Below are 53,998 nucleotides of genomic sequence, written 5' to 3' on the forward strand. Positions count from 1 at the left end.
GCTGAATAGATAACATTTGTGATTGGATGTACACTGTACTACTTGGTCCTTCGATATAACCTGTGGCCCCTTAATGGCTCCTGTTTTAGGAAAATCATAGAACCACCACTGGGATCGGTGACTCTGTGGTTCTGTGTGTCGCGACAACCTTTGAGACTCTCCATAGCGTCGTGGTACCATGTGATTTGAATCAATAGATCTTGGTACACAGAGCAATTGGTGAAACACTGTGTTGGTTCAGAGGGTTACAGCATGTTGGGTAAGGGAGAGGATTGAGAGGATTCTGGATGTGATGAGTTGAATGTAAAGGACACAGAGAGAGATGGTAGGGCCCAACCCAGAGGTGATAAATCAATGGAGAGCTCAGTATCAAAGTATTAGAACTACATGGTAATCACAGGTTTTAAGGGTAATTATCTAGACTCCATAAAATGAACAATTAGCTTTTAATGTTGTCAATAACATGCACACCGCTCGTCCACAGAAGTCCAGGGGGCTACCAGCGCTGGGGATTCTTATTAGAAGAATTCAGGGTAAACACAGTTGCACTCCTCAAAAGAGGAGCTCAGCTTACCCAAACCTTGGACTCCGCAGTGGATAGGTGGATGTTGTTTTGGTGTTTGGACCTGACGAGGTCTAGGTGCCAAGATAACAACACAAATAAAATATTTCCTAAGGAATTACGATAATAACGGACATTTATTAAAAGTGGTCGTACAATCTAGAAATAATAACCAAATACTTAAAAATTAGACTAAATGAGTACGTTAAAATATTATTCAAATTTATGAATTCATGTTATCCACAATGACAAATGTCATTTAAAAATTAAATAAGTAAAATACAATAAAAAAGGGTGTGTGTTTGAGCCTGCTCTCGTGTGTGTGTTAGGGCCACAGAGGCAGGGGAGAATGCTCTCCTACTTAGTGTGATGGAATACACGAAGGGGTACCAAAAGCTTACTTCAGACAAAAAATGCAAACAATAGGTAGAAAATAATAAGATTAGATCGCCCAATTTAAATAGTGAGTATAGGACAATCGGGTGGAATAATAAAGGGAATTATGATTATGAGTAACGGTTAACGCAGAAGTGAATCGCCTAATATTGAAAATGCAAGTTTTAATACTGTGATTTTTTGTTTTATTTTCACATCTCCTTAGTTAAGGACAATAGGTGGATTAACGCTACATCTGCTGGGAAGGGATCCTACATGCTAGGTCTCAATTTACAATCAGAAGTGGTGGGTTTACCTTTCAAATGCCACGACTGCTGCTGCAACACTTTTATAGGATATTAGCATTGGATAATATGATACTTTTAACTCTGATAAATTACCTTTAGATTCACCCCATCATATATCCCCCGCACACACAGGGTCAAATTTTAGTTGTTGTAGTAGCTGCTCTGGTGTGTCCATTACAGCCTTGGCTGCATGGGCAATTGTGATTGAAGACTCTGTCTCCATCCCTCTACTTTGCGGTCAAAACCACCTTATGGGTGGGGATTGATTGTATCCCAGGCACGGCATCCTGCACTGAGCCAGTATGGAAGGCTGGTTAGCCAACGACGGGTAAGATCCCACCTTGAAGACCGGGACAACCTAAAACAGGCACAGTCACGATTACTTGGCAGTCACTGTGAGCACTGGCTCACTTGATGATGAAGTGACAAACTGCAACCATCATAGGAAGAGCCGGAGGGTCAAAGGTGGAGGGGGAACAGGAGTCGGATATGGCAGCCCCAGCAGCAGAGGTGGTGGTATTGGGACAGGGCATGTTGCGTTTTATTTGACAGTTGAGGCATGAAGGCCTGCTGACCCATGACATCTTTTCGGTTTAGTGCATGACTTGGTAACGGCGTGGTTTCAGGGCGGCTGATGGTAAAACCCACCAATATCAACCTTTGGTTTTGGATATACTGGCTTCGGTTTCCCTTCCCAATAGATTGGTTTTATTTTACGGGTGGTTAAGGTTAGGAGTTCCAACGTTGGTTCCACCAACGGCATTGTTAGGTTTGCTTATCATTTAAGTGCGCATGGTTTTGACCATTGCGCAAGGGGGGAGGTGTTGAGGAGAATTAGAAAACAAGGTTTTTTCTGCACCATAATTGCAAACAATAATTGATAAAGCAACTAAATGAGTATTAAATTATGTGCAAATAACAATGTAAGAAAAACAATCACTGCTACATTGGGACACATTCCCACACCTGAAGGACCATTTTGACATTTGGTCATGAACTATGTTGACATGTTGTGCATGTTAATTATCCTTGACAGGTTCAGCAGATGGGTAGAAGCAGTCCCATCAAAAGACCAAAGTGCGGCTACAATAATCAAGTTTCTGACTAGAGAAGTCATGCCAAGGTTTGAAATTCAATCAGAGATAAGCTCAGACAATGGGCCAGCGTATATTCAGCAAACACTGTTCCAAGCACTAAATAGAACTGGTTAGATGCAATTACTATCTTTATAACACACACACACACACACACACACACACACACACACACACACACACACACACACACACACACACACACACACACACACACACACACACACACACACACACACACACACACACAACTATACACATGCACACATCTACACACACACACACTCACACACATCTATATACACACATACACATCTATACACACATCCACACACACACACACAGACACACACATCTATACACACATAAAACATTAAATAAGGAATGCAAATGAGGCATTATCAATTATAATACAAACATATTTAAAACATACAATTTTCGGGTCCAATGTTTCCAGAAGCAAGGTGAGTACCTTGTATCTCTCTGAGAGATATCAATTAGACATCAATTAATATCTATAGCAATACTGAGTTATCACTTACGAGCTAATAGAATGACACAGCTAACTTTGCACGTAATACTTACGGTTAGATTCATGCTTTCACTTACATTTCAAGGGCCCCATAAGGGACTTCCATTAGAACAATTAAAAATATAATCAAAGGAAATATGTTTTTGAACAACTAACTGCTGTACATGAGTTTGTATTTCTACATTAGAAACGCAAAGTTCCAGAGCCAGATGCGGACACACCCGGAGCCTACAAACTACGTCCGCCAAGCAAGGAGTAACAGTCACATGATGCAATAGTGGCAGGGGTTTGAATGAATTCTGTTTTTGTGTTCAACCATTCACAAAAATATTGATTGTATAATTTAAATAAAATCAGCAACGTTTTGTCAAATTCACCATGGATACAGCAGAAGGACTATCAGAGTAATTAGATGCCACCTCCCGAATGATCTATCAAATTAAGCTAGTCTTGGTTATGCATTGGCAGAACCAAGAGGGGTGTGTGGGATGATAGGGGCGACTTGTCGTGCTTTTATTTTTTTTTAACAACAGAGTTCCGGCACTGGAAGGATTATAGTGCCTCAGATTAGAGTTAGCAGAGAACTCTGGAATTAATAACCCCTTCTCAGGACGGATGGAGAGCCTGTGAGCAGTGAGTGCTCAAGGAGCACCAGGTGTCATCCAAGAGTACATGGAGATCCAGTTCAACCTGTGAACACAAATGAGGATCCAAAGGAGGCCCGACCCGATCCTACTGGACGGTTGGGGACATATGCCCTTGCCAAGGAGGGACGAACATTGGACTGTGATATCTCAAACACCAGGTGGAGGCTCACGAAATGTGCTAGTAACCTCTTCATGTGAGCCGGCCTCGTGATCTACAAGGCTTGATTTCAGCCAACAGGAGCAACATCTATGACCTTGTCCAAAACCCCCCACCTGTATCCTGCGCACCAATACATGAAGATCACCTGAGCCATTCAGTTCCGTGCAAACCTACAGGCAAATTCAAGATTTCAAATGCTGAAATGTCCATGTTTGGGTACATTATCATGACGCATATTTTTGAAATTATTAACTTTTAGTTTATTATTATGTCACATATTTTGGAGAATGAGGATTTTCAATGCATGCTGAAAACATATTGTTATGATTTTTTATGAGGGTATTTTAGGCACACATTTGATTTGGTTGTATTCTAAATGTGGAAACATTGTGGTTATGTTTAGAAAGGTTTTTTGATCTTTTTATGAATACTTTGGGGGAGTCAAAAGTATTGGACATAATACACCACATTTGGCAATCTTTTTTTCATCAACAGGTTGCGATCCCTGGATGCAGGTTGAGACTCCTGCTTTAGATTAGTGGTGTTTTTTCTAGGTAGCCAGATGTGGTGCTATTCTGATCCAATTGCCAGCACATGATCTCATAGACTAATTAATAGATAAAGGGGACATGGGGAAATTTAAGTAATAGAGATGTTATTATTGTTTTCTTTTATTGAGGCTTGGGCGAGCCTCAAAGGGGGGATATGTGGTAGAAATTAACCTTACATTCTATGTTAAACTATGATTATTATTAGGCCTACATATCATATATATACTTTAATGGTGGAGAAGAGCTGATCACCTCTAACCTAGATGTTGTGTGCCGTGTGACACCAGTGAGTGGGTCCAGGATATTCTCACCTGATGGGCCATGTGATACATCAGTCAGAGAGTCCAGTCTACTCCCATATTGATGTACTCTCTGAAGACAATGCTTACATTCACACATGTGCATCATCTCCGTTTGTATAAGGATAATATATGTTCTAAGGTCACATTGGTAGCCAGAAGACATAAGAGTATGCTGACATCCACACAGTATGACACTGATGAGAAATTCTATATTTGATGAAAGTCCAACTTTGTGTTGTGTAAAAATCAGGGATATAAGGAGCTGTCCGGGATTCATTCAGTAGTGTGTATTCGAGGATACCACTCGGCTTTGTTGTCTCTCGTTTGCGGGTGGCAATAAACTCTCCATCTATACTTGACCTGGACTCCCCGACTCCTCTTGCTTATAGCTAGTTGAAGTGAATTAGATAAGTTGTTATTAGAAATGCTACAACAGAGGGAGAGAGGTGGCGCGCATTACAACGAGTGGCCAGAAGAATAATCACAAAGAAAGAAGAGGCTCAACCTTTGCCTCTGAAGCTTGAGCCACCGCCGTACAAACCAAATAAGATGTATCCAATGTTAACTGGCAACGTAGAAATTAAGGGCAAGTCACACTAGATGAAGGAGATAATAAGTGTAACACACAGGGGAATAGGGGCGCACCCATACACATGGACTGTTATGAGGGGATTAGGAAAGCAAGAGAAGAGTGTAGCAATGCTGACACTAGTTATAGTAAGAGTGAGGATGAGGACGAAGATGAGACAAGTGGTGATGAGCACAGTAATAAAGATGTGAAAGATGGTAATGAGCGAATTTGCGAAGGGCCTTCTCCTAGAAAGAAAAGGAGAGGAAAAAACACAAAGACGAGGACGAAGTCTCAGAAAAGGCAAACAAAAAAGAGTACTAAACTCAAGGGGGAGGGGTATAGTGAGAGCCCAGCGACAGAGGAGCCTGGCTGCAGTATATCAGTACTAAGCCCCACACCACTCGAGTTAAATGAGAAACTAAGGAAATCGCAAAGGGGAAAAAAGGCACCCGACACCCTAAACGCGGCTAAATGGATTCGAACATTTGAGGAACTCACAGTGGGAAACCTAATGGCAGTGGGGGACCTGAAAGCTCTGTTGGCAAGAGTATTGGGGTTATCTAAAATGGAGTCTGTACTGAGGAATGGAGGGTTGGATATAGTGGACGGAATCCATGATGGGACTACACTTAATTACTACAGAGTGGCGATGTGGAACACACTCAGAAGGGAGTTCCCGACCCATATCGATCATAAAAACATGAGAGGCCTCCCCATCAATGACACAGAGAATCCTGCATCCTACCTCCAGGCCCAAGTGGACAGATGGTGCTTGGAGACTAATGAGGATCCTGAGATCCATCCTGTGTTTTCGGTCATATTCAGAAACTCTGTGATAGAGATTCTACCTAGCCCAATCAAAGTTAAGCTGGATGATGTGGTTGGACTGGTTACAAATAAATCTCACAGAGACTTTTGCGATCATGTGGTTCATGCAGTGGACAAATATCGGCAGAATGAACACAAAATACAGGAACAAAGCAAAGAGGTGCAAAGGAAGCTATCTCAGCTTCAGTTGGAAGAACTCACAAGAAGAGAGAAAGAGAAGAAGAAACAGGCAGTTGTTTCAGAACCTGTTGATACAATATTGCAAGCCGTCCAGCAGGGCGCACCACAAACCCAACCTCCTCAACAGGCATTCTTCCCCCCAGTACAACAGCCTCAGAGCCAATGGTCACCCACTCCACCTGCCATAAATATACACACACATAACAATGGGAACCCAATGAGTGGGAACAAGCAGAATCAAAACAAGGGGCCCCAGGGACAGCATAAGAATTATCAGCAACAGGGGTCCCAAGGGCAGTATAAAAATAATCAACAGCAAGGATTCCAAGGACAACGCAGAGGTCCTTTAATATGTTATGGGTGCAACCAGGAAGGACATATGAAGAGAAATTGTTTGACTAACCCTCTTCCATCCCAGCAAGGACAGGGTAACGGTTATCAGGGGAGGCAAGATCAAGGGAACTACAACCAGGGACAGCAGGGTCCCTTTGATGGTCAGGGATACTAGGGGTGCCCAGAGAATCCACAGGGGAGGGTCAGCTTGTAGCAATCACAAAACAAGCTGATGAGGAACCAATACTGCAGGTTCTGATAAAGTATAGAGGCACGCCAATGATGGCCCACACTGGAGCCACTTACACTTGCGTAGGTCCAAATTATGCCTCTCACCTCCCCCTGGCAGGAACATTCACCAAAACTTTGGGATTCTCGGAGCACACGCAGTTAATACCTATGACAGCTCCAAGGATGACAGTCTGTGAATTCTTATTTTAAGTTGTATATGTGAGCGAATGAGTGAGTGAGTGAGCGAATGAGTGAGTGAGTGAGTGAGCGAGCGAGTGAGTGAGTGAGCGAGTGAGTGAGTGAGAAAGAGTTAGCATTGAGTTGAGTTAGAGGGGACAGATGAAGTGATTTGTGAAGAGTGAGACAGAGAAGAGGAAGAGTGTGTAGATTGGCAACGAGAAGTGGCGATGAGATTGGAGAAGGCTTTCCGGTTAGAATTTTCTTTGGGAGAATGATATCTTTCCTTTTAAGATTAATAATCTAGTTTTGGAGTGTGTCCAAAAACGAATAAACCAGAAAGGAAAGGAAAAGGATTACTGAAAGTGAAAATGGTTATGGAGATTTGTGAAAGCGAAGGAAGTAGATAAAGAGAGGTAAAGAGAGTTAGAGAGAAGGAACGTAAGTAAGGAAAACCCGCAGGTGGGGGCTGGACAGAGAGACAACAGAGAGAAAGAGATTGAATTTGCATTGTGCTGAATAGATTATTTGTGTGCTTGGATGTACTCTGTAATTGGTCCCTGAATGTAACCTATGTCCACTGTTTTAGAAAAAACGTAGAACCACCACTGGGATTGGTGATTCTGTGGCTCTTGGAGACTCTCCAACGCGTCGGAACACCATATGGTATATATCATTACATCTTGGTACACAGAGCACTGGTGAGACAACGCGTTGGATCAGAGAGAGAAGGTGTTTGGAGAAGGGAGAGGAATGTATAGAAAGCAAAAAGGGCGGATGAGGACCGACCCGGAGGTAATAAATCAGCGGAGAGGTGGCTGGGGTCGTTTAAGCTCAGGAGGTAGAGCAGTTGTCTAGTAACCGAAGGGTTGCTGGTTCGATCCCCATCTCTCCTAGCTGAGTGTTGATGTGTCCCTGAGCTAAATGGTGATTACAGGATTTAGGAATAATTATTTAGACTCAAACATGTTTGAGTCTTTGAAAAATTGTCTGCACACCACACTCCACAGGAGTCAATGGGTTCAATGGCGCCAGGGTAAAGTGACTAGGGTTGGGCATCGTTTGGATTTTAACGATTCTGATTCCGATTCCGATTCTCAATATCGATTCCTGTTCTAAACGATTCTCGATTCCGATTCTTTGAGGTGCAGGAGAAAAAAAAGACAAGAATTTTTTCATTTGAAAAAGCCTTTACACAGGCCATTATATTTATTCACATTGCCGAGGGTCCCTAACTGTAACTATAACTGAATTCTGCTGAAGTGACACAAGTTGGCAGCAGTCTAAAAAGCAAAGAGCTACAGCCCAGGTGGATGTATATGTAACAAAATAAAACAAACTCAAACCCTGGCGCAGTTGTGACAAATCATTAACAACAGTTCTTGTTTAGGAAGATTATCATGTCTGCCTTCTCAGGCAGTAAGCGCGACCGTTCCGCACAGATTGTGTTTCCTGCAGTAGAAAACACCCGTTCACTAGGTGTTGAGGAGGCCTGGACACATAAATATGAGAAGGCCAGACATGACAGTAAAGGATAAGTTTGTGTCTGGGTCCAGAACCAGGCTGCAGGGTCAGACGATGTGATGATTGGTGGCGTTTCCAGGTACGTCTGGATCTCCCTTTCAGCACGACTTTCCATGGACATCAACCCCTCTTGTGAGGTCCTCTTCATGCATCCTCCTCAGCAAAAAGCTCCTCCAGTGGAGACTTTTTCGATTGTTTGGAAGGAGGAGGCTGCTAAACAAACACAGGACAGAACAGTTAAAAAAAACATTAAAAACATATTTCATGACTGAGAAGAACATACCAAATATAATTTCAGTAATCTACTTACATTCTCCTCTTCCTCCTCGCTCTCAGTCTTCACACCTTCCTGGTTTCCCTCGCCCTGCATCACACCAACCTCTTCTGAATGGTCATGATTGACTGCCACCGACTACAGAGAACATAATATGGAGAGGGACAGGTAGACAGAAAAGATGGATAGAAAGATGGATAGAATATAAGAATAAAATTAAACAGCAGTGAACTGTCTCAGCCACCAGTACAGAGAGTTGTCACAGTCTATAATAGAATATGTGCTAATAAAGGCATGCACTTAACTGATTAACAGTAGATATGTTGTGGTAAGGTGATTAAAACATTATAAACAGTACAGTGTTAATGATTACTGCATGGATGTAAAATGCAAATTAAATATAAAATGTTAAGGAGTGAGGGAGACAGTATATATATTTGTGTATGAATGACATTTCACCTCTTCAGAGTTTGCCAGCAACTTCCCCTTGATCCGTTCCCAGACTGCGGTGTTGTTGTCCATCTTATTCTTGAAGCGGGGATCTAAGGCAGTGGCTTCTTCCAAGAAGAACCTGATGTCCTCATTCTTTAAAACAATAAAAACAAAACTACTATTGCATCAAGCCACAGGAACAGAAGTATTTAATGCATTTTAATCTTCATTCGTTTGATATCCTCAGTCATTACCTTGTACCGGGTAGACATGTTTCCCCAGACCCTTTTCTTCAAGTCAGCTACAAATGCTGTGTCTCCATTTACAGCAGCGAAGTGTTTCTCCAGCTTTTGGATGATCGGCAGGATCTGTCCGGCTGTTGGGCTTTTTTCAGTGGAAACACAGAGCGTGCAGGTGTACAGAACCTGCATCAGCCTGATGAAGTCTTCTGCCTTGGTGAAATCACCATCTGTCAGCCGATAAAGCCTGTGTACAGTTCAAAATATAGATTTTTTTTTGTCTCTTTAAACAAAAGCAGTGCTATTTGACAAGTGAGTTTAAATGAATTCCCCTGCATAATACAGCAAACCAGTGTGCTAACTTCTTCCTTAGTACCTTATGCACGTTCTTACGCCTAATTTCATTCTTATATCCTATATAACATCTTCCTATCTCTACCTGTCCCTCTCCATATTCTTTCTCAGGCGTTGGTCCAAGCTGGCTGCTTGTATTGCAGGGTATTGTTCAAGGAATCTCTCCATCATTAGGTAGAGAGAATTCCACCTTGTTCTCACATCGAGAATCAGTGAATGTTGAGGGAGGTCTGACATGAACAAGAAAATCACAAATACATAGAGAATTGACATCAATATGACATGCAACTTTGATATTGTGTAATCAGACAGATTTATGTAATGTTGCATTGTTTTACCAATGTTAATACCAGCTAAATGTACATTGTGTGCAGTGCACTACTAAAAGTACTTTAATTTGATCCTTGTGGTATCCAATTAAACTCAAGACATTGATTCTTACTTAGGACATCCTGCTCTTCCCGTAGAACCACCTTCGCCATGGACGACCTCTTCATCCAGACGATGATGGCACGAATCTTTGCAGTCCACTGAGCCACTGAGCTGCTGGAGTACAGACTTTGTGCTGCTAGGTTTAGTGAATGAGCGAAGCAGCCGAGCTTCACAAACTGCAGCCGTTTGATGGCTACGTCCATATTGGCCGCATTATCCACAGTAACGGCTACTACTTTATCAAACACGCCAAATTCTTTCAGGATGTCGCCGATTTCCTCTGCCACGACAATTCCTGTCTGGGCTCTGTACACAGCTTTTGTTGCGAGAACTTTCTGCCTCATGTTGCTTTCCACTAAATAGTGCACTGTGACAGTTAGGTAGTGGTCTTGGGTTAGGCTAGTCCAGCCATCACAAGTGAGAGCTATGTGACTGACCTCACTCAGCTCTGAGATCAGATTAGATTTTTCTATCTGGTACCATGCCGGGATCAATCTATTAGTTAAACACTCCCTTGTAGGGGGGGTGTACTTCGGGTTTATTGAATGGATCATATCCCTGCAAACACAAAAACAAACATAAGATATCTTAAAAGCATTTAACTTTTAAACAGAGCATAAAAGCAATTTGCAATGAATACACACAAACACTTCAGCACATGTCCATATGTTGTGATGTTTTTAAATCAAACGAGCACTGTGCCAAAGACAAATCTGTCAATAAAGTTAAACCTCAACTGTTACTGTAACTTAGGTCAGGGGTAGATAAAGTAGCTACAAGCTAAGTTAGTTTAACGTTATTCTTATTTATTTACCTAAATGTGGGCGACTCGACGTCGCTAAAGGGATGCAGCCTTTTTACCACATACGCCGTTACTTTTCTGTGGCACTCAGCAATTTGCTCCGCTGACAGCTTTCCCCTTGCTGCCATGCTGAAAGGAGTTTGTTGTATCTTTGCGGGCTGGGGTCTCGGGCCGGTTAACGTAGCAGCAGCAGCCGCAGCAGCAGCAGCAGGCTCAGACTGGCTAACGTTAACGTTAGCATCACTCTGCGAGCGTTCAACAACTATTAACAGATTTGACACAGTTTTAGCAACTGGTAGCCTATAACTTAAGCTAGTCTGTTAAGAATAAGACAATCATAATTTTTATGTACCAACCTGATTCCGTTTCCAATGAGGAGTTACTAGCTGATGGTTGACTGTCCAAAGTGGAGGAAGCGACGGGAGCACGAGACCGACGCAACGCGTCAAACACACTACACTGGTTAATTGTTATACCATGCAGCAGGCGAAGGTGTTTTATCATGTTTGTTGTGCACCCTCCTTTGGCAGTAATAAGTTTATTGCAGGTGTTGCACTGTGCGAAGCCGTCCTTTTTTAAATTAAAATGAAGCCAGACTTTTGAGCGGCGTTTGCGGTCCATGTTCGAACTTCAGACAACTGATGTTTAGCGGAGCACGCGGCGGAGTAATACAAACCCCGCCCCGGAATCATGCGCGCGCATTTAGGAACCGATAAAAAGAATCGAAATTCAAACATCGTCTTAACAGTTCCAGAACCGGAAGTTAGGAACCGGTTCCTTTTGGAACCGGTTCTCGGTGCCCAACCCTAAAAGTGACTCATCAAACGAGGAGCGGACCCAACCCATGGACTCTGCGTGGATAGGTGGATGTCATTTTGGTGCTTGGACCTAAAGAGGTGTAGGTGGCAAGATAACAACACAAATAAAATATTTCCTTCAAGATTATGATAAGTAATAGACAATTTATTAAAAGTGATCTTATAATTTAGAAAAAAACAATCGGCAATACTTAAAATTTAGACCAAATAAGTATGATAAAATGTTATCCAAATTTCTAAATTTAGGTTAACCACAATGACAAATGTCATTTAAAATAAATAAGTAAAATAAAATAAGAAAGGGTGTGTGTGAGCCTGTTCTTGTGTGTGTGTCAGGGCTGCCGAGGTAGGGGAGAATCCTCTCCTACTCCGAGTGATGGAGTACACAAGGGGATACACAAGCATACTTCAGATAAAACAATATGGTTAATTACTAAATAGAAACAATGTATCAATTCAGTGTTGAATAAACTAGTTAAGATCAACATAGAGGATTTGGGTTTGGTATAGTAGTGAATCAAAATATGGAAAACACTAAATGCAAGCAATAGGTAGAATAAAAGGTTTAATTAGGTCGTCCAATTTAAATAGATAGTGAAGGGCAATCGGGTAGGATTATGAAGAGAATTGTGATTTTGAGTAACGGTTAAGACAGAAGTGAGTCGCCCAATATTGAAAATGCAAGTTTTAATATTGTGATTTTTGTTTTCTTTCACATCTCCCTAGTTAAGGACAATAGGTGGATTGATGCTACATCTGCTGGGAAGGAGACATACATGGTATGTTGTCAAATTGGATTCAGAAGTAGTGGGTTTACCTTCAAATGCCACTAATACTGCTGCAACACTTTAATAATTTTATCTCTGATAAATTATCTTTTGTTTTATAGTCGCCCTGATGTGTACTCATTACGCACACATATGGCTGCATAAGGCAGATGCGGATGAAGACTCTGTCTCCATCCCTCCACTTTGCGATCTATACCACCACATAAGTGGGGATTGATCGTATCCCAGGTACGGCATCCTGCAATAAGCCAGTATGGAAGGCTGGTTAGCCAACGACGGGTAAGATCCCACCTTGAAGCCCGGGACAACCTAAATCAGGCACAGTCACGATTACTTGGCAGAGTCACTGTGAGCACTGGCTCACTTGATCATGGAGTGACGGACTGCAACCATCATAGGTAAAGTTGGCTGATGAAAGGTGGAGGGGGAACAGGAGTCAGATATGTCAGCTATGGCAGCAGACGTGGTCTTGGAACGGGGCATGTCGCGTTTTATTTTATTTAATTTTACCTTTGTGGTATAGGAGCCCACTAACGCATGTACGTTTTTTCAGTTTAGTGCATGACTTTGGAACAGCGTGGTTTCAGGCGGCTGATGGTAAACCCACCCATATTGGGCTTTGGATTTGGACATACTGGTTTCGATTTCCCTTCCCAAAAGATTGGTTTCAGTTTACTGATGCTTAAGGTTAGACTTTCGACGTTGGGTGCACCAACGGCGTTATTAGATTTGTTTATCATTTAATGCACATGGTTTTGACCATTGCGCAAGGGGGGAGGTATTAGGAAAAAAATTGAAAACAAGGTTTTTCTTCACCATACTTGCAAACAATGATTGACATCCAGCTAAATGAGTGTGAAATATTTGAAGAAACAGTGTTCAACAGATGGGTAGAAGCAGTCCCATCAGAAGACCAAAGTGCGGCTACGGTAATCAAGGTTCTGACTAGAGAAGTCATGGCAAGGTTTGGAATTCCGTCACAAATTAGCTCAGGCGACAGAGCAGCGTTTAGTCAGAAAACACTCAAACAAGTGATTTAACATCTGCATGTCAAACAAAGATTAGGCTGTGTCTACATTCCTCAAACCACAAGGTATGGTGGAGAGAGGAATCGGACGCTTAAGACAAAGATTAACAAAATTAAATTAGAGTACTAAATTAAAGGACTAATGCACTACGGCTGACACTAATGAGTTATCGCATGAAAACTAACAGAACGACGCATCTAACCCCGCATGAAATGCTTACGGGTCGACCCATGCCTTCACCTGTCATTAGAGGGCCTCACAAAGGACCTCCATTGGAACAATTGGAAACTGAATTAAGACACTATATGGGACAACTAACTGGCATACACAGGCTTATTTTTCAACAAGAGAAAGGCAGAGTTCCAGAGTTGGAGAAGGAGCCACCAAGGGGGGTGGAGCCGGGTGACCACGTGTACTTCAGAGTCTTCAGGAGAAAGTGGAACGAACACAGGAGAGAAGGACTATACAAAGTCACCAGCGCAACACCAACAGCCATCCAGGTGGAAGGAAGTGCCACGTGGTATCATCTCAACCACTGCACAAAAGCTGCTCAACCCAAAGCCAGAGACGACCGTGAGGAGGAGGAGCCAGACGCAGACACACGTGGGGCTGACCAGCTGCCCCAGGACCAGATCCAGTCGAGCCAAGAGATACAGCAGCATGATGATGCTGAAAACGGGGAGCCTGTTTCTGATCTTTTACGGGTTGTGCCAGATTTCGCTGGCACAAGCACAGACCCCGAGGAAGGATGAAACCACGGGGACAACACAAACCTGGAAGGGCCAGGAATTAGGGGGTGGTACTGAAAGAAGCCAGAGAGAAACACAGGACAACCCGGCCCCAGCTCACTCAGGAACATTCAACAAGAAAGGGAAAATAGTCCTATATGCTCAGATACCACCGCAGAACCGAGTTAATGAATTTGTGCTTACTGTTATGTCGGATAACCAACCGTTATGTGCATTAACCCTCCGCCAGAATTATGAACATGCACATAGGAAAGATCGGTGTAAATTACATATCCAATTTGATTCAATGAAATGGTGTCTAATAGTAACGTCAGGAAGAACATGGGACTACAACGGAAATTATCAATTGAACGTGAGAGAATTCATATTTTTTAAAGCAGTGTCAGACAGAACATTTAATTTTACATTAGAAGCAGAAGATCCTTGTGTAATCAAAAATCAACCGGGTAAGGTAGTTGAGATTGATCAAAGCAATCCACTAAAATCTTCAGATAATGATAAAATAAATATAACCACTGCCACCGATAAAGTAGATCAACCTCCGGTTAGAGATGATGGGATAAATTCGTTGGTAACCACTAAGAGTTTAAATTCAACTCTAGATGCAAGCAAGACTAATGAAACTTCTATTAGAGAGGATACAACAATATTAGCAATCACTAATGTAACTTCTATTGGAGAGGCAACCACTAACGTAACTCCAATTAGAGAAATAACAACAGTCATGGGTGATCTAATAATAAAACTAACAACGAATGGTACAGCAGCGACTGCTCAGGGTGAAATAATACAGACAACAGTACTATCAAAAGAAGAGATGGCCCTCATGGTGACTGGCATAGAGGAGTCGGGGGAGTGGGGGAGGATGCTATACGGGGAGATAGATTGGAGTGACACTAGAAAGGAGACCGGAATGTGAGAATCGGACATCAGAAGGAGGTCCTATTCTCTTAACTGGTGACCTCACCATGGGAACCACGACCATTTCAGACAGTGTGAACAAATGGACATTTGGACTAATGGGTTCCAGGGCATGGTGGCTGCGAACAGAAGCAACTACGGTGCCCTAAACCCGCCACGTTATATAGTATACCAGTACATGACGATAAATCAGAGCTATCCAAATCCATGTAAGCTTCTTGACAATTTTAGTTTTTAATTTCTATTATTTACTTATTTTTTGAAATATCATTTTCTGAGTTTCATATTTTTATGTAATATATTCTGAAATGCAAATGTTCAATGCATGCTGAAAATACTGTGCTATGTGTGAATTCTAGTTAGACATGTTAGACATTTGATAGATCTTTTTTGCCTTAAACCAGGTTGAGATTCCTGAACATGTTTAAAGGTTTTTTAACGATGATCAAATGTAGTGCAAAATATGACCTAAACGACTGTTATGTTTTTGTTGTGATCTCAATAGTCACAAAAGGGGGGATGTGTGGTAGAAATTAGTGAGTATATTCTATGGTAAACCATGATTATTAATAGGTTTAATATTTTTAATGGTGGAAAGCACATGATGCTTGCAGAGTCTGGGTTCAGAGCAGATGTTGGTAAACAGAAATGTCCTGGGAACTGCGGGGTCAAGTCATGTTGACCTCAGCCTGTCAGCCCTGGGTGATCTTGGCTAACGAGGTCAATCCATGCTGACCTCAGACCAGGGCGCGGTTGATAACATGCTGAGACGAAGATTGACTGGGCGGAAACCCCATTGGAACAAAGGGAACCTCCATTGTAACAAAGAAATTCTTGTATGTGGGTATGTGCATGAAGAGGAGCTGGAGTCTATGTTCGAGAGTGACTCTGCAGACCCACTCAGGCTGTTGTCGTTGTTGTTCTTCTTCACGATAAAGTCTTTTTCAATTCTTGCTCCGGACCCCTCGATTTCTTTTACACTCTCTCTTAAATTAGTCTAAGTGTTTTAAATCTCGATTAATCTACAACAGGGTCATCTGACCAAAAGTGAATAGTATCAACTTCTGGAAACTTATTACGAATATCTGTCAGGACTGGTTCCATGTGAGTCCAAATGGCAGACGCATCTTGTCGCTTGGATTCTGATACTGTGCAAAAGCCCTGTTCTTTTGTATAGTACATGCCAGTGTGCAGGTTGAGCTGTGGGAGGTTCTGACCAAAGTGGCATGACTGTACCTCAGAACTATACTTACATTTCCATGCCTCAGAAAAGTCTACATGCACAATTACTGTGCTATCATTGCCCTTCTCAATCATGCTCCTGTACTCTCTGGCCTGGTTCTGAACAGAGCACACGTGTGTTGTTGTTTCTGTCTTCATATCGCTGGACAAGCTCTCAGAGGGTGCCACTGTGCATCACAAGTCTTGTGTTGAAGTGGAGCCCATCTGCTGTTTGATCCTTAACTCGTTCCCATTGCTGCCATTCAACATTGGTCTGGTCTTAATGTGGTGTGGGAAGTGTATGTTTGTGGAGACACCGGGTGCAGGAGCGCAGAAGACATGCCCCCTTGTCTGTGAACAGCAGACAAGTTCAAAACTACCCTCCAGTTTGCTGGACTTGAGGACACCATTTTCTCTTGACTTTAAGCATCAGCTTAGCATTTTCATGGTACTGACATTGGCAGGTCTTACGATCCGACGGTCTTGATGCTGTGACATAGAATGGACGTAAGGCACAGAAAGATGAATAACTGAGCTTCACTCTTGGTTCTGTAGTGGATTAACTGATATATATAACACTTAGACTAATTCAAGAGAGAGAGAGAGTAAAATGAAAACGAGGGGTCCGGAGCAAGAATTGACAAGACACTTTATCGTGCAGAAAAGCAACAACGACAACAGCCTGAGTGGGTCTATAGAGTCACTGGTTGAACATCAATTCCAGCTTCTCTTTATACACACAAACTGAGCGGCTTCTCCTTGAGGTGTCTGCCTCCATTCAGTCATAAATTCATCTTAACCTGAGTGGTCAGCAAATGGTCAGCAAATGGTCAACAAAGATAGCCCAAGACACTAGGCTAAGGTCAGCATGCCTTAACCCCGTACCTTCCTGCTCCTTTTAGGGGCCCCACCATCTGTTCTGAACCCAGACTCCCAGGCATCATGTGTTTTTCCACTATTAGATATATAGACCTCATAATAATCATGGTTTACCATAGAATATACTCCTTAATTTCTACCACAGTTCCTTCTTGGTGAACTCCTTGTGAAGGTTCAATACTGTATCAGTCAGAATCATTCTCTGATGCTTTATTTTCTTGCGTGTGATGTGTCAAAATGGCAGCAAAGGCAGACAGAGAGTCATGGATGTGTTTCGAGTATTTATCTTCAACTCCAGGATCAAGACATGTTATTATCACAAAGTTACACCATTTTCCCCTCTTCCCTAAACACAATGTCCATCGCGACCACGGAGCGTCGGAGAGCGTCCAAACGATAGGGCATCACGAGGGAGGAGGTGAAGAGAGTCCAAACGATAGAAAAACCAAGGCGTCCACGAGAGCGTAGGGAGAGAAGAGACGTCCGAACGATAGGGCATCACGAGGGAGGAAGTGAAGAACGTTGGCGATCCAAAAATACGACGTCCACGAAAGCGCAGGGAGTGAAGTGACGTCCAAACGAAAGCGCATCCACGGGCGCGGATAGAGTCAAGCCCCCCCTTTCCGTAATTCTCTGCGCTATATATCGCGTGTAATCAGGAATGGGCCAATCACCAATCACTAACGCTAACCACGCATGCTGATCTGATGATTGACAAAAACAAATTAGATGTCCTTATGACCACAAATAAAATACAGAATCATGTCAAAACAAAACAAAACAATGTAGAAACAAAGTATAAATTTAGGTTCATCACACTTGCCTGACAGAGTCAAGTTCTTGTTCTTGTGGGCTGACTTGTTTTGTTTAAATTCATGAATGAGTGCGTTGTGGAACAGCAGAGTTTTCTTGACTGAGGGGTTTTTGAGTTGGCTTCCCCGCAGTAGCTGCTCTGTTATTTTTCTTGGTGATTCTTGTGTTTTTCTATTGGTAGCTTTTTCTCGTGCCCTTCGCTTTTTTAGTTTGTCCCTATCCTTTGTTACCTTTTCAAGTTTATTTCTTAAAGCTTTCATCTCTCTGGAGTATCTTGCTCTTGTTTTACTTCTCTCCCTTTCTCCTGCCTACTCCGAGCGGGCTCGTGTTAGGCCTGATCCACTGGACTGTCTGGGGGAGTTTCTGGGTGATCTGAGCCCTTTCTCTTACGTTCTCTTGATACTTGTTGTTTATGTTTCCAAGCCTTTCTCTGACTTTTCTTGTCCCTTTCATTCAAGTCATTGATATTTTTTATCTTCCCTTCCTTCACCCTCTTCTTCCATCTTTGCCTTTTCTGTACTGAGGTATACCTTCTTTAACTCTGCCTCACTGTGTATTTTCTCTCTCCGCTTCTTTTGATATTCCCTGTTTTTTCTCCTTCTCTCATCCACTGATAGCTGATGCTTACCCATAACTTCCTAAAATACATAAAGTCAAAGTTGAGTGTAGTGACTATGAAATTAGGGGGAATTAGAGTGAATGTTAGATTTAGTGCCATTTTCATATGGCTTTAGTCATTGGAGATGCATAGCCTACAAGGGACATTGTATGATGTGCTACCTACATGTACCTACAAGGTACATGTAGGTAGTAGGTGCACTACCGTATGTGCATCCCAAATGACGTAAGCCAAATGAACATGGCATAAGTAAGGGATAACGGACGACACACCATTAGACTATCCAAAGTTAACGCACGTTTGAGGTTGTAATGCCGCCACGACATGCAGAGGAGTGTATTAACTGCGTTAATTAAGGATAGTCTAATGGCGTGAAGTCTATTATACCGCATATTCTAGATATATATATAGGGGGAATTACATAAATAAAAATATAACAGTGGTTAATGAAACATTACAGGTCATATTGGTATTTATTGTGATCAACAATTATATTCTAGCCTCCGTTGAGGACCATTTGGAGGTTTTTGTCACCACCGTCAGACTGTACGTCCCCACCGTCAGGCAGAAAACCTGACGGTGGTGACGTCTGACGGTGGTGACGAAAACCTACTTTTTCACATGATATGCAAGAGTTCTTCAGATTAGCCATCTTGTTTCCCCTCTGTTGCTAGCTACTTCAGACCTCTTCTTTAAAAGTATACATTTATGTCATAATCTAATCTGATATTTTTTATACAAAATAGACGGTGTTGACATGTTATGGTTGCGACAGTAGCAGTGTTCAGAAATATGAACAAGTTTAAGAGAAAATAGCAAATTTAAAGGAGCTTGAGTGATCTTGAAGCATGCAGTAGAGCTGAAGGTTTAAAAAGGGGGTCCTCAGGAATGACCTTGACCTTGTAGTTGCCTGATTATAATTGCTTTTGATAAATATCTGACGGTGGTGACGAATATGTGGGACACATTTTGAGCAACCACAAATAATAGTAAATATTGTTAAAAACTCACTGTTGGTAGTTGTTAATACATATTACAATGTACTCTTTCATGTGGTTAAGATATTATTAAATTCAATTATTACTTTTAGTTTTTTTAATCAAGTTGAATATGATTATCCTATCCGAGGACAACTGATTTTGTAGGAAATGGGCCAGCATATGATCATTAAATTGATACAAATTAAAATAAATCTATAAAATAACCTTACATTTGTGCAAAGGACCTCCTGATTATAACCTTGATTCTTTTTATTCATGAAAATGTTAATTTCCAACAGCATCTGTCCCATATTTCTGACTGCATTTGAAGACCCCTGACCCACTACCCCCATTTTTGATCACCAGCCGCCACTGCCCCTGACATAATGCATATATAGTACAAGCAGGGATTTCACAAATTTGTTAAATCATAGCCTATATAAGGGATAGATAACAGCTGCAATCCCTTCCATTAATACATCATAACATTGTCCGGGTGTTTTGATAGTATCAAACATCGTCTGTAACTATATTGGGCCGGCTAGGGCCTATACATTTTTTTTTATGAATCCCTTTGCTCCTCTTGGGTGCATAGCCCGGGATTTGGGCTAGGGCCTATATAGCGATGTTATAATAATAACAGGCGTACATAACCAGCACACGCATGGACTACTCGCATATCCACACACACAAATACCACTTATAAAGACACTGTAAAACATGTCTTCAACTAAACAAGCTTTCGGTAAAAAAAAAAAAAAAAACAGCTCCTCCTTGACCCGCCTCTCTCCTTCTCATTTGCATTAAAGCTACAGACACTGAAACGGCGCATTTGGGGGAAGCTCAATATGCGACTGGCTCATAGTGGCTGTAATTCTGCATCACGGCTGAATTTTTTCAAGTACTGTGTTAGGGGCCCACTAATATCTATATTAAAGCATCCATAAAGTAGCGTGCCATGGGACCTTTAAAGAATGGTTCAAGGTTTAGGAATGGTTTGAGCAAATATCAGCAGTTGTTTAGATGGAAGTCAGCGAGGAATCTAGCTTGAGCATAATTGCATTGCATAACATAAATTAATCAATATCATAAATGAATCTGCATTATACATACAATTTCATATGACATCAAGTAAATAAAATACCTAGAAAAGATTAACATGATGAGGCACATGGCCCTTAGTTTCAGAAACAGCCAGAGAGACTGGCGCAGTAGCAGGTCCCTCATCATCTTCTGATGATACTAAGGAGGTGAGACAAGGTGAGCTCATAGGGGCCACTAAAAGTTATTCCAAGTAATCAGTTGTAGCGCTTTTTATTTTTTTTAACAATATATTTATTGGCTTTTCTTATTTTCAACAAAAACAATCCAAAGAAGTACCACAAATATACAAACAATACTTAAAAACAAACAAAAACAGATAAACAAATACAAAGTACAGCTCAAGTCAACAGAGATTAGGTTGAGGCCACAGGAAACAGTTCACATTTCAGGCCGATCAAAAGTCACCGTTCACAAGTTCAGGTTTAGAAGACTCCTTGTGCAATAATCGAAGAATAGTCCGGTCCAAGATAGTTCAAATAGGGCTGCCAGATTTTGTAGAACTGGTCCACTTTGTGATGTATAATATTTGTGAGATATTCTGAAGGAATGAACTCCAGTAGAACCTTCCACCAGCCATTAACAGAGGGGCTCTTATCAAGAAATTGTTGCCATGGCGGCGCGCACAGACGCAGCGGCTCACAGCTCTCCCTACTTGTGCCTTTTTTTGTGTTTTTTTTCGTGTGTTGTTCGTTCGTTTACTTTTTCTACTAAACGCTACAGTCGTCTGGACTTACTGAATATCGGTTTGTGGAGCAGACCTTTGCAGGGAGCCCGTCGGTTTGTCACATTTATCACATTTGTCTTTTCGGTTTTCAGTTGATCAGTTGCAAATTGTTGCAAATTGGTTGCCATGGCGGCGCACGCAGCGGTTACTTTCTCTACTAAACACTACAGTCGTCTGGATTTACTGGATATCGGTTTCCAACTGAAGTTTATGGAGAAGATGACCATCTCCAGTGACTTTCATCGCACTCACAACATTCCTGAAGAGATAGCGAGACCAGCGGGATCTCCGTGGATTGTAATCGGGTCTGGCAGGCGACGCAGACGGCGACGTGAGAGAAAACAAAGACGGGGCTGCAGGGCTGGGCTACTGAATAGGCTAAGGAAACAGCCTCTCAAACCTCCACTGCCGAGCCTCTACCTTACAAACGCCAGATCCCTGGTAAACAAAACGGACGATTTGGAAATGCAGCTGGCTGGAAATCGCTATGTCCGCGAATGCTGCATGCTCATCATCACAGAGACATGGCTACATACACAAATCCCTGATGCCACGGTGCACTAGCAGGACGCGCGCTACACAGATGCGATAGGAACAGTGACTCCGGAAAGAACAGAGGAGGAGGGCTCTGCATCTACGTGAATGAAGGTTGGTGTAACAACAGCACTATTCTGGACAAACACTGTTCTCCTGACCTGGAGTTCATATCAGTGAGATGCAGACCCTTTTTTCTACCTAGAGAACTAGCGGCTGTTGTCGTCACTGCAGTCTACATACCAACTGACGCTAATGTAAACACGGCCCTCTCTCTGCTGCATAATGCCATCAATAACCACCAGTGCGCCCACCCCAATGGTGCCCACATTATTGCAGGGGACTTCAATAAAGCAAATCTCAAGACTGTTCTACCAAAATTCTATCAATTTGTAAAATGCCCAACAAGAGGAGAAAACACTCTGGATCATGTGTATTCCAACATCAAGCGTGCATACAGAGCCGTACCCCTCCCCCACCTGGGCCAGTCAGACCACCTCTCACTGCTCCTCACCCCCGCATACACCCCCCTCTGTCGACAAACAAAGCCCACAAAGAAGACCATTACCACCTGGCCTGAGGATGCCCTCCCCCGACTGCAGGACTGCTTTGAACAAACACAGTGGGAAGCCTTCTACCATGAAGACCTGGCTACATTCGTAGACACAGTACTGTCTTACATCAAGTACTGCATTGGGAATGTCACTGTGGAAAAGTGCATCCGGGTGTTCCCAAACCAGAAACCATGGATGACAAGCCAAGTCCGCACGCTCCTCCGGGCCCGTGACTCATCCTTCAGATCAGGTGACAGAGCATTGTACAGCGCCGCTCGCGCCGACCTGAGGAGAGGCATCAGGTGGGCCAAAGTAGAATTCAAGAGGAGGATAGAGGAACAGCTCAACAACCCCCGGCAGGTGTGGCAGAGCATACAGACCATCACCAATTACAGAGGCTGTGCTGTGACACCCGGGGACTCAGATGCGGCATTGGCAGAGGAGCTGAACAGCTTCTTTGCCCGCTTTGAGTCTTCCACACAGCACTCAGCCACATCACTCCAACCACCACTACAACCCCCATCAGCCTCCAGCACCCCCCCACTCACTCTTGAGGTACAGGACGTGAGGCGGGTGCTCAGTGCAGTTAACCCCAGAAAGGCTGCAGGCCCAGATGGAGTACCAGGGAAGGTGCTCGAGGCATGTGCCAACCAGCTATCACAGGTCTTCACTGACATTTTCAACCTGTCTCTGGAACAAGCTGTAATCCCATCCTGCTTGAAATCTGCCACAATCATCCCAATCCCTAAAAAGTCACCCACTACCAGCCTCAATGACTTCCGCCCCATAGCACTCACCCCAGTCATCACCAAGTGCTTTGAGAAACTGGTTTTGAGACACATCAAAGCCTGTCTCCCCCCCACCCTGGACACACACCAGTTTGCATACCGGACTAACAGATCCACCGACGACGCAACAGCCATCGCTCTCCACTCCTGGAGGTCACCTGGAGAAAGAGGGAAGCTACGTCAGGATGCTCTTCATTGATTTCAGCTCAGCTTTTAACACCATAATGCCAGACATTCTGATCCCCAAATTAATCAACCTTGGGCTCCCACCACCCACCTGCTCCTGGATTAAAGACTTTCTGGTCAACCGACCCCAGCAGGTGAAACTGGGTCCTCACCTCTCCTCCTCCCGCACTCTCAGCACTGGCTCTCCCCAGGGCTGTGTGCTGAGCCCACTACTCTACTCCCTCTACACATCAGACTGCAGTCCCACCCACCCAGAGAACATCTTTGTTAAATTTGCTGGTGACACAACGGTGGTGGGCCTTATAACAGGGGGAAACGAGGCGGCCTACAGAGATGAGGTCCTGAAACTTGGTGAGTGGTGTGTTTCTAACAACCTGGCACTGAACACCACCAAGACCAAGGAACTCATCCTGGACTTCCGACGGAACAGAGCCCCCCCTGCCCCCCTGTACATCAACGGTGAAGGTGTGGAGCGAGTGCAGTCATTCAAATTCCTCGGAGTCCACATCTCTGCTGATCTCTCCTGGTCGGTCAACACCTGAGCGCTGGTCAAGAAGGCCCAGCAGCGGCTACACTTTCTGAGGGTGCTCAGGAGGGAGCATCTAAACCAGGGGTCTCAAACTCAAATTACCTGGGGGCCACTGGAGGAAGAGCTTGGCTGAGGTTGGGCCACAAGTACTCAAGTATTTCTTAAAAAGGGTATTTAGTATAAAAAAAAAAAAACTGTTCCAATTTTCTCAATATTTATTATTAACAGTTCATCAACAGTTCAACATTCTCAAAGTGCATAAACAGAACATAAATAAATTCCTCTGAAAAAAAAAATATTTTTTTTTTAATTTAACCTTTTAGAAAACAACTGTTCCAACCTTCACAGTATTTATTATTACATAACAGTTCCTCAACCGACATTTATTATTATTATTATTATTAAATTTGTATTGCAATGTAAACAATCTCAAAGTGCATGAACAGTAATTATAAACATAAATTCCTCTGGAAAAAAATGTAATTTTAATTGTACCTTTTTTACCCAGATAAGTAAGAACAAGTCTCTTTTTTAAAGTGAACATTGAACAGTTCTTCAGAACATAGGACTCTCTTGTCTACTTTTTGCAGCCAGAGACCTGACAGCGCTTTCTCTCACACAGCTGAGCCACATTTGGCTTGAGGGAAGAGGCGGTTGAAACTCTCAGTATGGCTTGGAGATGTGCATCAGTAAGTCTGCTCCTGTGCTTGGACTTGTTGAAGTAGGTGGAGAAGAGCTTTTCACATAGATATGTGCTCCCAAAAAGGCACATGGTCCTCTTGAACATCCTGGACAGCTCAGGGAAGGTGTCGGGCAATCACACAGCTGGCGGAATATCTCTTGCGCAGTGGTTTGGCCACACATAGGGATAACCCTGAGTAATTCCTCCGTTACATGAAACTTATCATCCACACCACGGACGTATATTGCCAGTTGGGCAGTGTCAGTGGTGTCTGTGCTCTCATCCAGGGCCACTGAGTACGCACGGAAGTCTTTGACTTTGTCACGTAGTTGACCATAAATGTTACCTGACAGTTCGGTAACACGCTCTGCCACTGTGTTAGGTGACAAGCTGATGCTGGCAAACTGAGCTCTCTTTTCGGGGCAGACAATACTCGCAGCCTGCAACATACACTCCTTAATAAACTCGCCTTCTGTAAAAGGCTTTCCTGCCTTAGCGATCATTTCGCTCAGTGTAAAGCTGGCCTTTACTGCTTAATCAGCCTCGTCGGTTGGTTTCCTAAAGAGAGTTTGTTGCCAGGTGAAACATTTCTTTAGGTCTGTGACTCGCTTCTCCCTCTCATCTCCCCGGTATTTCGCATACTCCTCGGCATGCCTCGTTGAGTAATGGCGTCTGTTGTATTCTTTGACAACGGCAACTTTTTCAGCACATACAAGGCAGGTAGGGGTTCCCCTGTGCTCAACAAAAAAATATTCTAACTCCCACCTTTCATGAAATTGTCTGTGGACATCGTCAACCTTTCTTTTCCCACTGGGTTTTGAGAGGGACATGATGTGACGCTACGCTTCCACTTGGTGTCACCGGCCTTGACTCTGAGACCTCTGATCTAAACGCACAGCTGCTGGTGACCTTCTACCGTTCCACCATCGAGAGCCTGCTGACCTATGCCTTGTCAGTGTGGCACTCCAGCTGCACGGAGGCCGACAGGAAGAGACTGCAGAGGGTGGCAAACGTTGCGCAAAAAATCATTGGCTGCCCTCTGCCTTACTTAAGCACCATCTACGGCTCCCGCTGTCTCAGCAGGGCCAGAGGCATCCTGAAGGACACCACCCACCCCGGCTACCATCTCTTCAACCTGTTGCCCTCTGGCAGGCGCTTCAGGTCCATATATGCCAGAACAAATAGACTCAGGATCAGCTTCTTTCCTAAAGCTGTCACCATACTGAACTCAGTTCTGCACTGATGTTTTTTTGTCTGTTGGTAGTCTTTACGGTGTATTGAAGTTTTACTGTGTATTTTAATTTTTTATTTATTTATTTTATTTATATTATATATTGCTTTTGTAATTATTATATATCTATATTCGATTACATGTGTGCATGTATGGAGCTGCTCATTGAATTTCGTTGTACTTGTACAATGACAATAAAGCTTTCTATTCTATTCTTTTCTATTAATCCACTGTAACAATATATTTTTTCTAGCAGCAAAAGTTAGAATGTTGTATAATCTTTTGCCAGATTTACAAGGTATACTTCTACTTGGTAGACCTAATAGCAAACACATTGGATCCATTTCTAATTCCATACCAAATATTTTTTCAAATTCACTTAAAATGTCAGACCAATATTTCCGTAATTTATGACATGACCATAGACAATGAGTTAAGGTACCTATTTCTATTTTACATTTAAGACACAGAGGAGAAAGTGCTGGGTTGAAAGAATGCCTGCGATTAGGAGATATATGAATCCTATGTATTATTTTTAACTGGATTGCTTTTGCCCGAGTACAAATGGAAATCTTTTTAGCATAACTCCAAATATCCACCCATGTCTCGTCATCAATATTAACTAATAATTCTTTCTCCCACACACCCTTGATCCTCTGTGTGTCAGTAGTAGAGGTACCAGCTATTACACCATAAAGCAGACTAACAGACACCTTCCCTGGAGGTTGAAACAGCACTTTCTCAACAGCAGAAATCTCAGGGTGTTCAATAAGGGTTGTACTCTTAGTAATATAATGCCTTATTTGTAAGAAACGGAAAACATCTTGTTTTGGAAGTTGGTATTTCTTTATCAATTGTTCAAATTACATTAAACCGTTATCTGAAAACAAGTCTCCAAGTTTGGTTATGCCTTTGTCATGCCATTGCCGAAAGAATGAGTCCATCATTCCCGGTGAAAAATCAAGATTATTATTTATTGGAGTAAACATGGAAGTCAATTTGAGCCTCCCTTCTAGACGACGGGCTGATCGCCAAGCCTTCAGAGCATTTATTGTTATTGGATTGGTACAGTTATCTCTTATGTTCTTAAAATTCTTAAAGAATAACAAATCTTGTAATTTACATTTTGACAAAGATGATTCAATATCCAGCCAAATAGAAGATGTTGAATTCTTTAACCACTCAGATATAAACCTCAAATGAGCACTAAGCTGATATATTTTAACGTTTGGCAAATCAAGGCCGCCCATGGAACTTGGCAGCAGCTGCAAAACTGCCATTTTTAATCTAGGTCTGCGTTTACTCCAAATAAATGAACTGAGCCAGCTATTCAAATCTTTTAAGGCCCTATTCGAAAACAGTATAGGAATCATTTGAACGGGATAAAGTAATCTGGGTAACACATTCATTTTAATCAGAGCTATTCTTCCTAACCAAGAAACAGGGAGTGAGTGACAACGTTCTAGATCTTGTCTTATTTTCCCAAATAATGGGACAAAGTTTGATTTGTACATCTGACTAAATGATGGGGTGATAAAAATACCTAAATAGACAAAACCAGAGGGCGACCATTTGAAAGGAAAGGGTGGTATAGTATGAGGTATCGTTTTAAGACTACCCAAGGGCATAGCCTCTGATTTTTTTAAGTTAATCTTATATCCAGAAAATTTACTAAATACGTTAATCATCTTAAGAAGGGCCGGGACTGAGGTCTCAGGGTGACATAAAAACACAAGGACGTCATCAGCATACAGAGTTATTTTATGACATCTTTCCCCAACCTGTAAGCCATATATAGAGGGTTCCATTCTAATGGCCACAGCTAGTGGCTCTATGGCCAGGGCAAACAGGAGAGGAGACAAGGGACAACCCTGTCTTGTACCTCTATGTGTAGGAAAGCATTTTGATCTTAACCCATTAGTTAAAACTGCGGTTTGAGGGTCACTGTATAGAATTCTAACCCATTTTATCAAATTACTACCAAGTCCAAATTTTTCTAATGTGTAATATAAGAATGACCATTCAACTCGGTCAGACGCTTTCTCCGCGTCCAGAGAAAGCACAAGTCCGGTCATGGATTTTTGTTCAAAGGCCTGGATAACATTGAAAAGAAGTCTAATATTATCAGTTTAATTCCTGCCTTTTATAAAACCAGTTTGGTCTTCTTTAATTAGGGTGGGCAAAATGTCCTCCAGACGAGTGGCTAGTATTTGAGAAAGCAACTTCCGATCTACATTCAAGAGGGCTATGGGTCTATAGGACGAACAGGACTCAGGATACTTCCCCTTTTTCAATAAAAGTGATATGTTAGCCTCCTTAAGAGTTTGTGGTAATTCTGTAGTTGAAAACGAATCATTAAACATTTGAAGTAGTGGTCCTATAAGCAGGTCTTTAAACTCCTTATAATATTCGGAACCGAACCCGTCGGGCCCTGGTGATTTCCCACCCTGGAGGTTTTTAATAGCATTCAATACTTCATCTCTAGTACATTTTTGTTCTTCTGATATTGTTGGGAGATCGATCTGTGTAAAAAAGCCTTCCATTAGTTGAGGTGCATCCTTCGTCTGTTCTGAGGCGTATACATTTGTTTAGTATTCCTTAAAGCAATCATTTATCAATTTATTTTCATACACTCGAATGCCATCGTCCTTCATAATTGCTGTTATAGACTGGGATTCTACTCTTTTTTTAGCTAGGTATGCAAGACACTTCCCTGGTTCGTCAGCGTGCTCATAAAACCTCGGTTTGGTATATCTAATGTTTTTTCTGCCTCTTTAGCAAGGTGACAATTTATAGCTGATCTGAGAGCAGATATTTCTTTCCACAAAATAGGAGTTGGTAAGCTTTTTCTTTATCTGATAATTTAGCCTCTAGAGATCTTTGCCTCTCTAAGTTTTGGCGCCTTTTAGTGGCAGAAAATGATATGATCAGACCTCTTGCATATGCTTTGCAGGTCTCCCATAAAAGTGAGGGATTATCTGTTGATTGTGAATTAATAGAAAGAAAAGCTTTAAATTCAGTGGAAAAGTAGGATGTAAAAGTATTATCTTTAAGAATAACAGTGTTAAGTCGCCATTGTCGAGACTGATATGACGGAACTGGAAGTTTTATATCCATAACCACACTAGCATGAACAGATATAACAATATTACCTATGAGACAAGTTAAAAATAACTGCAATTGAGCTCTTGGCCGAAAAAAATAGTAAATTCTGGTCTGACAACCATGAGGTGCAGAAAAAAAGGTATATTCTTTGTTAGCAGGGTGGAGACTTCTCCAAACATCATCAAATCCAAGATCGTTACAAATTGCAGTGAGAGCTTTTGCTTGGGGAGAAGGAGCCTTAGCACTATGAGGAAACCTATCTATGAGTGGATTTAACATACAATTAAAATCACCACCAACAATTACTGTATCAGCTCTCATTTCTGCAAGGTCCACAAACACTTTAGTGATAAAGTCTAATGGGTGAGAAGGTGGATAATAAACATTCATTATTAAAATCTCTTGTCCTTGTAAACTACCTTTAACTATAACATAACAACCATTTTTATCTTTAAGGCATTTCACCATTTTAAAGGGCAAAGTACGTCTAATAAGTATAGCACCCCTGCTTCTGGTTGTAAAAGACGAAAAATATACTTGTCCAAACATACCCTGTTGTAATTTTAAATGCTCTGTGTCATCAAGGTGGGTTTTTGCACCAGTGCAATATCTATATTTTCCCTTTTTAAGAGGTAAGTACTTTTCTACGTTTGATGGGGTTATGAATCGCTTGTATATTCCAGGTGCAAACCCGTAGCTTATTTGCCATTACTTCAAATTCCTATTGTAACACCTTGGCACACTCCCTTTTGAAAAACGGAAAAATAAAAAAGACTGAGCTGCATAGAAACGGTAAAACAAGTACAAAAACACAACACATACAGAACAAACCCCATAAAGAAAGGGGGAAAACCCTACTAAACATGCAGGGAATAACAATCCTTATTTTGATCCAGCCAAAAGCCGACAGCTCCACCTTGCGCAATCTCGCGCCTAACCATAGAATAAACGCAAGTCCCACTCCTCACACAGTGATGTAACTTTAGTCCACATTGTGCGTTATAAAGAAATAAAATAAAAAGATCGATAACACGGCCATATGACTGAGAACTTACATACTGTTATATCAGTCCAATTATCAGAGCGTAGGACGGAGAAAGAGAGCACTTTTCCGTCAGAATGATGAAGAGCCTGTCATTTAAATGTATTATTATTATTATGATTATTATTATTATTTTAATAATCGATGATCGATTTCGTGATCGTGTCATCTGATCTGAGGCCGCATGTTTTGGACACTCGGGTAAAGAGAGGGGCGGAACTGTCAACCGACCACCATCTGGTTGAGAGTTGGATCAGGGAATGGGGGAAATTTCCGGATAGACCTGGTAAGCCCAAACGAGTAGTGCGGGTGAACTGGGAACGTCTGGAGGAGGCCCCCGTCCTAGGTATCTTCAACTCACACCTCCGGCGGAGCTTTTCTGGCATTCCTGTGGAGGTTGGGGGCATTGAGCCGGAGTGGGCGGTGTTCAAAGCCTCCATTGCTGAAGCTGCGGTGGCTAGCTGTGGCCTCAGGGTCTTAGGCTCCTCAAGGGGCGGTAACCCTCGGACACCGTGGTGGACACCGGTGGTCAGGGAAGCCGTCCGACTGAAGAAGGAGGCCTTCCGGGATATGATATCCTGGAGGACTCCTGACTCGGTTGCAGGGTACTGACAGGCTCGAAGGGCTGCAGCGGCTGCCGTGTCGGAGGCTAAGCAGCGGATGTGGGAGAAGTTCGGAGAGTTCATGGAGAAGGACTTTCGGTCGGCACCAAAGTGTTTCTGGAAGACTATCCGGCACCTCAGGAGGGGGAAACGGGGAACCATCCAAGCTGTGTACAGTAAGGATGGGACTCTGTTGACCTCAACTGAGGAGGTCGTCGGACGTTGGAAGGAACACTTTGAGGAACTCCTGAATCCGAATAACACGCCCTCTATGTTGGAGGCAGAGCTCGAGGTTGATGGTGTTTCGTCGTCAATTTCCCTGGTGGAGGTCACTGAGGTAGTCAAACATCTCCGCAGTGGCAAAGCCCCAGGGATTGATGAGATCCAGCCAGAAATGCTAAAGGCTCTGGGTGTTGAGGGGCTGTCATGGTTGACACGCCTATTCAACATCGCGTGGGAGTCGGGTACAGTGCCAAAGGAGTGGCAAACCGGGGTGGTGGTTCCCCTGTTCAAAAAGGGGGACCAGAGAGTGTGTGCCAATTACCGGGGTATCACACTTCTCAGCCTCCCTGGTAAAGTCTACTTCAAGGTGCTGGAAAGGAGGGTTCGGCCGATCGTCGAACCTCAGATTGAAGAGGAACAATGCGGTTTTCGCCCCGGACATGGAACTACGGACCAGCTCTTCACTCTCGCAAGGATCCTGGAGGGGGCCTGGGAGTATGCCCATCCGGTCTACATGTGTTGTGGATCTGGAGAAGGCGTATGACCGGGTCCCCCGGGAGAAACTGTGGGAGGTGCTGCGGGAGTATGGGGTAAGGGGGTCTATCCTCAGGGCCATCCAATCTTTGTACTCCCAAAGCGAGAGCTGTGTTCGTGTTCTCGGCAGCCAGTCAGTTTCGTTCTCAGTGGGTGCTGGTCTCCGCCAGGGCTGCGCCTTGTCACCAATCCTGTTTGTGATATACATGGACAGGATATCGAGGCGTAGTCGTGGTGGGGAGGGGTTGCAGTTCGGTGGTCTGAGGATCTCGTCACTGCTTTTTGCAGATGATGTGGTCCTCATTGGATCATCGGCCTGTGACCTTCAGCACTCACTGGATCGGCTGGCGGCCGAGTGTGAAGCGGCTGGGATGAGGATCAGCACCGCTAAATCTGAGGCCATGAGTCTTAGCAGGAAACCGGTGGATTGCTTACTCCGGGTAGGAAATGAGTCCTTAGCCCAAGTGAAGGAGTTCAAGTACCTCGGGGTCATGTTCGCGAGTGATTGTACTATGGAGCGTGAGATTGGCCGGAGAATCGGAGCAGCGGGGGCGGTATTGCGTTCGCTTTACCGCACCGTTGTAACGAAAAGAGAGCTGAGCCGCAAGGCAAAGCTCTCGATCTACCGGTCGATCTTCGTTCCTATCCTCACCTATGGTCATGAGGGCTGGGTGATGACCGAAAGGATGAGATCGCGGGTACAAGCGGCCGAGATGACTTTTCTCAGAAGGGTGGCTGGCGTCTCCCTTAGGGATAGGGTGAGAAGCTCAGCCATCCGTGAGGAACTCAGATTAGAGCCGCTGCTCCTTTACTTAGAAAGGAGTCAGCTGAGGTGGTTCGGGCATCTGGTAAGGATGCCCACTGGGCGCCTTCCTTGGGAGGTGTTTCAGGCACGTCCAGTGGGGAGGAGACCTCGGGGAAGACCCAGGACTAGGTGGAGAGATTATATCTCAACACTGGCCTGGGAACGCCTCGGGATCCCCCCGTCAGAGCTGGTCAATGTGGCCCGGGAAAGGGAAGTCTGGGGACCCCTGCTTGAGCTGCTCCCCCCGCGACCCGACCCCGGATAAGCGGATGAGGATGAGGATTATTATTTTAACCGAGAGAGTCCACAAACGCCGCAGCAGCCTCCGGAGTGTCAAACCTCTTCTCCGTCCCGTTGACCGTCCACTTCAGCGTGGCGGGGTAGATCAATGCGTAAACGATGCCCATCTTCTTCAGTCGCTCTTTCACAGAATGAAATGCCTTGCGCTTCCTGACCACTGCTGCCGAGTAGTCGTTGAAGAAAGAGATGCGTGGTCCAGTGCGCGCGGGCTGGTCCGGGTCCACTCCGAGACGGCGGGCTGTATTCATGACTTGTTGCTTGTCGCTGAACGTGTGTAACTTTAGAATTATTGGTCTTGGTCGTTGGTTGGAGCCGGGCTTAGGCGCCAAGGAGCGGTGCGCGCGGTCCAGTTTAACCCGTCCTCCTTTGGATGTCAATTTAAGATAATCAGGTATCCACTTTTCCATGTAACGCACAGGATCAGCTCCTTCCGTACCTTCAGTCAGTCCCACAACCCGAATATTACATCTGCGCCCACGATTATCCAAGTCATCGATGTGGTCCAACATGCCGCTCACTTGTTTTTCCAGACTTGTGACTTTGGCCTGCAACGACTCCGTTGTGGTCTCTATGCCAGCAATTCTATCTTCCGCCTCGCCGACTCGGGTTCCCAGAGCCTGAATTTGGGTGGTTTGGTCTCTTATAGCCGCAAGCACCGTGTTTATTTTAGCGTCAATGACTTTGGTGATGTTTTCAGATAGTTTATCCATTGCTTTGAAAATATCTGTGTCAGTGCTGCTGCAGCTAGCATCTTCACACTCGAACATTTCCAGGGCGCTAGCTTCCCCGCTCTGTCCCGTGAGCTTCTTTTTTGGTCTGGTTCTGGTCATGTCGACGGTTATTTTAAGGAAATAGTTGCCCAAACTCATTACAGAGTTACTCCCACCGCCAAAAATGACAATTCTGCAACGCAAATGTGTAAAGTAATCGGAATAACTGAAAAGTATCACTGGAGCCTCCTGGAACTACGTGCTTCCTCTACGACGCCATCTTAACCCCCAGTTGCAGCGCTTTTAACTGAAAGGAGCTCAAATACACATGTACAAAATCCTTTTGAGCGCGATACTCCAAGATAACCTCATTGCCCATGGTCAAGTAATTTTAGGATTAGTTGTGAAAGGAGGGATGAAATGTTGTGAGATTTCAAAATGTGCACACTAACAGACACACCAACCTGGTCTCACAGGAATCCGTGAAATGACTACGGACGAATAAATCGAAATCCGTGGACACATCACGGAAACACGCCGATTTCTGTGATGTGGCCACGGAATTCGCTCCAATGCAAGTTAATGATGCTGCTGTTCCGTGGCTCACACAGGGATCCCCGTTTCAACGAGCGAGTCGACCACGGGGGCTTAACTCAAAACCCGGGGTGGTCTCACTGAAACACTTAAATTGTCCTTGTTGTGTCCACGGAAGTTGCTCCAATGCAAGTAAATGACAATGACAATTGTTACGCCCCATTCTAGGGGCCTAGGACGCAACACGAAAACACCCATTTTCCCCAACTCCCAAGTAGCCACTAGCACATGTGTTGTTCCCTTTTAAATGATTTACAAGATTTATTTACACAAACAATTATCACAGCAACTAAGGTAGGCTTCAGGGTGGACCCAGGCCAAACTAACAAACAAAACGTCCCTATCTGAATCAAAAGACTCTAACCTAAGAAAACAAATGACAATTAAATCAGCTCCCTTTCTAATGAAAAACAGGAGGAAACAATACAAACTGAAATGGCAGTCCACCCCTACTATTTGAACAGGAACTTCCAAACTACACATACAGGACATAAAACACGTGTGGCTTGTTGGGAGAGGAGGATGGAAGTGCTGGCTGCCACGGTGTCCATCTTGACTCCTTTTATTCTGGCCTTGGCCAATCACCGTCCCCGACCGAAACGAGTGGACCAATCCCCACCCGGGAATGGCACATTCCTATTTACATAGAAAATTGACAGAACACACAAATCCACACACACAAACACAGAATACAAAAACTACGACCACAGTCGTAACACAATGATACACACAGATTCCCGTTTCAATCTGTGTGTGTGTTCCCGTTTCGATCTGTGTGTGTGCCACATTTGACCACAGCGGGGGCTTAACTCAAAATCTGTGATGTGGCCACGGAATTTGCTCCAATGCAAGTAAATGACAGTTATTCCGTGGCTCACACACGGATATCGGCGTGTTTCCGTGATGTGGCCCCGGATTTCGAGTTAAGCGTCCGACCGTAGTCATTTCACGGATTCCTGTGAGACCATGTTGGTCAGCGGCCGTACCGGCGTCCACACCGCAGCATGGAGGATGGTTTGTTTCCAGACTGAGGCCACACTTTGTCATTGGGGGCAGACAGGTAGTTAGTTGGTAATCTATTGATTGATATAGTCCTGATATTATCACTGTTAAAGCCTATCTACAGAGTGAATATATTTTATAACATAGAAACCTGAACAATAATTCTTTGGATTGCAATGTTATGATAATGTGGTTACTTAAAAGTGCATAATACTCAAAAGCCTCCGGCATTACTGGCCAACTGTTTTGTGCCTTGTGGGAAAAGAAAGAATTCAAAATGATGTTCATAAGAAGAACGGTTGAACAGTGTGAATTTAACCAATCTCAATAAAGGCCTCAGTCTACGACCAGCTAAACAATATGGAGCGTCCTGTTGTTTTAGGTCAGCTGGGGCTGGGATCATGAAGTGTATCCTCCTGTGGGACTTGATGATTGCTTGTTGGGGTGGGGGGCTCTGGAGTTACCCTGGACGGGGGCTACACAACAATACCAGCTACTCTGATGCCAACAATAGATTCCGTGCTTAACCGGGCGCTGTTTATTGTGCTCCAGGTCTACTTAAAGCCTACTTGTGACCACAGTGAGTCTATTCATTAGGTTCTATATTGATTATATTTATAATAGGAAAAGGACTAAAGAACTAAAGAACTGTACTCACATCAAAATGTATCCCATCACAATGTATTATGTTTTTATTGAACTATTCACAATCGAGAAATGTATCTAACCCTCACCCCTTTAACCATTATTATTTAAAGAGAATAATATATATTTTTCTCTTTCCTATTTTTTGTGCTTGTATTCTTTACTAAGAGAGTGTCTTTCTTTTATATAACGGTGTAATTAAAAAAAGAAGGAATAACATGTTATGTATATAATATATGTTAAATAACATGCAAATATTAATTAATATAGTTAATATACAAAAATAGAACTGCATAATCCATAGTTATATGAATATCATATATGAGGATAAATGAAAATGTCCATAACATGTACAACATTGCGATTAGAGCTTCAGAGATATCCTTTCCCAGTGAGGGAGAATTTAGGACACATATGTGCGCCTGGGGGGTTCTACACAAGTGGACCACCAAATGGCTTTTAGTGGAAAATGTAAAGATCACTCCGGAACAAGATTTTAGAGTCACACGTTTTAGTAAACAAGTCGATGGTAAACACCTGCTAATGTCTGCCGACCTAAAACTTCGGGAACAGGAAAGGAGAACTTTTTTAAAATATTGTATGGATTATTTTATTCATTCTACAATTTATATATTTTTCTATCTGATATTTAAACATCGCCTTAAACGGAGCCCATGAGAGAGTGACCAACCCTTCGTAGGAGGAAGGTTAAAGGCTCGGATTAGATTTAATCCCACGGTTACTGGGCATGCGCAGTGTGAGGAGAATGGAAGGATGATAGGCGATGTGGCCGCCTCCCCTCTTCAATGTCCTTTATTTTATGGGTGAGGAATTATCAAAAGAGGTAAGGGCATATCAATCTTACATGTTATGTGTTTGGTTTGTTTCCTGATAAAATAAAATAAAAATAGTGACGTCCGGACACTACCATTCTGGAAGAAATGTGAGTGTCCCGGGACGATTGATTGGTTGAACGACCGAATAAAGTGCTTATACGTTATAAACAACGACCAACATCTAAAAGTAAGTCGCAGTAACACTTCCAGATAACTTATTGTAGATTCTAATCACAATTTCCACTTGTTCGCTCTGTGTGAATATCATTGTAACGGGCGCTGACCCACTTGGCAGACAGAGCGATTGTTCAGATTCAACTCACAGTGTGGAGTCGCACAGGAGAACTCATGAAGGAAGGCGGCTGATCACATGGCACTGATTATCATTTAAAACTAATGAACCCATCCCTTTTACAACTGTATATGTTAGTAGATCAATATATTACGTTTATTAATTACAATTGTTATATGAGCAAATTTAGATAGAATTATGTTCATTTCAATTATGCAATGATTGAAATGATTGGATTCTTATTCGTATTGCACAGAATACTGTTTTCCACATGCCTCCTTTACAGAGCAACATATAATCATGTGCGATGTGACTAATCCTGACATAAACCACAGCCTATCCCTTTTCTCCATGTAGCCGTCAACATTCACTCATTATGTCGTAATGCCCTGTCCGGAAAAGCATATTAGAAGCGTATATTGTCGTCTTTCAGTGACCAGCTAATAATAAAGAACGTGTCTTCTTTCAGAACCGGTTTAAGCAGCACGACATTCAACAGCAATGGACTAAATGAGCAAAACCCTGGTGCTTATTTCCTGTTTGCTTCCTCATCCTCCATCCTGCCTGGAATTAATAAAGTACAGTTCCACTGGCTCATCATCACACATCTCAAAGGCCCTTTTAAGTGGATGCATTTGGATTCATGAGTCCCCTTCGCAGAGCAGGATGCTCCGGTCCGGTGCCCGGTTGAAGCATGTCTAAATGTGAGTGTATCGAGCTAAAGGACCTCAGCGCCGATGAGCCCATCGAGCTGGCCGCCCCGCAGGCCGCACTAGTTGGGCCTGCGTCAGCCGCCGGCCCGCCGCTACGCTCCAACGTGGTGCGCCTGCTAGGTGGCACGGCAAGCGTTGAAGGGCCCCTCTTCCATCCGAGGGACACCGGGAAGGGCCATGACTTCCTGCCCTGCAGCTACACCCATCTGACCTGGTGCGACCTGTGTGGAGAGTTCGTCTGGGGTCTCTACAAGCAGAGCCTCTGCTGCGCAAGTGAGTTACGACGTGAGCCGACTTTCTGTGGTGTAGGCTTTAAAAACAGAACCCAATAAGCCATCTCTCTGTGGTGTAGGCTTGAAAAACAGAACCCAATACACCATCTCTCTGTGGTGCTTTAAAAACAGAACCCAATACACCATCTCTCTGTGGTGTAGGCTTTAAAAACAGAACCCAGTACACCATCTCTCTGTGGTGTAGGGTTTAAAAACAGAACCCAGTACACCATCTCTCTGTGGTGTAGGCTTTAAAAACAGAACCCAGTACACCATCTCTCTGTGGTGTAGGCTTTAAAAACAGAACCCAGTACACCATCTCTCTGTGGTGTAGGCTTTAAAAAATAAAGGGGATTATGTCAATGATTAACTATGTGTGTGTGTGTGTGTGTGTGTGTGTGTGTGTGTGTGTGTGTGTGTGTGTGTGTGTGTGTGTGTGTGTGTGTGTGTGTGTGTGTGTGTGTGTGTGTGTGTGTGTGTGATTGTGTCTCTCTCAGCTAATTTGCATACATTTATTTGCATAGTATGCTTTTTGACAAGGAAAATAGCGGGGCTTAATCATTGTTCCTCATTGGATTACTCTTTCAATATTAACAAAAAGAAATGCTTCGACTTTCCAAAACTGTATTGTCAACAATGTTGTGATTCCATTGAATATATTGCTTTATTAAATACTTTATTACATTGACGTGTAGAATACTCTATGGAAGACTTTTACCAAATTAAATTTTCTGAATCAACTTTGTAAGCATACCATTTTAGTTATTTTTCCTTCAATACTATAGAGGACTGCTACTTTATCCATGTCTCTTTGCCCAATCAATATAATTATCTCAGATGAGATAATTACACATTTGAGAGTGAGCATACCATTTTAGTTATTTTTCCTTCAATACTATAGAGGACTGCTACTTTATCCATGTCTCTTTGCCCAATCAATATAATTATCTCAGATGAGATAATTACACATTTGAGAGTGAGGCTCCAGGAAGCCTCGCTCTAACATGTATGGGTTGACTGGAGGAATAGTGATAATACCCTCACTTTGATGTGAAACACATCGAGAGGCTCTAAAACACTATATTACCGACAGTCACCATAGTTTAAACATGATATGTAATGGATTAAGCCGTTGACTCCTTTTTTGGCAATATCAGTCATATACTTGAACCATTAACTAAGTCTATCATTCAACCATAATCAGCTACTCAATAACTAGTCTCTTGTCTAACTGTGACTCCTCTCCCCTGTCAGACTGCAGATACATCTGTCACGACCGCTGCCGGCCGTTCATTCAGTTGGACTGCAGTGCAGGAGGCCATTTGGCGCCAGAGCCAGCAGATCTGTCCGTAGATACCATAGAGACAGACACAAACGTGGTAAGAACTGTGTGTAGATACCATAGAGACAGACACAAACGTGGTAAGATCTGTCTGTAGATACCATAGAGACAGACACAAAGATGGCAAGATCTGTGTGTAGATACCATAGAGACAGACACAAAGATGGTAAGATCTGTGTGTAGATACCATAGAGACAGACACAAACGTGGTAAGATCTGTCTGTAGTACCATAGAGACAGACACAAACGTGGTAAGATCTATCTGTAGATACCATAGAGACAGACACAAACGTGGTAAGAGCCATTTTACTGAGGGCACCATGAATAGGCAAGGCAAGGACAATTTGATCAGCCTCTCAAGTCACGTTTTTCTTTTAAATCTACCACAATGCCCTTAAACGCTACACACACACACAACAAGGGTGGGACAAATCTTCCACTGCCACTCAGTTTTCCATTCGTCAACAAATACATTGATTTATTTTGTGAGGACACTAATATACCAATCATTTAAGAGAAGGCAACATCACAATTGTACAGCTTTTTTTTTACATTGAAATGATTTGTATCCCTTTCGTCACCTATACTTCAGGATGAACAGATTGAATGGGGAAAGCAAGAATTGACTTTTGGTGAAATCCAGCAGAAGATAAAGGAATACAATGCCCAGATCAACAATAATCACTTCATGGTGAATGTAAGTGAAGCTGTTCTTCATTCTTTCTGCACATTCATGTATATGGAAGTAAGGTTGCCTTGGAGCCTAGATGTTGTGCTTTTCACTGTTCATGATGATCTTTGCAGAATAAGGACGGGTCATACACAGGGTTCATAAGGGTGCAGTTTCAGCTTGCTCGTCCGATTTCTCTGCCGTTGCCACGCAAACTGTCTCTGACACAAGAAGGACAAGCCCAAGTGGCCTCGACGCGGAGGACGTCATTTTACCTCCCGAGAGATAGTGCCAAGCACCTGCACATCAGCTCCCAGACCCGCGCACGGGAAGTCATTCAGGCCCTGCTCAACAAGTTCACTGTGGTGGACAACCCGGGGAAATTTGCCCTGTTTGAACGAACGGAGTGTCAGAATCAAGGTGAAATTATGCAATGTGTTATACACTTAACATTTCGTTATCATTCACAGCATAATTGCCTCAGTCATATTTTGGCCAAATTGTGACATGTCAACTATCTCTCCTCACGCTGTTGATTAACTTTAACTCATTGGCTATATCCTAAGCCAATCAGAGTGCTTTTTACATTCAATAATCACTATCTGCCTAGGTCGTCAATTTGACTGAGGCAATTTTGACGCTAAATACAAAATGTACCTTCAAATATGACTTAGGCCATTAAGCTATGAGGCTAACGATTTGGCGAATTGGATCAACTCAGACATGCTCCTATGTTTACCAGTCGATTTCCTTGTTTTTTTTATTCACAGTTTACCTCCGTAAGGTGTCTGACGACGCATGCCCCTTACACTTACGCCTCTGTGCTGGCCCTGGGGAGAAGGCCCTGAGCCTGGTTCTGAAAGAGAATGACACGGGCGACATAAATGTAAGTTTCAAGTGTCAACCCACGTGGCCCCAGAGAGCATCCACACCGTGTGCTACAATGTGTCATTTAAAATATTTTTGTATTTCTTACAGTGGGACGCTTTCAGCTTTCCTGAGCTGTGCAACTTCCTGCGGATGCTTCAACGCGAGGAAGAGGTGCACATCCGTCAGATAGTCAAACGCTATGCCCTCGCCAGAGAAGAGATAAAGCAGGCCATGTCAGGGGTCAGCATACTGTGTTGAAGCAGTCTGACGGGTCAGTGCACAGGGCTGTCCGGAAAATGGCTGCCCAATCTGGGTATTTAGCCTCTTCTGCAGCATAATGCAATCATAGAATTATGACGTCAAAGGACCTTTCTGTAAAGAATATTAACTTAAAGTGATAACAGAAATCCGTGTTTTACCTTTTATATTATTCAGGGTTTTCAAGGTGTGCATTAAGCATCGGAAAAGGATGTTCCATTAAATGAATTCCTTCTATTACTTCCAGAAGATTGAATGAGTCTGTGGTTTACCTCCCTGGCTTCATTGCCAAGAGGGTGGTCAATTACTGTAGCTTGCGGCCAAGTCAGTGAGCAAGGCAGTGCGCTCACATTGTGTTGATGGTGCAGCTCAATGAAGCTACAGAGTGAGATCCTTATCGATGATGTTGTGAGAACTGCACTAGCTTTACTTCAGGGAGTTAGACCCAGAGCCGCATTGAGATCCTATCGCAGGGAATCCAATCAGGTGTAAACAGACTGTAGTGTATGATGCTGCTAACTGTGAAACAGGTTGTATAGAGACAGTGTTAAAGTAAAAAGGGTGTTCTTACCTGAGCAGAGATCCAATGTGCTGTAGTAAAGATCTGAGAGTTGTAAAAAGAGAGTGCAGAAAAGCGCATTAAACTGAACAACCCCAAATAAGTGCCCTCCTCTCAGCTCCCTTCCTCCATACGTTTCACTGCCATTGAGGCATGTTGCATTGACTCACTTGTGATTGACAGGCAAGATGGATTCCTCAAGCCAATCAGGGCATCTGCACTGATAGTCAGAACTTAGTTAGGAGTGTTCCAAAAGCTGAATTGGTTCATGCATAGACAGGGCGCTCCAACAGACATTCTCACAGCACTTCACTGACTATTAGCTCCAAATGGTTACGGTTATATTAAATTATAGCTCTTAAAGCCTACCTACAGCACATTTAAGAGGGATGAGGACTAGACTTGAGAGGAATGTTGTTAATTTTTTTGAGAGAATGGCTTGAGATGCTGTTTGAATTGAAAAATAAATTATTTAAAAATGTTCCGCACATTTGAGGCTTGTTATCTTTTGTTTAAAGTATACAAGATGGCTCATGTTGATTAATATTGGGTTTCACACAATTGCAACTGTATACATTGCACATAATATATGTCCTCTATTTAGCAAACATTTTGATGCCTTGTACATCCACTGATTCCAACCCTTGCCGCTTGGTGGCGGAATTACAAATGAAGGCGCTTCCGTCCCCTGGAACAAGAGAACCAAAGAAGGATTACATCCGGTTAGCTTACAGTGGTAGCTTGTGTGTAGCTTAGATGGAAATGAACAAAACAGCTATTTAACTACCGATTCAAAATACGACCCTAGAAACTAGTACTTGTGCAGGTGATACAACACGGATATATTGGATATACACAAGGTGACAACGTTTTTCTGCATGTGTCTCCTTCCTTAAGAGTGAATTTAACCAGATGCCCTGTGTAGCGTTTTGAGGTAGGCTAGCTAGCCAGAGAGAGTGATCAAGCAATGACCTATAAAGTGAGATTATCAAGGTAGTTGTTTAATATGTGTAGGCCAATGAGGTAGACCGACCAGTTTGATATCTGCTTTATGTTTAACTGATAGTTTACATTGAAGACAGTGGAACTGTTTCCTTCAAACAACCAATCCAGCCAGCTCACATTGGGGTCTTTGGAAGCAGATCGAGTTCTCTGCTGAGTGTTGTTGATCATTTTAGTTTTGTTTACTACTGCATGTTTGATGAATACCTGCTGAACGAATGAATACTTTTTTTAAAGGTTAGAAGAGGCATCTCAAAATGTTATGACTCTTTCATTACATATTAACGTGACATGGCATTCAGCCACGTACTAGCTCTGATTTATCATATTAATGATGGTTGGTTTTCTGTCTGTTTCCCCTCATTTTTAATTGTAAGTGTCCTGGTGTTGAACTGTACATAGTTTATACTGACGAAATATATATGTTTAGACTGAATGTTAACATTTCTCCTGCACAGTGAAGCTGTAACACTATAAGGAGGGCTGTGACCAAGAAAATAATGTGCCACAGTTGAAGATGGGCGGGAGTGGCTCAAAATCAAGAGGATATTGGCCTTTTTCTGGCTCAGGTACTGTTGAAGACGCAACCAAAGACGGAAATGAGCAATCGGTGACCAGACTGCGTTTCCCAAGTGCAACGCCATTTGTGTTTACAAGACGGAGGTGAATATAGGCTGGCACACCAGATTATGTATCACGTCATTGCTGTTAAAAGTATTGCAGACTGTCTCAAAACAATAGTAATAACTTTATGTATTACAGCTCTTTGTACTTGGATGAGGATGGTGACTTGGCCCATGAGTTTTACGAAGAGACAATTGTAACAAAGAATGGTCGTAAACGGGCCAAGCTGAAAAGGATTCAAAAAAATCTAATACCTCAGGTGTGTAGTATGGAAGAAAAATCTATTGTTTCTCACTGGACCAGACATAGATTTTCCCAAGATGTATCATGTCAAACCAAGTAATGCTTCTCTTTTCACTACAGGGAATGATAAAGCTGGAACATCCTTCTATCCATGTAGATTTTCCTATCGTCCTCTGTGAGGTTTGATGATGCCTGAGCCTTTTCCTGCTCGCCAACTCCGTCCTGCCGTCTCCCTGTGTGGGGGAGCCACGCACTTCACTGGAACATGACCTCTTGAGATTTCTAATGCCCTTTGCCTGGACTGGTTAGTAAAATGTTAAGCCTCTGCATGCAAACTATGTTCATGGTTTGTCACGTGATCTGTGTTGGACACAGAAGAGGCCACCAATAAAAATGTGTTAAAGATGACAAAACCGTAGAAGGGGGTAACCATCTATGGGAATTCCTAGTTTAAATTATAAGTTTGGTGTGCCTATGGTTCTTTGATTATTGTAGGAAATTCCTTACCATATTTCAGCGGGGTCTTATCTTGTTATATAATTTGTGGATGAAATGCAAAAGGTTATTACATTTTTGGCTTTGGCGAGATAATGGCCAGTAATTTCTATAATGGCCTGAAAACGTATGATTTGAGAGGAATCAAGAGCTGTTTGTTAAATCACTATCGTGTCAAGTGCTTCTAGCATATATATATATATATATATATATATATATATATATATATATATATATATTTAAAAATCCAATTTAATCAAGGCCAAAACCTAGGTTTTCAGAGCAGGGAGGCTTAAATGTACATTGTATGTGTGCAACGCCTATACAACTTGCTTAAATATCAACCTTGCATGAAGCCTTCATTTGCTTAACACTAAATATCCCTGTGAGGTGGACGATTCTCTGCCAATATGTTCAGAAGTGGTTTAATGTGATGTTGTAATGTATGATGGATCTTGGCTTGAGTTAAGAGGATGTGTGCAGCCCTCATGTACAGTAGCACTGAGTTTAACAACAGATCATTTGTTTTCTGCTTGGGCTCACTCAGTTCACTTTTTATTTATAACTGGTCAAATAAATTTTTTATTTATATTACAATTGAAAATGTGTAATTGGTTTGTTTTATTTTTAATGCAAAATTTGTTTTCTTAGCAATGTTTACATAACTTTAACTCTAATAATTGCATTATATAATTATCAATATTATTTCTTGCTCCATTGCTGTGATATGGATTTTGCATTCCTTTCAGAATGAAAACAAATTCCCTTACTGTTATTTGTACTTATTTTATGCAAAGACTACATGTTATCCTTCAATCCAATTGTGATGATCTCATGGATTTAAATCTGGAATCAAACCAATTTAATCATAAAAGGTTATGGGCTACGGTTAGTAAAAATTAAACTTTTTTTGGCAGCTGTCCCTTAGATTCTTCTTGGTGCCTCTACCCTTCAATCACTGATTGGGGAACATGGTGTCCAAAGATTCAGGCTCTACTCCAGGTACAAAGGTTCAGGGTCTCCGACTAGGTATGGAGAACCCAGAGGTGAGGGCCAGGGTCTCTGAATAGGTATGGAGAACAGGGCCAGGGTCTCTGACTAGGTATGGAGAACAGGGCCATGGTCTCTGACTAGGTATGGAGAACAGGGCCATGGTCTCTGACTAGGTATGGAGAACAGGGCCAGGGTCTCTGAATAGGTATGGAGAACAGGGCCATGGTCTCTGACTAGGTATGGAGAACAGGGCCAGGGTCTCTGAATAGGTATGGAGAACAGGGCCATGGTCTCTGACTAGGTATGGAGAACAGGGCCATGGTCTCTGACTAGGTATGGAGAACAGGGCCAGGGTCTCTGATTAGGTATGGAGAACAGGGCCAGGGTCTCTGACTAGGTATGGAGAACAGGGCCAGGGTCTCTGACTAGGTATGGAGAACAGGGCCATGGTCTCTGACTAGGTATGGAGTACTGTTAGTGGGAATGCAAATCTATTGATGGAGCCATCAAGCGATGATGATGTACATATTATTCAAAAACACAGGAAATGCTGCAACACAGCCCATAAACAGTCTTGGTTTGCAGTATTAACGTGGGTGGATTCCTACCATCATTGTATTTCCGCTTTCAGGAAATGTAAGGAAAATAATGAACCTTTCAAGTCCAATGTCTTAATTAAACATGTAATGGCTTTACCAGTAAAGGCTACGACAAGAATAAGTTGCTGCACAGGAAATTGAGGTTGGCTCTTGCAGGGAGAGGTTAATAAGAAATGAATGAATAAGCATTGAAGGGGTTTATTATGTCCACTTAAAGGATAATGCTTCATCAAAATCCACTTAAAGTTATTGATGTTATGAAATCCTTTTGATTTCTGCAGCTTCAAAGTATTTTCATCGTCCTGGGGATGTTCCAACCACGATGGGTCGGTTCAACTTTACATTCATGGTCATAATGGACTGGGAGTAGATTTAATTTATTTTATGTTTCATTAAGAATTATTCAAATATGTAATTTACCCTCCATTTTTTTAACATAAAATAACATTATCCTTGGTAAAACTACATCTCTACATTTGTGCGCTTGTATATTCAGGATGTGATATTTGAAAAAGAAAATAGCAGATTATATGAACTGGTGGAGGCCTTGATTTGCTTTAGTTGCTGGACAAAGCTTGAATCACTCCTATGCAAAAATAGCAAACATTGAACTCATAATTCATGTTTATATTCATCAGAAAAACTCAATACTAGCGTGTGTGTGTGTGTGTGTGTGCGTGGTGTTTAATGACTTTATTCAGACAGCTCCATGCTCTGTCCTGATTGTCTCCTCTATTGTCTGTCATCTTTGTTATCATAAATGAATCAAACTATGAAATAACAACGCGCTCCTACTTGATGACTTCAGATCAGGGTTCTCCCCTTCTGCAGACCCGCTAGGGAGGACCTTAAGAGTGGAGGTCATATTAGGTCTATAAAAAGGCTGCACCCTAATGGACTGAAACTGGAATTTAACTCAAAGCAGGCAAAAGAAGACCCTCTGTTCGACTTCAGATTTTCCCGTAAGTCTCTTGCGGGTTATGCTGTTTTATTGGATTTTATTAGATATGCTATAGTATAGATACTTTATATGCTACGACTTTAATCGATTAGGCACTGATGACCAAACCTAAATAGAACACCGCGGAAGAAGAACAGACCATATGCCGAGATATTTAGGGGGATCGGGCACAGAAATATTATTTTGAAAAATGGACCATTGAAATCGTGTGGTATGATGAAGATGATATTGCAAACAAAATGTGTTTATATTTTATGGTTCGATAATAAGTCGTATGGATCATGAAAACAACAATACATGAGTTGTAATTGTTTTACAGCTGCCTTTGCTTGAGAAATCAATGTCCCCCCCCTGTTTTCCTTGGTGGGCGAGTCGCTTCCACCAGCCTCTAGCTGAGCATACTCCGGACCAGTGTTGCCAGATTTGGCCAGATCTTCCGCCCAATCTGGCAACCCTAGCTGCAGCGCGCACCCACCAGGGTTGCCAGATTTGGAGGAATCGGGCCCAATATGGCAACACTGCTCCGGACGTCGATAACTTGTTCGCTCGTAGTAATACGGACATGTATTGAATTAAGTATGAGGAATTCTCTCCCCATGGTAGGGTCTTTGGAAATTGATGTTATTTACGAGTCATTTGACAGTGACCATAGTAGACCGAAGTGTCTTAGCTGACAACTTCAAAGTAACAGGTCAGAGGCAATCCTATCTGTTACCTTAAAAGGTTGTTAGAAATGATAATTAATGCTCTGTGACCAGCCAGAGAGATGTCACAGCCGACCGAATGGTGTCCATCAGCAGAAGCAGAATCATGACAACGTTCAAGCACTTTAAAGAAAGGTAGCCTACTGAAAGGTTTGTTATATGCTTTTCTATTTCATAATTTGACGTATTTATAGTAACCTATAGTATAGGCCCATGTATGGTCTCTACATTTACAAGAAACAAAATCTCGTTTACCATTAGAAATATTTTAATAACTAAGCTAAGTATCAAATGTTTTTTTACTGGTAGGCTATATGTAATCGTTGCAGTTTTTTATTTCAGAGACTGGAAAAACGTCAGAGGTTAGTTATGGCGAATGTATTGAACAACCATTGGGCACTGTGTGGCCAAGTGGCATGGTTGTTTGTAGCCCTTTTCATACCCTGGACTGGCCTTTGTGCAGAAGAGCTAAAACAGACAAGATGGCCATTGTTTTCCAAAAAGCCGATTCTCCTGGCCTGGAATGCCCCAACAAAGGACTGTTTCCCACGTCATGGTATACACTTTCCTCTGGAGCAATTTCAGATTGTGGCATACCCAACTGAGGGGTTTGTTGGACAGAACCTCACAATATTTTACAAGGATCGACTTGGCTTGTATCCTTATTATGAGCCCGATGGCACTGCTGTCAACGGCGGCCTCCCACAGGTCGTCAGCCTCTCCCAGCACTATGAGAAGATACCGACGGGATTGAAGAAGTATATACGGGAGCCAGGGTCCAAAGGCCTGGCTGTCATCGACTGGGAGGAATGGCGCCCACTGTGGATTCGAAACTGGAACAGCAAGGATGTGTATAGAGAAAAGTCTCGACTTATGGTGGCCCAAAAGAACCCAGAATGGCTCCCTGAACGGGTAGGGAAAGTTGCCCAGCAAGAATTTGAGCTGTCCGCTCAGAAATTCATGCTGGAGACTCTGAAACTTGCCAAAAGCCTGAGGCCACACCAGTTATGGGGGTTCTACCTGTTCCCCGATTGCTACAACCATGACTACACCAGTGACCCGAACAGGTACACCGGGCGCTGTCCTGATCTGGAGGAGAAGCGGAACGACCAGCTCAGCTGGCTGTGGACTGAGAGCACGGCACTGTTCCCCTCCATCTACATTGCCTCAGTACTGCGCTCCACAACTTTCGGGCGGCGCTTTGTGCGTCACAGGGTAACAGAGGGAATGCGCCTGGCCTCGACCGGGGACGGAGTGGCACGGCCTGTGTTTGTTTACACCCGGCCCACCTATACCAATGAGCTGACCCTGCTCACCGAGGTAGGTGGATCTTCACACAGAAGGAGAATGCATAGTATGTTTCCCAATCCTCCCGTTCGATCTTGATGTGTAAAGCAGGCTCTGAGAAGTTGTGAGATGTCTTTGATCAAAAGGTTCCACCCCCTGCCTGTCCTAATCTGACCAATAATTGTAATTACTGTCAATGTTTCTCGCAGATGGATTTGGTATCGACCATCGGAGAGAGCGTCGCGCTGGGGGTGGCAGGTGTCATCCTGTGGGGAGACGCCAGCTATGCAAGCAGTAAAGTGAGGGACCTGTTCACAGTACTGTACCCCTACCATCGTACCATGTGTACCAAATATCTTGACATCCGGTCTCTCATTCCCTACTAGGGAAACTGTTTCCGCCTCTCTGAGTATCTCCGCGGGCCGCTGGGCCGATACCTTCTCAACGTCTCCACCTCGGCCGAGCGGTGCAGTGGCGTGCTGTGTCATTCCCACGGCCGCTGTCTGCGCAGGAATCCCGACACAGACACATACCTACACCTGAACCCCCTGAGCCATAGCATTACACTGCAGGACGGGCGATGGAAGGTAACTGGTAAGGCAGGCCAGACCGAGCTGGTAGACTTCCGCACACATTTCCAGTGCCAATGCTACAGTGGATACAGAGGGGAAGGCTGCGGCCTTAAAGAAAAAGAAGAGAATAGAGCCATCTCTTTCCTGGGTGCTTGGCCCCTGAGTCTTATTCTCCCACTAGGTCTCCTCACCTTGCTACACTGAACGAACCCTGATCAAAGACCAGTTATCTCTACATGTCGAGGAGGTATACAATGAGATGGGCGTCGGATCAAAGGCCTTATGAAACAAACATTGATGATCCTCATTCATCTGAACCATGGACCCGCCGCTCACCACAGAACGTGTGAACACTGAACACTTTACAGGCATTGCTCCTCGCCGCCATGCTTCTTGGGGCCTTTGCTTTTTTCTCTGTAAATTGCAAGTTTGGTCATTTAATCAGCCAAAGAAGATCAGTAGGACTTGAGAGTTTCATTTAATTTCCCATGCATTGTCATTGCATGTGATGCAAGGAGAAGGAGACTAAGGTCAGTGCTTAGAATCAGAGAATTAAACTCAAAGTCCACTTGTACCTAGTTTATTTGGCAAAATAAATGAGCATACATGCAGAGAAGAGGCGAAGAGGTTCTGGTGGACATTTGGGGATTTTCATTTTGTTTCTAAGCACTGACCTCAGCATAATTGTCATTGCATCACGTGCAACTAGCTAGGTAGTTGGTTGCATGTGTTGGAATGACAATGTCTTATTTCCTTATTCTAAGCACTGACCTCAACAACATTGTGATTGCATCACACGCATTTTTATACAGTTTTATATTATAAATATTATATTTATATTGTAAGATATACAGTGTGCGTATAGGTTTTATGTGCCAATCGTTGCTACTGCCTGCAAAGAAGCTAATGCTTTGGGGATGCATCTAAGCAAGGTTTAGAAAGCCATCCTGAAGCTTTGCATCTGGTTCATTGATATCCTGGGCATCAATTAACAATTGTGCCTTAATCGAGACTGAAGCCCACTTAAAAGTCCAACTAATGATTCTGATGTGTAGTATTCCATCTTATCTATCGGAAATCTTGTTTGTTTTGATGTATTTTTTTAGCTTGCTGCAACAGTGATTCTCTAAGTTGTACTAATAATGCAGGTCATAAACCAACATCAAATGAATTCTAAAGCTATTGATTGGTTGGTTGTACTAATTCATGCACATAATCTTCTGCATTGTGTTCTAGAATTGTGACTCATTTGCACTGGGATATTTTCAGCTGGCTTTCAATATTTATTAAATTTATAATTTGGTCCTGATAAATCATCAACCGGCTGACATACTGGAGAATACTAAATATGAGATGATGCTGAACATTACTTCCGGGATATGTTTCAGATTTATCAAGTTAAAACTAACAGGAGAAATATTCCATTATCCCATTTGTTGACAATGGTATATACTAAAATCTCCTCATTAGGTTTTATATAATGAAATGCTTAATATGGATTTATATTTAATTAAAAAGGGAAAACTGGAACTTTAAAGGTCCCATGACATGCTATTTTATGTATTCTTTAACATAGGTATTAGTGGGCAACTAACACAGTATTCAAAGACGTTCCCTAAATTCAGCCGTGGTGCAGAGTTACAGCCACTCCGAGCCAGTCGCACATTGAGCTTCCCCCAAATGCGCTGTTTCGGTGGGCGTGTCAAGGAGGAGGGTGGGGGTGTGGCCCTGAGCAGCTTGCAGCCACGGTACCATGCGCTCTGTTTACAGTGGATGTATCGCAATGGCGAGGCGCACACAGCCTTTAGCCGTGTTCTGTAAATATTCTAGAACACACGGGAGTCCTGGAGCTCTATATCTAAATATTATCATATAGCCTACACAGATATCTATATCATATAATATATATTATCACGGCCAAAACCTGTGTGAGCCGATATTATGAATCTCAAACGACCGCGTTGGGTTCTCCGACGTTCCTGGTTCTTCAACGTCCACATCAATGTGAATACACACACTGTAACGCAAGTGTTTCTTGTCGGTTCTTTGACGAGTCTTGTCACAACGAGACTGTCGTGGGGGTTATCTGAGCCATGGTTGAGAAGGAATTGGGGGAAAGGAACTTTGGTTTGACTCGCTGAAGTACATGAACTGCGACATGCCGCCGGTTGCCGGGAGGCACCATCGCCCGGCAGCGGGCAGCGGGCAGCCGGCAGCGCGCGGTTCAGTCGACTTCAGGTTGATATGAAAGTGGAAGAACGAGAGACGTCGCAGAACCCGACAAAGTCGTTTGTGATTCATAATATCGTCTGGAGGCGCACACAATATGTTATATGATATTGATATCTATGTATTATGATATTATTTAGATATAGAGCTCCAGGACTGTAACGCAAGTGTTGTACACTTCCTTGTTATTTGGATAACCGTTCTGCTGTTGGTCTGATGGCGCATAACACGTCGGTCTCTCGTATCTGGTATTTCTACAACGAGACTCGTATTGGGGGTTATCTCAGCCAAGGTTGAGAATGAATTGGGGGGAAGGAACTTTGGCTTTGACTCCCTCAAGAACATGAACCACGACATGGAGGAGAAAGGGATTGTTGGCGGCGAATGTCTCCCGCTTGAGCCCCGCTGAGGGACCACCGCCGGAGGCGGAGGTGCATAAGCGCTGCCCGGCAAAGATCCCTTTCTCCTCCTTGTCGTGGTTCATGTTCTTGAGGGAGTCAAAGCCAAAGTTCCTTCCCCCCAATTCATTCTCAACCTTGGCTGAGATAACCCCCAATACGAGTCTCATTGTAGAAATACCAGAGACGAGAGTCCGACGTGTTATGCGCCATCACACCAACAGCAGAACGGTTATCCAAATAACAAGGAAGTGTACAACACTTGCGTGACAGTCCTGGAGCTCTATATCTAAATAATATCATATAATACATAGATATCAATATCATATAACATATTGTGTGCGCCTCCAGACGATATTATGAATCACAAACGACTTTGTCGGGTTCTGCGACGTCTCTGGTTCTTCCACTTTCACATCAACCTGAAGTCGACTGAACCGCGCGCTGCCGGCTGCCCGCTGCCGGGCGATGGTGCCTCGCAGCAACCGGCGGGATGTCGCAGTTCATGTACTTCAGCGAGTCAAACCAAAGTTCCTTTCCCCCAATTCCTTCTCAACCATGGCTCAGATAACCCCCACGACAGTCTCGTTGTGGAAATACAAGACACGTCAAAGAACCGACAAGAAACACTTGCGTTACAGTGTGTGTATTCACACACACACATGTGGCGCTCGCACGGTCGAGTCTCATTGGCGGGCCAACGTCTCTGGGCGGGCCAGGCAGAGTAAGGGGAGGAGCTGAGATTCCTGATGACGTCATGAGCACAGACATTCCAAATCAGCGCGCTTGAGCCTCCGTTTTTTCAAAGGCGAGCAGAACAGCTAGTGCTAGTTTTACACCAAACGCAAGTTTTAGCCACTGGGGGACCATAGGCAGGCTAGGGGAACTCATATTTATGTTAGAAAACCTCCCAAAGTGAGATTTTCATGTCATGGGACCTTTAATGGACCTTAGTGCTGTCAGGTTTGGTGTTCAGTTAGGTTGACTATCAGATTGTTTGTATTAAGGACCATGTACTGCTTTGGTACAGCAAGCTTTAATATTTAATAAAAGCATATTGATAAACAAAATTCCTGTTAATGAACCCTAATCCTATTGAAATTCAAAGTCATAGGTAGGATACTCTAGTTGAGGATTCAAAAAAGGTCAATTTGGCCTGAAATTGAAGTACTTACAATTAGGGCATTTAGCAGACGCTTTTATCCAAAGTGACTTACATCGGTTAATGCACACATTGACAGAGTCAACCATGCAAGGCGACAGCCAGCTCGTCAGGAGCAGTTAAGTGTCTTGCTCAGGGACAAATCAACCAGGAGGAGCTGGGGATCGAACTAGCAACCTTTCGGTAACAGGACAACTGCTCTACTTCCTGAGCTAAGCCGACCAAGTACTTGATTATTATTCAATCAAAAAGTATTCCCCATGAATCAATATTCCCAATCAAACAGGACACACCCTGTCCTTACGGCAAGCCTAGGTCTTCAATTTGGATTTATTGTTCAGACGTGATTTTATTGTTTGGCTGTTTGTTTTGACATTATTTCCTAAAAATGACGATATCCGATTCAAGTGTCAACCGATCAGAATCCAAACTGATCAGCAAGTGACCATTATTACCAGGAGTTCAATTTGGGGCATTGGTAAATATTTTAGAAACTTTCGGGGGTATTTGGTGTCCTTTTAGGCAGACTTTAGCAAAATGTTGCCTTCCATAGTCCTTTATTTAGCTGAAACGACACTTCATTTCATATTATATTGTTTACTTGAATAGATTATCAAGTACTAAAGGATTTATAGACAATTAATTAAGTTTACAATAGCATCATAAATGATCAAAACAACATGGAACCGCCATAACATCCTATCTCCGCCTCTCGCAAAGGTTATCAATGGCATGTCATTAATGAGCTGGTCTCTTTTCTCTTTTTTTTTTTCTCTCTTTTTTTAGTACAAAGACCTGCCCCCAAAACACAAGGCGCCCAAAACACAAGGCGCCCAAACCAAACGGCCCCCAAACCAAACGGCCCCCAAACCAAACGGCCCCCAAACCACAAGGCCCCCAAACCACAAGGCCCCCAAACGACAAGGCGCCCAAAACACACGGCCGCCAAACCAAACGGCCCCCAAACCACAAGGCCCCCAAACCACAAGCTCTTTGTGAACGGCACGACCCTCGCTCTCCTTGGCTGGGGGGATCATTCCCTGGTTTCTGGAGGGCTGTCCACGGCTGGAGCTGTCCCCGGTAACGTCCCCCGTATTCAAAAAGGATTTAAAACATATGAATACATTTTTAAATGCCAAAGGTCCTATCTTGCTCATGAATCTATACATTTCGAGACAGTTGGTATTAGTCTCATGTCTATCAGATCATTGGCTTTTACTTGACCTCGCTAAGCAGGGGCTATTTATCGACTTTATACCATAGCATGGCTGACTATAAACACATTATCGATATAATATAC

At 43.1% G+C, this 53,998-nt stretch overlaps 4 protein-coding genes across 7 annotated transcripts; 3 read left to right on the forward strand and 1 right to left on the reverse strand.

Moving 5' to 3' along the window:
- Positions 1–9,658: 9,658 nt before the first annotated feature.
- LOC115539444 (zinc finger BED domain-containing protein 1-like) lies at positions 9,659–11,654 on the reverse strand. Its single transcript, XM_030350427.1, has 3 exons — positions 11,265–11,654; positions 10,921–11,170; positions 9,659–10,664 (listed from the first exon to the last, which is right to left on the reverse strand). Exons 1-3 carry the CDS (start codon positions 11,527–11,529, stop codon positions 10,067–10,069), a joined length of 1,113 nt encoding a protein of 370 aa, XP_030206287.1. The 5' UTR covers positions 11,530–11,654; the 3' UTR covers positions 9,659–10,066.
- Positions 11,655–36,365: 24,711 nt separating this feature from the next.
- rassf1 (Ras association domain family member 1) lies at positions 36,366–43,008 on the forward strand. 2 transcript variants are annotated; one of them, XM_030350429.1, is made up of 8 exons: positions 36,366–36,461; positions 37,215–37,731; positions 38,985–39,109; positions 39,665–39,769; positions 39,877–40,162; positions 40,513–40,628; positions 40,721–40,783; positions 42,890–43,008. In XM_030350429.1, the coding sequence occupies exons 2-8, from the start codon at positions 37,440–37,442 to the stop codon at positions 42,890–42,892; spliced, it is 990 nt and encodes a 329-aa protein (XP_030206289.1). In that variant the 5' UTR covers positions 36,366–36,461; positions 37,215–37,439; the 3' UTR covers positions 42,893–43,008. The 2 variants fall into 2 exon arrangements, with proteins under 2 accessions (XP_030206289.1, XP_030206290.1); XM_030350430.1 differs by having other exon boundaries at positions 36,378–36,640.
- Positions 42,887–44,713, forward strand: tusc2b (tumor suppressor 2, mitochondrial calcium regulator b). The gene is made up of 3 exons (XM_030350483.1): positions 42,887–43,094; positions 43,194–43,314; positions 43,419–44,713. Exons 1-3 carry the CDS (start codon positions 42,949–42,951, stop codon positions 43,482–43,484), a joined length of 333 nt encoding a protein of 110 aa, XP_030206343.1. The 5' UTR covers positions 42,887–42,948; the 3' UTR covers positions 43,485–44,713.
- A 1,517-nt stretch (positions 44,714–46,230) lies between these two features.
- On the forward strand, positions 46,231–50,229 carry LOC115538781 (hyaluronidase-2). 3 transcript variants are annotated; one of them, XM_030350099.1, is made up of 5 exons: positions 46,231–46,347; positions 47,105–47,200; positions 47,393–48,370; positions 48,547–48,636; positions 48,724–50,229. In XM_030350099.1, exons 3-5 carry the CDS (start codon positions 47,420–47,422, stop codon positions 49,111–49,113), a joined length of 1,431 nt encoding a protein of 476 aa, XP_030205959.1. In that variant the 5' UTR covers positions 46,231–46,347; positions 47,105–47,200; positions 47,393–47,419; the 3' UTR covers positions 49,114–50,229. The 3 variants fall into 3 exon arrangements, with proteins under 3 accessions (XP_030205959.1, XP_030205996.1, XP_030206044.1); XM_030350136.1 differs by lacking the exon at positions 46,231–46,347 and having other exon boundaries at positions 46,860–47,200; positions 47,380–48,370; XM_030350184.1 differs by lacking the exon at positions 46,231–46,347 and having other exon boundaries at positions 46,860–47,185.
- The last annotated feature ends 3,769 nt before the right edge of the window (positions 50,230–53,998 follow it).

This window comes from Gadus morhua, chromosome 1 (assembly GCF_902167405.1).
Source record: "Gadus morhua chromosome 1, gadMor3.0, whole genome shotgun sequence".
NCBI lineage: Eukaryota > Metazoa > Chordata > Actinopteri > Gadiformes > Gadidae > Gadus > Gadus morhua.

Bases quoted from the DNA above. Each gene is read 5' to 3' on its own strand.
- rassf1 (XM_030350429.1), top strand. From the start codon at position 37,440: ATGTCTAAATGTGAGTGTATCGAGCTAAAGGACCTCAGCGCCGATGAG. The intron at 40,163-40,512 runs GTGAAATTATGC...TTTTATTCACAG, and splicing joins AACGGAGTGTCAGAATCAAG to TTTACCTCCGTAAGGTGTCT. The intron at 40,629-40,720 runs GTAAGTTTCAAG...TATTTCTTACAG, and splicing joins ATGACACGGGCGACATAAAT to TGGGACGCTTTCAGCTTTCC.
- LOC115538781 (XM_030350099.1), top strand. From the start codon at position 47,420: ATGGCGAATGTATTGAACAACCATTGGGCACTGTGTGGCCAAGTGGCA. The intron at 48,371-48,546 runs GTAGGTGGATCT...TGTTTCTCGCAG, and splicing joins AGCTGACCCTGCTCACCGAG to ATGGATTTGGTATCGACCAT. The intron at 48,637-48,723 runs GTGAGGGACCTG...ATTCCCTACTAG, and splicing joins CCAGCTATGCAAGCAGTAAA to GGAAACTGTTTCCGCCTCTC.
- tusc2b (XM_030350483.1), top strand. From the start codon at position 42,949: ATGGGCGGGAGTGGCTCAAAATCAAGAGGATATTGGCCTTTTTCTGGC. The intron at 43,095-43,193 runs GTGAATATAGGC...TATGTATTACAG, and splicing joins TTTGTGTTTACAAGACGGAG to CTCTTTGTACTTGGATGAGG. The intron at 43,315-43,418 runs GTGTGTAGTATG...TTTTCACTACAG, and splicing joins AAAAAAATCTAATACCTCAG to GGAATGATAAAGCTGGAACA.
- LOC115539444 (XM_030350427.1), bottom strand. From the start codon at position 11,529: ATGGACCGCAAACGCCGCTCAAAAGTCTGGCTTCATTTTAATTTAAAA. The intron at 11,171-11,264 runs GTTGGTACATAA...ATCTGTTAATAG, and splicing joins CTCATTGGAAACGGAATCAG to TTGTTGAACGCTCGCAGAGT. The intron at 10,665-10,920 runs GTAAATAAATAA...TTGTGTTTGCAG, and splicing joins GTCGAGTCGCCCACATTTAG to GGATATGATCCATTCAATAA.